The sequence below is a fragment of the Gastrolobium bilobum genome, unplaced genomic scaffold (assembly GCF_033153095.1).
Source record: "Gastrolobium bilobum isolate Gb01-03AN ecotype WA unplaced genomic scaffold, APGP_CSIRO_Gbil_v1 utg23698, whole genome shotgun sequence".
In the NCBI taxonomy this organism is placed as follows: Eukaryota; Viridiplantae; Streptophyta; class Magnoliopsida; order Fabales; family Fabaceae; genus Gastrolobium; species Gastrolobium bilobum.
In genome coordinates this window covers 162096-234184 of record NW_026897033.1, presented here as the reverse complement: position 1 = coordinate 234184, position 72089 = coordinate 162096, and the positions used below count along the sequence as shown (strand labels likewise).

At 31.7% G+C, this 72089-nt stretch overlaps 6 protein-coding genes across 7 annotated transcripts; 1 reads left to right on the top strand and 5 right to left on the bottom strand.

Moving 5' to 3' along the window:
- Positions 1-18421: 18421 nt before the first annotated feature.
- On the bottom strand, positions 18422-21523 carry LOC133303570 (protein NRT1/ PTR FAMILY 6.1). The gene is made up of 4 exons (XM_061503490.1): positions 21034-21523; positions 20600-20817; positions 19876-20456; positions 18422-19470 (listed from the first exon to the last, which is right to left on the bottom strand). Exons 1-4 carry the CDS (start codon positions 21266-21268, stop codon positions 18585-18587), a joined length of 1920 nt encoding a protein of 639 aa, XP_061359474.1. The 5' UTR covers positions 21269-21523; the 3' UTR covers positions 18422-18584.
- A 1290-nt stretch (positions 21524-22813) lies between these two features.
- Positions 22814-26805, bottom strand: LOC133303564 (uncharacterized). The gene is made up of 7 exons (XM_061503484.1): positions 26452-26805; positions 25208-25379; positions 25024-25073; positions 24289-24589; positions 23799-23987; positions 23510-23692; positions 22814-23316 (listed from the first exon to the last, which is right to left on the bottom strand). The coding sequence occupies exons 1-7, from the start codon at positions 26631-26633 to the stop codon at positions 23071-23073; spliced, it is 1323 nt and encodes a 440-aa protein (XP_061359468.1). The 5' UTR covers positions 26634-26805; the 3' UTR covers positions 22814-23070.
- Positions 26806-27885: 1080 nt separating this feature from the next.
- On the top strand, positions 27886-32890 carry LOC133303568 (peptidyl-prolyl cis-trans isomerase FKBP19, chloroplastic). 2 transcript variants are annotated; one of them, XM_061503489.1, is made up of 11 exons: positions 27886-28043; positions 28133-28166; positions 28241-28366; positions 28732-28817; positions 28895-28945; positions 29272-29352; positions 29442-29486; positions 31267-31322; positions 31737-31812; positions 31890-32034; positions 32700-32890. In XM_061503489.1, the coding sequence occupies exons 1-10, from the start codon at positions 27966-27968 to the stop codon at positions 31983-31985; spliced, it is 729 nt and encodes a 242-aa protein (XP_061359473.1). In that variant the 5' UTR covers positions 27886-27965; the 3' UTR covers positions 31986-32034; positions 32700-32890. The 2 variants fall into 2 exon arrangements, 1 of the variants encoding a protein (XP_061359473.1); XR_009750489.1 differs by lacking the exon at positions 32700-32890 and having other exon boundaries at positions 31729-31812; positions 31890-31908.
- Positions 32891-36332: 3442 nt separating this feature from the next.
- LOC133303572 (protein TWIN SISTER of FT-like) lies at positions 36333-38960 on the bottom strand. Its single transcript, XM_061503494.1, has 4 exons — positions 38753-38960; positions 38586-38647; positions 38109-38149; positions 36333-36841 (listed from the first exon to the last, which is right to left on the bottom strand). Exons 1-4 carry the CDS (start codon positions 38951-38953, stop codon positions 36609-36611), a joined length of 537 nt encoding a protein of 178 aa, XP_061359478.1. The 5' UTR covers positions 38954-38960; the 3' UTR covers positions 36333-36608.
- Positions 38961-47845: 8885 nt separating this feature from the next.
- On the bottom strand, positions 47846-50152 carry LOC133303565 (protein HEADING DATE 3A-like). Its single transcript, XM_061503486.1, has 4 exons — positions 49946-50152; positions 49783-49844; positions 48958-48998; positions 47846-48078 (listed from the first exon to the last, which is right to left on the bottom strand). Exons 1-4 carry the CDS (start codon positions 50144-50146, stop codon positions 47846-47848), a joined length of 537 nt encoding a protein of 178 aa, XP_061359470.1. The 5' UTR covers positions 50147-50152.
- Positions 50153-63478: 13326 nt separating this feature from the next.
- Positions 63479-67634, bottom strand: LOC133303567 (protein VERNALIZATION 3-like). The gene is made up of 4 exons (XM_061503488.1): positions 67431-67634; positions 67268-67329; positions 65996-66036; positions 63479-63743 (listed from the first exon to the last, which is right to left on the bottom strand). Exons 1-4 carry the CDS (start codon positions 67632-67634, stop codon positions 63520-63522), a joined length of 531 nt encoding a protein of 176 aa, XP_061359472.1. The 3' UTR covers positions 63479-63519.
- Positions 67635-72089: the final 4455 nt, after the last annotated feature.

Below are 72089 nucleotides of genomic sequence, written 5' to 3'. Positions count from 1 at the left end.
AGGAAAGTATTTTTCTAAAAAGGCATCTTTAAAGATTGTCCAAGTAATCTCTGTTCCTTGGCTTTGGAAATATCTTTTGGTATTTGTCCACCAATGTTCTGCTTCTCCAATCAACAAATATGTGGCAAAGTTTACACGATGAGTATTAGGACAGTCCATTACTAGGAATATTTTCTCAATTTCTTTTATCCATTCCATTGCTGCCTCAAGGTTATAGTCTCCACAAAAAGTGGATGGTTTATGTTTACGGAATTCTGTAAGTCCTTTGTAATCAGAATTAGGTCCTTCCAGAGCATTGACGATTCTAGGTCCACTTTCACTTTCATTATTATGGGTATAATTTCTGGTAGCACGGTCCTCCCTCAATACTTGAACAATTTGCTGATTAGTTATAGCCTGTTCTCTAAGAGCTTCTGCTACACTGGTAAATGCATCCGTTACTGGGTTAACTTCTAGTTCAGAAGTGGAAGAAGATATCTGTCTTGCATCTGCCATAGATCTACATATATTGTTTTATGATAGTGAGTTGATCAGGCTCAGTAAAATAATTCAAAATATACATAATCTGTGACAAAATACCCAACAAATATAATAGTTTAGGTACTTTATTTACCTGAACCGCGGCTCTCTGATACCATAAAATGTAACATCCCTTTATATTAACGTTTATAAGGAATATTACATGTTTTCTTATATATATGTTTTCGCTTTATGCATCGTCAGTGAGAAATAAGATGGAAAGAAGTTAATGTTATTTAATTAATACATATTGATGATAATAACAACAAAGAAAATTATATAAACATCTACCAACATTACTTTCTAGATAATGTTACGTCAGATACAAACGGAAGTTATTTTACATAGGTCCTACAGTCTACTAAATATTACATCACTTCAGACTAAATATTACATCACTTCAGTTTATATTTTACATACCGTCATCACATAATAATACAAAAGTCTTATACTAATCTAGTCTATATGTGTATGTCTCCACACTCTCAGCATAGAATATTGAAGCTGCTCTTTGATTTCCTACTACAATATAAAACTCCATGCGGTCCTAGTAAGAGTAAATATTGATACTCCATCCTTCTCCTGTTAAGCTTAGACTAGGCATTATGATTTTCTGGAAAGGTTAGCACAAAACAAACACACGTGAGAAAATTCTCAGTAACATTGAGGTTTTCTAACTATAACCATTTCCAGCCGTAATAACGGAAAATACCATTCTCTCAGATAATTTAATAAAATGAAATAGTATAATAAATAATACATTGTGTAATATTTAACTAAAGCTAAATAATTTTCCAACTTTATGGCCTTCTGCATATGAAGGATTTATTGTGGAGGAGCTCAAACCACGATAAGGCGTCCCTTACCCTCAAATCGTCTGAACCCAAATTCTGTGGTTCAGTTCATAGCAGTCTTCATCAGTTAAATTTACACATTCTCTTTGTAATTATTTGGTACCAATTAATTACTCCACTATGTAATCAGTAGGTGAAAAGAAATAAAATTTAAAAGGAAACCAATGTACAACAAAAGAATAAAATCAAAGAATAAACTTAAACAGAAGAAAATATATAAAGAAAAGAGTTTGGTAAGAAACAGAAGAATATATAAAGAAAAGAGTTCGGTAAGATGACAAATGTATTAAACTTAAACATCGTTTTCCCAAAATGATTGCAAAGAATACGAGAGAATATTTTTAACCTCTCAATATTACCTTCTGCTTCGTTACTGACTCGTCGCTTTCCTTCTTTCTTTTTCTGTTGATTTCTCTCTCTCTCTTTTTCTTTTCGCTGATCTCCCTCTTTTTTCTTTCTTCTCGTTGTTCTCTCTTTCTTCTTATGCACAGCGATGTATATATATATATAAAGAAACTTGCTTACGTTACATTTCGTTAGATTCGAACGTAACTAGTAACTAAGTAATTATTACTATTCAGATAATAACTAACCACGTGATACGTTTCTAGAAAGATTCTCGTAAACGTTTATCAGATAGCTCCACGTTTACGTACTAAGTTTTAGTTTCTGTAATATATTTATACATATTTTTATTTTTATCAATTATTATATTATTATTAGTATTATTTATTTTATTATTAATATATTATATATTATATACATTTATCTTAATACTTAATTACTTATTTCTTTTTTTATTATTATTACCATTATTATTATTATTATTATTATACATCTATATAAACATATATATATATTTACGTTTACGCGCTTCGCGTAAAATTTGATGCGAACGGCGCCACTATTAGGCGCCACTTTGGAGCAAAAGGCGCCATTTTGGCGCTACTGGCGTCGCTTTCTACTTTTTCTTTCTTTCTTTGGCACAACAATTGGCGCTATTAGCGCCAATGTTGGCACTAATTAGGAGTGTTCATCAACCGATTCAAACCGCGGTGACCGAACCGAAAAACCGATAACCGAATAAACCGAAAAATCGAAAACCGAAAAAAAACCGCAAATTTTAATTGGATTGGATCGGTTTTTAGATGGGTTGATGAAAACCGATCCAATATATTAATTCTCCTCTACCCACTTGGGTCTTTCCCCAATCATAGCCCAAAAATTTCTAAACCCAAGACCCATTGGGTATCAACTAAACCCAAGAAAAAATTTAGTCACATCTCATCAACAAAATTTTATCTTTGTAGAGCTTCATATCTCATTGCCCAAAAAAAAACTATACTATAGTTTACTAATGCTTTTGTATTTCAAAATTTTTTTTACAAAGCCAATATATACAAAAAATGTTATTTGCACAATAATCATGAAATAAATTTTAGGTTTTTCAAAAAACCGAAAACCGATCCAATCCAAACCGAAAAAAATTGGATTGGATCGGATCGGATTTGAAAAAAGATCCAATCCTAATGGACGATTATATGATCAAACCGAAAGGATTGGATCAGATGATTTTTGCTTCCAAAACCGATCCAATCCAGACCGCGAACACCCCTAGCGCTAATGGCGTCAAATTTTTTTTTTAAATATTTTTTTTTTGAATATTACAGTTTGTGTGCTGTAATGATCCTTAAGGGAGCAGATTTCCAGTGAATCAGGTTGCAAAGGATGGGGCTAGCAGTGAGCAGTAAGACTAGTGACTCATATATTTTTAACAAGTCTTAAATTTTATGTATAAGACACAGTCTCTGGTTTTATTTTAATATTCATGAATGTAATAAAATTATCCTTCCATTTGTCCCTGTACAGATGCGTCTGTAACATTTCTCCAAATTAGTTTAGATGAGCTCCTGCAATGTTTATAAGATCCTAAAAAAAAAATTATTGTGAATTTTTGCAATATCTTTATTATAAGAATGTTTTATAAATTGTTAGAAATTTCGAAATGTTACATCAATGTAATCAAAATCGAATTTCTACGTGTAAGTGGAAGGGGTGGTAGAAATGTAAATTATAGAAACGAGACAAAACGTAAAGTTTTTACTACATAATATCAAGAATCATTTAAAATTCCATCTCTTGACATTCTAACCCTTTACTCCTTTAAGAAAATCCTAATTCCTTAAGAATTTAAGCATTAATATCAAGAATCATAAAAATGGTATATGACACAATTCATATATGTTTATTCCAAGAGTCATACAAATTAATGATGATTTAGTCAAGTCAAATTCATATACCAACATCCATATTGTCATATATGAATCCTAATTCAATTTACAAGAACAACTCATAGAAGGCATTAAGTAAAGACACATTCATTCAATATAAAAGAAAAATTACATTAAAGATTAATTCAGAAACATAAAGATCCAATTGAATTCTATCTAACCCTAGCTACAAAGAAAAACTAGCCAAATATAGTGGAATAAAAAAAAAACAAGAGGGCTTCCCCAAACTCCATTGGTGTGATGGTGCGGTGAATCTTCAAGGTTTTCAGTGTAATCTTGACTCCGACTCGTGATCTCCGGCTCTCAAAAGCATGAAAGTCGCGCTCTACGATGAAAACTACGCCCCTGGTGTCAAGTTATATCAAAGACTCATGAGAATAACTTAAATATAGGTGTAGAAATCCTTATTTTAGGTGAAAACCATGTAATGTGCCTTGACTGTGTTGCAACTGGGCGCTAAAGCGCCCTTAGCGCGCTAAAATGCGCTATTTCGACAAAAAACTATGGTTTTGTATTTTAGGAATAACTTGAGATATACTTGTTCGATTGATGTGATATTGGTCTCGTTCAAAACATAAAAGAGAGATCTACAACTTTCATGAACAACACAAGATCAAAATCCATCTTCTTGCATATGAAAAATTGGCCGTAAGACAACTTTAGGGAAATTTTCACTAAATCATTGCCCCTCCTTTATCGCTTTAAGTCCTTCTAGTTTAACCATTGCTCCAATTCAACTGAATTATCCTACAAAACAAGAAAAATTCATTCACATAAGTCAATAATTCAAAGTTAATACTTTTTAGCCAAATAACCCGAAGTTCTCATGCTTTTAACTAGTTAATAATATGATTTTAATATTTTAAAACATGATAAACTATGAATTTATCAATATATTTGATTGGATAAATATATCACACTACGCATATGAAAACTACTGCTGTAAGTTTTTCATTTTTATCTTTAGTTGAGTCTTTTCTTACTTGTTATCCAGATAAATTAACCAATTGCTTCTAGAATAGTGTAAGGATGCGTAGATGCTTTGCTTCATAAATATATGCTAAAAAAATACCAAGTCAATGCCATTAATTTGTACCCGATATTAAGAACTGCATGAAGTAATTAATGGTTTGGTGAGAAGCCTACTAGTATACTTTACGAGAGCCATGTGCACTTCGGCGTTAGACATGTGTTAAACATATATATATTACTGCTACTGCATGGGTCTTCGTTATACATTTATATTCATTTTATTTTTTTGCATATCTTTATATAATATCCTATGATATGTTATGACAATTACGGAATATATAATATTAGTGATTGCAAACAATAACAAGCAAAAAGGGGGGCTAACAATAATCATAGTCAACATCACAATCTTAATTGAAATTACAAAATATAATAAAGTATATAATTAGATTTGACCCATTCTTAGGACTAGTGTTTAGGTATTTCTCAATACACAATGAAGTTATAGATAGTGATGCGCTATAATTTCATATAACTGTTGTTTTCAATATAGACGACGCGGCTAATGGTAATTATTTCAAGGTAATAATGTTAAAGTTATCATGTGTTTCCTCCTTTTTCATTTAACTATATTAATATTTCAAATTCTTTAACGTTTTATTTATTTTTTAAATAAATGAAGCAAGAATATTCGTTTGGTAATAACCCACCATCACGAAATAGAACAGTACTTAGTACATAAATATTAAGAGAAATTACGAATATCAATGTATATAATGTTGTCGCGGGAAGTTGAAGTAAGCGCTACACAACAATTTTATCACTCTTTTGGAAACTGACCTTTTTCCTTTTCTTTTCAATTGTTATACTTTTATTAATCGAAGCAATGTTTTTTTCTTTTTAATAAGACATAAGGTATAGAGAGAGATTCTCAAATCGAAACTTAATAAAGATATTATATATATATATATATATATATATATATATATATATATATATAAAATTCTCCACTTGCTGAAAAATTCTCCTCTTATGTCAATTAGAGTTCGTTTTGTGTGAAATTTATTTTTTAATTTTTGGTTTTTTATTATGTGTGGGTCTCACCATGAGTTTAAATTTATAGAAAATTTCTCTCCTCTCCAGCAACATGAAAATTTCATTGCCACACACATATATATATATATATAAGAAAATGTATAAAAAAATATAGTATATATGTTTAATATATAAGTTAAATTAAAAAAATATTTGAATTAAAATATGGCACATATACATTAAAAAAATACAGTAAATAAATCTAACACACACAAAAAAAATTGAATATATATTGCTCGAGACAGGATCATTTGATATTGATAAGTATAAGTTACATTTTAAATTTTAATCATAGATCTTATTCGTATTTAACGACTCTCGTCATTAAGAAATAAGAGTTTTTTAAATATAAATAGATTAACAGTTAAAATTAAATACAAAATTTTTGTTACTTTTACAATCACGTAAATTGATTTTCCTATGAGGTAGGATCCTTTGACACCGGTGTCAAATTTAAAGTTTGACACCTCATCTGAGAGCCGTTAGATCAAAAAAGATCAATGGTGTCACATGTTCACAAATCAGAGTCATTGATCTTTTTTATCTAACGGCTCTTATATGAGGTGTCAAACTTTAAATTTGACACAGGTGTCAAAGGATCCTTCTTCTTTTCCTATATTACATTAGCTAAATATATCTTCAGTGATGTTAATTTAAATATTTGAATTTCAAGAAATAATACAATAAAAGATATTCAATTTGTTAGGCAGGTGGCACACGTGGCTCATTGGTATTTTGAATTTGATTTATTAAAATTTCCAGAGTTCAAATCTCATTTTATAATATTTTAGGGATCGTTTGTGGATATGATAGAATCATAGAATAAGAATTGATAGGATAGGAGAGCCGGATAAAAGTAGGATATGATATGAGTTTGATAAGTTCATATTTTATCTTGTGTGTGTTTGATGTGCACTAAATAATCAATTTGATAGGATAATATTTTCTTATTCGGTGTTTGAGGTAAACCATACAATGTCATGATATAATAAAAATTAGCAAAAATACTCCTTTAATAGCATTTGATATGATTTTTTACAAATAATTCTTAAACTATTTTTTACACATTATTTTTTATTTTAAATTTTTAAAAAGTTTAAAAGTCTTAATTTTAAATAAAATATATTAAAATATATAAATAACTTTCAATTTTTTTAAAATATTTAAAATTAAATCCTCAACAAATAAATTTTTAAAAATTGTTTTAAATTGATTGTAATATTGGTGTCCGGTGGCTAGTGATAATAGTGGGTGATGTGGCGGCAGCTGGTGCGATGGATGATCATTTGAATTGGTGGTACAAAATTATGGGAGCAAGGGCCAATGGGTGGTAGTGATACCGTCGGTAATAACAAGAGACAATTGTAGTGATTGATTGATGGCGGCGATAGTTGGTGCCTAGTGGTTGGAGGTGTTGGTGGCCAATGCAACGACAAAGATTATGGTAGTTGTTGGTGCGATGGTGGCAGGTGAGGGTGGTTGACAAAGTGGTGGCGGCGGCGGCGCCGATGCTAACAGGTGGCAATTGTGGTGGCGGTGGACGATGGTAGAAGTGGTGGTGGTGATGGTTGATGCTTGATGGTTAGAGGGTGGTAGCGGCTTGAGGTTGTGGCGGCGCCGATGCTAACAGGTGGCAATTGTGGTGGCGGTGGACGATGGTAGAAGTGGTGGTGGTGATGGTTGATGCTTGATGGTTAGGGGGTGGTAGCAGCTTGAGGTGGTGGTGGTGAGTGGGGGTGATAAGTGTCAAAGACATTATGTTTCTAGGATCAAAAATAGATTAAATAATGATTAATATGATCAAGAACATAGTGATAATTAATGAATGCAAAAGATTATAGGTTTTTAATGTTTGGACATGATTTTGACTTAAAAATATATTGGTTTCAGGTTTAAATTGTTAAATATCATTGGAGTCAAGCGAAAGTCAAAAGGAATTAAAGCAATAAATGTGGAGCAATGATTTAGTGAAAATATTCTTGAAGCTGTCTTTCGGCAAATGTTTCACATCGAATATGATGGATTTTGATCTTGTGTTCTTCATAGAAGTTGTAGATCTTTATCTTATCTTTCCAATGAGACCAATATCACATCAATTGGATGAGTATAACTCACGTTATGGCCAAAATACAAAACTATGTTTTTTGTTGCCAAAATAGCGCGATTTAACGCGCTTTAGCTAGGTTGCGACCCAGTTAAGGCCCATTATGGGATTTTCTCCCAAGTTAGGGTTCCTACACATATTTAACCTAAATTTCAGAGGAAACTCATAATTTGATTAGAGACCTTGGAAGAGGCAGAGGAGCTCTTCTTTGGAGGAGAAGAAGGAGGAAACGATCAAGGCTTCACCGTGGAGACCGAGTTTTAAGTTTCTTTTATGGATTATAGTTTTCTTTCATCTACTCTTCTTGTTTTCTTGAACATGTTATAGGCTAAGTTCTTTCATGTAGTTAGGGTATGATGGAACCAATGAGTTCTTGAACATTGTTTATGATTTGTTGTAATTTATATTTATGATTTGATTTATGCAAGTAATTTGTTCACTGATGATTGGTTTTGTTTATGACTTGCGCACATAGAGTCTTGTATGTCAATAGGGATATTGATATCTTGATTCCGATTGATTAATTGCTAGGATTTGTATGATCTATGAATAAACTTATAAATTCTACGGCTTGTGAGATTTTTAATCTTAATGCTTGCTCTACAAAAAAGCTATAAGAGATTAGGGCTTTGGATAAAGTAGAGAATTAAATCACTACGGGATTGGAGGATTTAATTAGTTTAGAAAGAATAGCCAATAATTTAATCTTGAATATTGATTATATGAAAGGATAAACTTGTTAGGAAAACGTTAGGGAAATCGAATCTCTAGCTATGCTTGTTTTTAAGTAATTTCAACCGCTATTTCTTGCATTCTCGCGTTCTTGATCATCGTTCTTAGTTTTCAATCTTAAAAATCAAAAATATTATTTTTAAATTTCTGTTTTTAATTAATTCAAAATCACATTCTCAAAAACTTAAACACAATATAAAGGTGTGATCCCACTTTTATTTTTTCTCTTCCTCTTTTCAATAGACCCCACCTTTGTATTTTGTTTGCAGTAGAAAAATTCTTGTCTTGTGACAGGAGAAATCTATAACCCATAGAATAAATACATTAATTGCAAATTTGTTTTTCGTGGAAACATTAATTGCAATTTTATAGTAATTAAAAACAGCTTGCAAGGTACAGTGCACGAATGTCTTAGCCATTGGCCCAATACTCATGTTCGAAAATTGTGTCACAGTCATCGTGTTAATTTTATTTTTATTTATTTATGGAAGATTGTAGCAACTAAATAAAATTAACCCAATATTCAATGTGGCAACTGAATCTATCAGTAACTAATAAATAGATAATGGTAAATTCAAAGGAAAATTAGAATAAATTTTATGCCACAGTTAGTTATACCCTTTGTTATGCGACTTGCAATAACATTAGGACATCTTACAATGAACTGAATGCTAATAGATATTTATCTGTGATCTGTATTCTAAAAGACTACTTCTGAATTCTATACACTCTTGTTTACAATTTGCATATCACGTTATAATTAATATAGACAAATTTTTTTTCTTCATTGCTTGCAATAATTTAGTGAACATAAAAGACTATCTCAAATTAAATTATTACATTTAATTGGTTTTCTAGGATATTTTGCTAACTTGTATCCACTTCATATTCTATTGTGTAAACGCAGCTTTCAATTATTAGATTCCATCAAAAGTGAACTCTAGCTTGATTACGGCGTCTAATTAAGTCTACCACCAGCCATTTTTAAATTTAATTTCCGCCCTGTTTTATATTTTTGTAACATATCATTGTCAATGTAAAGAATTTTTGCGCTTTGCCATTAAAAGAATCTAGTTAAGCATATATTAAAAAAAGCATATGATATATAATACATACTTCCATTGCACTACACCTTTTGCTTGACTTGACTTCCATAAACCTTAATAAGAGACTGAAATCATCAGGATTTGGGTCATGATTAATTGTTGAATAATAACACTGTTCAAGTGGTGGCTGTTCGTGGCCCATGGACAACAATATAATTAAGAAACAAAACTATATATATTAAGAGATTATTAATTATATCATTGCTAAAAAGTTGTTACCTGAATTTTAATTAGAAATACTAATTTTCTCTAATAAACGAACACCTCGACATAGATATCTGGACCCGGGCAAATAAGCATATTTTGTCCTTTTGCCGCTATATCACTCTTCCAAAAGCATATCATTTTGATGTGATGTTAGTGATTTGGTAGCAAATATGTCTAAATCTTGCAACGTTTGCTTTTTTGATTACATCCATATCTTCAACATTTCAAAATAAATTAAGTCATTGTAACAGAAGAAATAATAGACAAACAAACTAAATTATATAACAGATATTGACTTGAATAATTAAGCATTAGTATACACTAATAGTATTATATAATTTTTGTCATATCATTGCCTTCTATTGGGGGGTGTCATGATTGAGATGAATAAATTGGTGCCTAAATAGTTACCACTATATGTTCACTTTTTCTGCCAAGTAAGCACTGAAGTGAAATAAGAAATCATTTGCAATCCAAAAATATGTGAGGCAAATGCATCATTGTCTATAGAAAGGTTCATGCATGGTTTAAGAAATCCATATATTGATGATGATTCTATTCTAAAGGTGATGCGCGTTAAGGCATTGTGTGGCAGACTGGCAGGGAGGCAAACTTGCCTCTGTCTCTTTCAATGATAAACTCTTTTTTTGTATGCAGATTTAGTGAAATTTGGTAAGATCGAACAAGGGCAAGAAACACGTGCCTCTCTGATTTCAAAGTCTTCTTGCTGAACTTTAACTTTGTAAAAAATGTGCCGTAGTCAAGAATTTATCGCAGCTAAGTATGACTAAATACATCACACCGATGACAAATTATTTGATATATTACGCAAAAGTGAAAGTGAAAGAGTGATTTGAATCTTTCAATACAACACTTTTTGCTTTATCACTTATCATATCAGTGATTTTTCTTATTATCAAAAAAATTCACTATTATTTTACTATATATTTAATTATTATTGAATTAAATTTTTTTTTTTCTTCAAATTTTTTTCAGCATTCTTTCTCTGATCCAATAGTGATTAGGGTCTACCAACCCACTAGTCCACTACCTATTTAATTATTATTGGATCAACATTTTTTTTCTTTTCAAAAACTTTTTAGCATTCTCTCTTGCTGATCCAATAGAGATTAGATAAGTAGTGAGTTAATAATGAATTTTTTTGGTAATAAGAATATCTCCCTCTTATAAGTTATCCTAACAAGCTTCCTTTAACTGAATGGTCTAAGAACTTGTTTGGATCCTCTTATTTTTAAGCTAGAAACTACTTATAAGTTAAAATTAAAAAAGAGAGCTTAAAAAAGAAGCTAAAAGTGTTGGAAATCAACAATCACACAAAATCGAGAAAACAGAAAAAGAGATAAGAGTAGAGAGATTGATACGATGATTTACCCTGGTTCACCCAATTAAGACTACGTCCAGCTTGTCTGTATTATATTCTCCTCACCGCCACTCGTTACAAGTCACTCGGTTTACAAGGAAAATATAAATAGGATTAGAAAACCCTAACAACAGCTATTCATGGGCCCAAGCCCAAACTGCTAAGAAAATCACAATAAAATAGAGGCCCACAATAGTATCTAGCCTCTACGGGCCAGGGGGCGCTGCCCCCCGGACCCCTGCCGGGGCGGGACTCCAGTTATTTTTCTGCTGACCCCGATAATTAGGGTCTTCATCAGCATGCGAAGTATGAGCCATACCCAACAAAATGCTGTTTGGAAATTACATAAAAATTTTAGCTTAAAAATTACTTAAAAGCACATATTTCAAAAAAATTATCTCTCTCTATCTTTATCACTCTTTATTTTTAAAAAAAACACACAATTCAAGAAAACAGATAAGAGTTTAAAAAAAATCTCCTCCTAAGAGCTTTTAGTTTTCAGCTTTTTTCTTCATTATAAAAAAAAGAGTTTTTTCTAAAACTTGTTAAGGTTAGCTTATGCTTATAAGTAGCTTATAGTTAAAAAAGAGAGAATTCAAATAGGCACTAAAAGAGATACTAGGATGTATTTAATTTCTAGAAACAGTTTTTATTTTTATTCATAATTATAAAAATTGTTTTATTTCTTATTTTTGAATATTTTTACAAGAAAAAATAAAAACGAAAATCACTAATTTTTGCGTAAATCTTTAAAAAAAGTAAAAAATAATAATGATATTTTTATAAATTTTAATGAAAATAAAAAGCAAAAAATATTTTCACAAATCAAACGCTCCATAAATATTTCACGAAAAAAAAAAACGTGCCATAAATCTCCGTATATGTTGGATCCGAGGACTTTTGGATGGATGGAAGGATGAATAATCTTCATTGTAAGTAAATATTTTATGGGATTTATTTATCATGTTGTAATATTCCGAGCGCTGACGAGGGCAGGGAGTGATCGCCGGTGCAAAGAGGCACGGACAAGGAGCGGCTTCTGACAGGCTTCCAGCGGGGGTTACATGCATGAATGAATCGAATCGACACCGAAAGAGAGGGATTCCAAAGGCTGTGCAGGTATAAGACTGCACAGTTTGAGATAACTTATAAGAATTAATTGGTACTACCTATGCTAACAAGATGCATCTGCTTTTCGGTAACCCAGATCGGAAGAACTCCACAGTTAAGCGTGCTTGACTTGGAGCAATTCTGGGATGAGTGACCTCCTGGGAAGTTTTCCCGGGAAGTGTGCGAGTGAGCAAAAAGTACACGGAAAAGTCTCGTGTTAGTATGTAGGGATAGTCATTGACTCTTGAAGCGGCCAGGCGTTACAAGTGGTATCAGAGCAGGGCCTCACATCCAGTACGGTGTTGTTCGAGGACGAACCGGGCAGAAGCTGGTGGGCATGTAACATCCCGAGCACTGACGAAAGTGGGGAGTGATCGCCGGTGTAAAGAGGCACGAACAAGGACATCCAGTACGGTGTGGTTCGAGGACGAACCAGGCAGAAGCTGGTGGGCATGTAACATCCCGAGCGCTGACGAGGGCGGGGAGTGATCGCCGGTGCAAAGAGGCACGGACAAGGAGCGACTCCTAACAGGCTTCCAGCAGGGGGTTACATGCATGAATGAATCGAATCGACACCCGAAAGAGAGGGATTCCAAAGGCTGTGCCCGAAAGATCGGAAGAACTCCACAGTTATGCGGGCTTGACTTGGAGCAATTCTGGGATGAGTGACCTCCTGAGAAGTTTTTCAAATTTTTCAATATTAATCAACATATTATGAAAAGAGAAGGTTATATTGACAAAATTTTTTTCTTATAAACTTACAAACTACACTAAATCTGACTATTCGTACACTCTTGATTAAAGTTTGACTAATCAGACTTAGTATAGTTTGTAAGAAAAAGAGATTGTCAATATAATCATTTCCTTATAAAAATTGTAAGCCTACAACAGTTCCATAATTTTAATAGGAAAAAATATATTGAGAATACTCTTTAACCACGTGCTCAATAAACTCGAGTCCCTTATATTCAGTCCAACACGTTGATAAATAACAGATAATTTGAAGGTTATGATAATATCACATTTTATAATATTTACTTAAATAATAAGGGATCTATTAATCTTATGTTGCATGAGATAATTATCTCATACAACAGAAATAAAATTGTGGGGTCCACTACCTTTTCAAAAAAAGAAAAAAAAAATAATAGACTTCACTATTTTGTCTATGTTGCATGAGATAATTATCTCATGCAACATGAGATAATTATTTTCCAAATAATAAATGGGAAAAATAAATCTTATGTTGTAGGAGAATTCTAATATCATGTTATAAATACATGAAATGTGAAACCCACCTATTTAAAAAAATAAAAAATAAAAAAATAAGTGGCACACCTTTTTATGATGTGTGTAGGAAGGATTGTTTTATCATGTAACATGAAAAAAATAAACTCCATAACAAATATGTTTTGCCTCCAAACTTTTCATTGGATTATGGTAGTTAAATTTTTGATTTATCATTATAATTTAATTTTTTTACAATTTTTTTTTTCAAAATAATTTTATCAATATTTTAAATATTTTAATAATTTTTTTACGTTATGATTTTACGATTTTTTATTTTTTTTTTAATTTTATATAAAATCTCGATTTTAACCGTCTTGATTTCCAAAAAAAAGTCCTATGAAATTTGTCCCGCTCTCCGTCTTGTCACTCTCTAAACACATAAAGTTAAACTTGTTTTTAGGCTTTGTTTCCTTATGACATGTTTTCAGTTCTTTGGATTTGAAATGTTGTTTCATGATGGAAAAGTCAAAAATTCATGTACATGTCTAGTGGTATATGTTTTGTCATTTGTGAATTTAGTTTAAGGAGGACTACCGCTGGTTTATGATTGTTGGGTAATACCTTCATCTCCCTCTACATATTCACATATATTAGTGGAAATAATGTGATGAATTCATACCAAAGAAGTACCCACATGTCATTTTTTTTAAAAATGTATGTGAGATACTAATATTTTCCGACATGTTTCGACACACGGTCACTTTTTTTTGGACACATTGACTATTTCGACTTGGAGTGAAACTGGGTCGAACCGACCTACAGGGGCCTACGGCTTGACCTACGTCAGGCTAGATCTGACATAGTATATTTTGTAAAATAGACCGGACTTGGGCCTTGAAAAAACTTGTTTAATAAATAGACCGTAGACCCACTTTCACAAGGTCTGACCTATAAGCCTACAGGCCAGCCTATATTATACTATTTATTTTTAAATAAAATAAATTAGAATAAGTATGCCTTGAAAAAAAAACAAAAGATATAAATTTAATAATTTACAATTATTTATAACTTAATTATATTCGATTATATTTTAATATAAATTAGACTTTATTTCTTATGTAGGAGGAACCAACATCTCAGTATGATAGATTGTGTATATGAATATATTAAAAGATTTTTGTGAGAGGTTATACTTACTACAAGCATCATGATGTGTTTGTTGGATTCATGTAGTTATTTTAATTTACATAGTATGGATTTATTTGTTGGATCTCATGAAATATATGTTATTTAGTTTGAGCATTTTGCTTTTGAAAGTGACTTAAATGCAGATTTTGATAAGTTTTGTTGTGATTCATGATTCTGTTTGAACATTAAAATTGTAATTTTTTGTTTAACAACATAATTTGAGTATTTTCTGAAGTTGATTCATGGTTCTGCTTGGAAATTAAAAATTAACAGGCTAACAGGCTAGGCCAGGCCATTTTTTTTTTTTAATAAACGGAACAAGTCAGGCTAACAGTTAGACTCGTACTAGGCTTGAGTCAGGCCAAATTGAAATTTTTTGGCATAGGCTTGGACATTTCGAGGCAAAGCTTGACCAAATCCAGCCCACTTTCACCCCTAATCTCGACACACGATTTTGACCATATCCGACACGGTCAAAGGGTAGAAATGTAAATTTTTTAAAATTTTTATAAAATTAAATAATTATAAAATAAAACATAAAGGTAACCACCACAAAAACTCTTCCCCGCCCCAGACGTCAGGCACTGCTAATCATCCGGTAGCTTCTCAAACTGAAATCCTGGCAGAACAAGATACGAAGGGTCACCAACGACCTCGTCGTATTTATACCCACACGAACAACAAGATCCCAGTATTCAGCACCGCGAATTTCTCTTCTAGTCGACACTTATCCAAGTTTTCAAATTATTGTGAATGTGACGCTGAGTCTGGTTACTCTGACTCTGAAGTGGGTGTGTCTTCTTTTGAGATGTCAACAAAGTTTAGGTGAATTCGCTTGTTTATGGCCATATGTTCCGGTTACTCTCTAAGCTTTAGAGCATGAGATAGAAGCTTATCTACGACTATGGATGATTTTTTGCTATCCGTGCGCTCTTGAACTGACCAATTGAACATCATTATTCAACACCCTTTTTCTTCTATTTGTATTGTGTCTGGATTCTTTTTTTTAATAGCTTGGCCACATCATCTTCTTAAGTGGCTGTTTAGAATTGTTGTCTAGTGCCATTGTGTGGATTTTAAAAATAATAAATTTATTTATGCTTTTCTTTGTTAAAGGAATTCCAAAGAAGTTTTGAGTAAAATAAATATTTTGATTGGTTATATGACTTATTATGAGCTGTTATATGTATTAAATATAAATTATATTATATATATTAAAAATATTATTTAATATCAAAATGTGTCATAACATATCGTAATATGATATTTTTTAGAATTTACATATTGAAGTATCGAGTCGTGTATCGTGTCCCGTATCCTGTATTGGTGCATCATAGATTCACATTATAAAAAAAGAAATTAGAGAGAGAAAAGCAGGAGATACAAATTTATTCTTGTTGGGAGGCAGTTAAAACCTGAAGGCCACCACAAGTGCAAGAGAAGTTTGGAGAATAATCTTAGAGTTCATCCCAAAGAATTTTCAGCTTGGTATAATAGGAATTTACATCAAAAGCCCCTTGATGCAGTGAAGAAATTTGTTGTTTGAGCTGAAAAATGCATGGACCGTTGGCCTGATGGAAGCGAATACGATGATCATCCCATAGGTCATAAGTGGTGAGAAATACATAAGACTATCGGCAATCTCCTTAAAGATAGAGTTAAGAAGCCAGGAGGTTACCATGGAATTACATCTGTTCCAAGCAACAAATAAAAGATCAGAGGACTTGGGACGAATGAGACTTCCATCAATAAAGCACGCCTTATTCTTAGTGGTGAGAGCGATTAACATGACCCTACTCCAGGAATTGAAATTAGGACCAGTAAGGGAATGGGTAACAAATATAAGACCGGGATGATCACCATTTTAGAGATAAAAAGGACTGCCAGGATCCTCCATGGGAGAGGAGAAAAAACTAGTGTTAGAGGTAGAGGATGAAGTGGGTTTGGTGTTTTTGCCCCCTCTAGCCATTGATGAAGAGGATGAGTTTAGAAAAAGTCATCTGATACCATATTAAAATATCAAATTGAAGGAATCCGTAAAAATGAATTTCATTCTCTATCTATATCAGTATGTACAGGGAGTGTTGCTTATATCATCAACAACAAAGAGAGAGAAAATAACAGAAAAATAGTAAAACACGTGAATGGAGCACATGAGCTCATAACAGAAAGTCTATACAGCTATAACAAACTAACAGACTTAAATTATAAAAATATATACTAAAACTCATCATCAAAAAACCCTGAATCCAGTGGTTATGCTAGAGGTTGGTTGAACTTGAAAGTGAAAGAAATTTGTATATGTTGCGAAGGATTCTACCCTAAGACTGAAACCGTGGTCTTATTATGTCTTGATCTAATAACAACAATTCTTCCTATTCTTTTGTGCCCTTTTTCATTGAGTACAGGAAACTTGCAACAATGTTGAAAGAAGATGGGGACATTGACCATTGTGCCACCCCTTTAATAAAAATTTACTTGATTGTCACGTTTGGAATTTTTTTTGCCAAAATGCCACGTCACAATATCGCTGGTCTGACAAGCGGGAATGAACTGGACACGTGTCAGCGTCTGAATGGTCAACCATTCTCGCTAGACTGCCCAGCTAGAATGACAGAATGCTGACACGTGGCAAAAGTACAGACATCCAGAGAATGCATGTACTTTTGCCACGTGCCAGCATTCTGTCATTCTAGTTGGGCAGCCCAGCGAGAATGGTTGACCATTCAGACGCTGACACGTGTCCAGTCCATTCCCGCTTGTCAGACCAGCGGGATCGTGACGTGGCATTTTGGCAATTTTTTTTTCAGACGTGACAATCAGGTAAATTTTTGCCCAAAAAGTGACAATATGGTCATTGTCCCAAAGAAGATGTATATTGTATTTTCCCGAAACCCAACTCTGTAACATTTATTTTTTATCGTGTTTGAAAAGTCAGAAAGGTGGGTTGGAGGTTAGTTTCATAAAATTACCCCATATTTCTAATAATATTTGTCAATCAACTAAATATAAAATCAGGAAACTTGAGCCAATATTTTCAATAATATTTTAGTCCACTAAACATCTTTTTGATAACTTTTTTGGGAAATTAATTTTCTTAGCATATTCATGTGAATTATAATTCCCGGAAACAAATAAATTCCTCCTATACCAAATGCCCCGTAGAAGGTGTGAAATTTCGACCGTGAAAATTCATTCGGAGAATTAAAAAACAAGAGACAATTGGGTCACAAACTAGGATAATTAATTATCAGTGACAATTGCCAAAAATTATTCATGCAAATATCAGTTTTTGTTTTGGACCAAGATCTTAGTTTAATCCGAGTAGACATTCAGGGTCCAGAAGAAGAATTTGCACAAAAGAAAATCTCAGGATTTTATTCCGGATTCTCTTCTCTTAGCACCAGCATAACTTGAGGGATTCATTCAAAAAATAATTAAGTTTATTTTAAATAGAATTCATGGAGATCATCCCCCCAAAATCTCATAGTAACTTTCAATAATCTGTACTTATTTTTTCTTTTTTTGTCAGCATCTTTTTCCATCTTTTCTTATGGAAAAAAACTAATAAAAGGGGTAGTACTATATGGATATTCGTATTGATTTCATTTTTCAAGATTGAGAATGACTCCAGAGGGTTTTAAATGGTTGACTCTGCCAATACACACACATATATATATATACATATACATATATTTGAGCATTAGTGTAATGAAAAATAAAATAGCCAATCAATCATTAATGAAGGTCAAGGATGGAACAAAGACTACACTTTCTGTTGGTATCAGCTCCTATTTAGCTAGCCACTGTTGTGGAGCTCCCTTTGTTTGCCATTTGATGTTTCTCCATCTCATAAACTTGCTGTGTCCTGTATTTGTATCTATGTGCTGAATATATGAAGATGCAGAAATTGATTAAACTCAAAGCTGTGAGAACCCAATAAAAGTAGTCAAACCTGCCAGTGTTTACGTTTTGTGACAACCAAGATTGTTGGTTTTTATCTGGCTTCCCCGTGACAGCTTTGATAATACTGTTTATTATAGTGGCAACAAAACAACCTAATCCACCAGCTAAAGCAGCATAAGCAGACCCTATACTCTTCATGGCATCAGGGGCTTCCTCATATAGGAATTCCAATAAACCAACAATACAAAATACTTCAGCTACACCAATGAGGCAGTACTGGATCAAAAGCCAGTATGCACTTAGGTTTGGCATTGCTGTGAGGAAAATAGCTTCATATCCATGTTGTGTTGCATAGTTTCTTCTATACCTCTCAAATATTGCAGCCCATGCCACAGATAAGATAGAAACTCCCAAGCCAATTCCTACTCTTTGAAGCTGAGATGCACCATGTGGATTACCAGTGATGCGTCTAAAGAGGGGGACAAAAATGGAGTAGTAGAGAGACAATATAAGAAATATGCTAAGGCCTGGGAACACAGGCATGCATGTTACTGGAAGTTTCAAATGACCTAAATGAGTGTTCAAAGTATATGCCTGCTGAACTGAGAGAGTGAGAAACTCAGTCAAGACCACGTTAAGCATGATTGTGCAAGCTGGTATGGGAATAAGTTTCAAAAGAATCTTGACCTCCTCTACTTGAGTCACAGTACAAAGCCTCCAAGGATTTGGATTAGCACCATCTTCTTTCAATTGCAGAGCTGCCTTGTCAAGAAACCTGATATAGGTATATATATAAAAAAATCTCACAAATGGTGCTTTAATTTGACATAATAATGTGAGAAAGGGAAACATTTTTCTTGTTGATTGAAAAGTAAAATAATTTGTCAAAATAATATGGTGAAACACTTATGGATGTGTGCATAAGTATCGAATCATCCCATGTGCGTTCAAGTCGCACACACCCTCCATGCGTGTCTTGCAGAGCGCGATACGTGACAGACGCGTGTTGACTTTTACACAAATCACGTATGAAAGTGATGCCTGACTTGAACAGGCACACCTTATTCACATCTCACCACATTGTTTGGCTTTTGAATTATCCCTTTTAGTATTAAATATGTCAAAAAGCCCAGAAATGGGAATAAATTCAACTGTGGAAACTGGAGATAATGGCTCTTACCTGAAATCATCAGTGTGAGCTATTTTTTGACTTCCCTTTATAGCAGAATGTCTGCCAGGAACCTCATACAACCCTATGAAGTCACTGCTAACAAATGGAGTGTTTCTCTTTCGAAATGCAGCAACCAAGACTTGAGCAACCCGAGTAAGAGGGCTACCTCCTGGCAACCTATGCCTGTATAAGGGAGTGCCCATGAAGAACACCATGTTAGATATTCCCATTGCAATTGCTAATGACCCAAATGCAGATCCCCATCCATATTTCATTTGGACATAGACTACTGCGGTGAATGCCACAATAGCCCCAATAGTCACAGAAAGGTAGAACAAGTTGAAAAATCTATCAAGATGGGACTTGTAATTTTTGCTTCTTTCATCAAATTGGTCAGCTCCAAAAGATGACACACAGGGCCTTATACCTGCAGCTCCAAACGCGGTAATGTAAAGAACCGTGTAGAGGTAAGTCATCTGCCACGGTTTTGCAGGCTCACAGTGACCCAAAAGCAGAGATAATTGGTCACACTCATCTTGGTTGGGAACAAAAATGCTCATTGTTGCACATAATGTTATTCCTGTTAAACCCTGTTTATAAAAATTGTCATGAAAGAAACGAATTTATGCTTGTCTTGTATTGTCATCAATATACATAACCATAGCAATATTATCCCAAAAACATATGTACTACACATGCTGTGATACATTTACATAGAGAGAGGGAACCATACCGCAAGATAGATTGTAGTGAAGATTGCTATTGTCCAGTAGCGTCCAAGATATGCATCTGCTAGAAAACCACCAAGCACGGATGAAGCTTGTGATATCCCCAAGAAATTGTTGACTGCGTTGGATGAACTTGTAAAAGGTCTATGCATCACATAAAACATAAAGGCCACCATGTTAACCGAAAGGCCAAAATAAGCCATTCTTTCTGCCATTTCATTTCCTACAACCACAGGAAGATACAAACTAGTTAATATTGTGTTCTTGTTCAACAAAATATGTGTCTTACATAAAAAGAGATAATCTAAATTAATTAATTAATCAAAATAAGATAAAATGGAAATGGAAATATATATATATATATATATATATATATATATATATATATATATATATATATATATATATGTATAGTGAAGATGGATTGTGTTGTGTATACCAAATATAAAGAAAGCAGCAATCCAACCACCAGTTTTTGAAAGATCAACAATGGATTTGCCATGGATATCAACTGGTGTGGATCCTGCTGTGTAGCCACGACCAAATGCCATCCTTCTATCCTCAGACTCAAGGAAAAAAATGCCAAGCTTCTTTCTGCTTATTGAAGTGCATGATGGTGTCCCCTCTTGTTGTGGTTGTGGGACTTCTGGTGACTTGATCTCTGAGGTATCCATTCACTCTTCTTACACACAACAAATGCTAGTTAGCCAGCACCAAATTCAACTTTCAGTTTTACAACACAAATAACATTATTGAAAGGGTCATGGATTCAGCTCTTCAGTGATGAAATATTATCAGCAATAGTAAGATTGGAAGACTAAGCATTCTGAAATGGACAATAAAACCACCAACTTCTACTTATGGATGTGATAAGGGCCTAATTAATTCTTCTCAAAGGTGAGGGTCCCTACACTCCCATATAGTGGAACTATTTTGTCAGAGTGTGACAGATAACTGAGATAAGTGGGAACTAAGTGACTTTTCGATTTATGTATGAAGGAATTGTTAGCACTAGATCTTTTCGATACAGTTAGGGAAAGGGACCATAATTAAAGGAAGGTTCAACTAACACGTGAAGATCCGTGGAAAACAGCCATGTTCAATTAATGTTAGTACAACATAAGTGGAAGCCATTGATGACAATGCATTTATGGTCCACCTGCTGAGGAGGCTGGAGCCATTGCTGTCATTGATTGTTTATGCAAGATTTTTGGGTTGGCTCAGCATGAAAATATGGATGCGCACTTAAATTTCTTTCTCGATTCGGAGGTTGGAGATTTGACATTTGTTGCTTGAATTTTATGCCTTTTTATTATTATTATTATTATTATTATTATGCTTCAACGATTGGATTGAATTTTACCACAAGTCCATAAATAATTTAACCTTTCACTTATCTCAATGGGCGATACTAACATACGTCAAGTGCAATATTCTTGGTCTGCATAAATTTTTCATTTGTACTCATGGCTGCATCTAAGTTAAAAAAATAAAGACTTCATATGGAAAACATGAATAACTCTGTAAGTTTTTCTGAACATAAATGTAGCACTAATATTACTAAAGGATCACATGATGGATTCTTTGATTTCCATTACAATAGGGACATAAAGGGCTAGGGTATCTTTACCTATGATTTTAAGAGCCAAATCTGGTATCTAAAATAACCAAGTACGGACATTTGTGCAAACCATTTTTTCTTCCTCTATTATTTTACTTTGATCTTCAATCTCTAGATGAAACAAACTTTCACGGGTGTTCTAGGGCCCCACAGGCGTTATAAGGCTTTACGGCTCTAAAGTGCCTCAAGTAGAAATACATCTGACCCTCCTATTGAGAGATTTAGATTGAAATGACACAAGTTTTCCTCTTCCGAAACTTACATATATCAGAAGAAATTCAGTAATAAGCATTTAATAAAATTATCTATAAAATAATGAACCAATCCCCGAGTTTTTCACCTACATTTTTTCAAATTGATCATAAAATGCAGCACCTGAGAAGGTATGAGAATGGTGTGAGAAACTTGCTGCCGTTATACTTGAAAGCATTTGTATGTTTTATATGCTTTAGATAGAATTGAAACATTTTTTTAAGTGAGACTAATCAATCCGTTGTGTGTTTTGAGAATCCTGCTAGTCTTGCTTGTTGCTTCTATTTGACAGATTTTGTTCGCTTGAAGTGACAGGCATGAATATACCCGTAACAATAATGACATCAAAACTGTGGAAGGTGGTTATTTCCTCTTAACATAAATGACATCATACACAACAATAATATCGAAAACCGCACACATGATACAGGGAAAGAAACAAACGCTTTACCAGAAGCGGACAATTTCTAATTTATACTGTATCACTATCGCCTAAATGATTCCGCGAAGCACATTTACAGCAGCACACAACGCACAGCCACTGCCTTTTATTAATCCATAAACGGCTTCATACATACCATCACAAACCTTAACGTTGACACTTCACAAGTTGACCAACTTAAGAGAGTTTGCCTTCTCTTGAAGGGAATCCAGTAGGCTTTCAAAGCTCTTCTTAAATGAATCCACTCCTTCAAGTTCAAGCTGGGAACCAACAAAGCTCCAGTCAATGCCCAATTTCTGGAGAGCATTGTATATCCCTTCAGCTTCCGATGCATTTGAATCTATTGTCCTGGATACAGTACCATGATCGATAAATGCTTGAAGGGCTTGGTCTGGCATGGTTGATACCTGGGAAGTAAGAAGATAATGCAATGAGATACAACAAAGATAAGTCAACTTCAAAAATCAAGGAACTTTGATTTCCAAGTTTGTCAAAAACAATCAAGGCCAAACCAAAAGCTCTTTAAAGCCAGTATTGGCATCAGATCAATTCCATGATAACTACAAGCAGATAGACGATGTGGAAAATAAGATGGTTTACAGTGTCAGGTCCAATGAGAGGAGCAACATATAAGGTGTCCGGATAGGCTGGATTCTTGACACTGGTTGAGGCCCAGAGGAGCCTTTGCTTCTTGGCCCCTTTTTTGGCGAGAGCTTCCCACCTTGGACCAGAAAATTTCTTTTGGTAGAGCTGGTAAGCCAGGGCTGCTTGGGCTACTGCTGCCTATAAAATTCAATGTGCCATGACATTAGCATATTTGATATCCAGAGGTGTAAAAAAATAAATCCGAAGACAAGAATTGGCAATTCAGCAAAGAAGAAGCAGTTACCTTCCCACGTAGATTAAGGGCCTCTGGGGTGCCAATTTTCTCAAGGATCTTGTCAATGAGAGTGTCCACTCGACTGACAAAGAAAGAGGCAACACTTGTGATTCTAGAGAGATCATTTAGCCCAGAAGCCTCAAGACCATCCAAGTATGCATCAATTACAGCTTCATATCTTGCAAGAGAGAATATAAGCTGTGGATACAAATACCAGAAACATATATTTATAATCCATCACATAGTAAAAGATATCAAAACAGATGGACACTCATCAAGACAGATTACTAAGAGATTTTCAACTTCCTTCTAGAAACTTCCTCACTTCTAACCAGTATGAGGTTAAAATAACAGTAAAATTCATTATTTTTGTGTTGACAATATCTAGGATTACTTATCCAGTACCCAACAACCCAACATAGAATACTGTACCATAACACTATATGATACTAATTTATTTAATTTGCAGACTATACGAAAAGATGTAGCACAAACTTACAGTCACATTCACACTTATCCCATTAGCAATGACTTCCTTAATTGAAGGGACACATGCAGCTGTAGCTGGAATCTTAATATACACGTTAGGGCGAGCAACCACTTTATGAAGCCATTTTGCAGCTTCTATGGTCCCCTCGGTATCATCAGCGAGCCTGGGAGATACTTCAACTGAAACATAGCCATCAGCGCCATCTGTTTGATCATAGATTGGTTCAAACAGTTTGCAAGCATCCTGAATGTCCTTCACTACGAGTTCCCAATATGCACTTTCAATGTCTTTCCCTGCTTGCACAAGTTCCCTGCATGATTGAGTAATATTGCTTCAGCTATAAGAGCAGGAAAGGAAACAGCTAGAGCTATATTGCAATAAACTACAAAGAATAGCACATCCATAAGACCAAAAAACACATTTTCCTTCGTTTACATCTTTTTCCGTGTAATAACAGTATCCATTTAGCACTGCAGCAAACACAACAGTACACTTAAGGCAGTGGAGAGCTGCCCCTCCCATGAAAAATAGGAACTGGGGAGCATTACATTAGTATAGTTTACTAAACTAAACATACTTTATGAAGAGACTGACACAACTACAAGTAATACATTGAATATACACACTATAGATAGACAAGCATGATCAGTGTTCATGACTCCATGGTTAAGTTCACCGTCCACCACACTGCAGTTCAAGTTTACAAGAAAAAATTTCAGTATTAGTAAAAGATATCGACGGTACCTGAACTGATCATTGTAAGCATTTGAAGACGAGATAGCTTTTTGAAAGATCTACAATCATGTATATAGACAGCGGATTAGAGTAGCAAAATCCAATAATAAAGAAAGCAAGAAATTACAACTCACAAGAAATGTTTGGAACATGTAATCTGTATTGATTTCTGTATCATTAAAATTATTATTACCGCAGGGTTGCTAGTGACGCCTCTGACACCACTAGCTATAAGAGGAAGCAGATCCGTAACAGGTCGGCAAAGATTATCATACCAAGGACTCTGCCCTTCTTTCTCATAAAGATCATGAAGTACTGTCCTCTTCGCAGGACTTCCATTACCACCAGCTTGGGAGCATCTAATCCTGCATGAACACAATCAACAATCAAAGAATTTTATCCTATAAGAGCTGTTTGGGAAACAAAAACAAAAGCCTCGTATCATTCATCAGTCAAATAACCGGAGCTATTTTACTATATATTTTTAAATTTGTGGTTCACCATGTTGGTTGTCAAAATATATATATACTGAATTTTAAAATAACTATACAGTTAGGGGAAAGTTATATGGGGAAGGATATTGTAACATCAACCAAGTTATGTTACTACCAATCAATCTCACCGTTAGATCGATTATGTTGATTCAACGGTTATATTTATTTACATCTTTGTATGGTCATGATTTCTCAAATTTAATACTTTATATCTATTTCCACCTTATGGTTATGATTTCTCATATTTAATGCTTTCGCTTTAATTATGAGGAATCATAACCATATAAAGATGGAAATAAATATAACCGTTGGATCAACATAATCAATTTAACGGTGAAATTGATTGGTAGTAACATGGTAGTAACACTGGTTGTTACAATATCCTTCACCAAGTTATATTCACAAACTTTTTGATTACAAACTCTTACAAACTATACTAAATATGACAGGTCATACTTTAATCAAGAATGTATGACCGGTAATAGTATAATTTGTAAAAAAAATGTGTAGTCAGATCCATCCCCCGTATATTTATAATTTCAATTTATATCCATAGTCTCATGATATGTTGGCACGAACAAGATTTATAAAAAGCAAAAGTTATACTTAACTTGTTCTAATGTGCAGAATTTCTAACTTGTATTATATTTTCGACCTACTAACTTTCCGCTACTCAAGTCGCAACCAACCAAACACGGCCTTACAAGACTCTTCGATAGTTACGATGATCATCGCAGTTCTTTTCATCTTCGGGAAAATAAATAAATAAATAAAAATAACTAACAGATTACATATATATAATAAGTCTTGCATATGATGTGAGAGATGATGTAAAATTGATTGAGATCACAAACGAAATATGCATGAATCATGATCTGGAAGAAGGTAAAAGAAAGAAAGAAAGTAAAAAACAAGTTATAAGTGCGATCAGATAAAAACTTACAGCGAAGAGGTTTTAAGAGGACGGGAGTGATGGATTCGCAGGGATGCAGAAAGGTTGGTTTTGAGATTGGTGGCACAAGGTTGGAAAGCGAGGAAGCACTTCTGAGAAGAAGATCTGGGGCGAAGCGCTTCTGATAAGGACACAGCTGGATTCGGCGTTGAGAGTTTCGAAACGGAAGCCATTGAAAATTGCAAGTCACAAAGGTGTTGGTGTGAGTGAAACTGTGTTGTGTTGTGGGGGATGTGATGATGCCATTTATTAGTAATATATTATATTATTTTAGTTTATAAGAGAGAGTTGGTAGAGAGAAAGTTGGTGCAGTGAACAGACACAGTGCACCTTTTCCATTGACCCAAAAGCCAGAGTCAGGGGTAACACTATACGGGATGCCATAGGGGTAATACAGGAAAATCACCGTTCTATTCGCAGCCTAGCCGCCATGTACTGTGCGTAATTGCTTACACAATGATTTTCGTTTCATGATTTAAAATAGGATTCGCCTTATCCGGTCCAGATAAATTATTGAGTTGATGTTTTTTTTTTTTTCGTACATTGTCAGGAGGTATCTCTGTTCAACCTTTTTCGGGCACCATGTCATTGGGGTACGGTCTGTTTGGGCTAGTTCCTCGTTGTAACAGTGGGTGCACTAAGCTTCGCAACCAGAAAAAGGACGAGACTAATCCCCTAACCGCTTATCCTCTGGTCCCAAAATTTTTCCAAGAAACTGCTTGAGGCAGGATTTGATAAGCAATCCCTTGGGAGCTCAGCTGCCAACTGAGCTACCCTTGGGAGTTTGGGTTGATGTTTTTTTAAGTTGCATGAAAATATGAAAGAACAAAAGTAGAAACAAATTAAGCGTGGATTATATATTTTATGGGATTTAAGTTTCTCCTTTAACATAAGAATAATCATTCCTACACTAACATCGAATCTTGTGCCAAATCTTTATACTTTTATATTTTTTTTCAAAACTGGTGGGACCCATCAATTATGTTTCACTCACATGAGATATCAATTCTCCTTTTAAAGAAGAAATGTTTAACCCATATTTTATATTATAAAAAGAAAAAAATTAATTGACACGAAAAATAAATTTGTGTAAGAAATTTTTTTGCTTTCTTATTGCATGAAAGTATAATTTCCCTAAATTATTACCGTTCTAAAAAAATTTGGGTGAATAAAATAAGAGTTTAAATTTGGTGATTTAACAGTTACGGTGATTTAACTCACAAATTAAGAGTTTAAATTTGGGTACTTGGGATCCATTTGGGTGATTTAACTCTAAATTATATTAACTCATTATTTCTAATTCATTTAAACTGAATAAATTACAAGTAGCCAAATTTAGTTAACTACAAGAACTCAATATATTGTGATTTAATTTTGAGGCATTTTAAGTAGCAAAATACTTGTATTGTATCACAAACATAACTGAAGTGAGTTGAAAGTTGTAACCATAGTTTTTGAGCATTATCTAAACATTGGTGCAGGCTCCACTCACCACAGTTACGGTTATGGCTTCAATTTTGTCCCTATCTATTGCTTCTCTTTCCTTCCACAAAGCTCAATCTCAATCTCAATCTCAATCTCTGGTGCGCGCTATTTCTACTTTCATTTTCCTTATTCTATTGCTACACTCATCTAATCCAAACACCAATGCTTTGTGAGTGATTCCTTTCAGGATTCCGAGAAAATTCCCGATTCTTCTTTCTCCGGTGCGTCAATGCTTTTTAATTCTCGAATGATTCAATTTTCTTTCTTATTTCTTATATGTCAACACCACTTTCAGGCAAAAGCAGCGGTGGTTCTTGTTTTGAGCGAAGAAAGATGGTTCTCTCTTCCGTCGGCATCATTGCCGGAACATTGTGCAACAATTCAAATCGTGGAATTGCTTTGGCAAATGAGTATGCTGACAGTAATTCTCTATGAAACTTTTCAACTTTTTTGTTTTGTTAACTTTACCCAATTTGTTGTGACAACTGAATTTGCATTTATAGATATTGTTGCATTAACTTAGGAGAATATAAAACATTGTCTATAGAAGAAGGCCATGTATTTGTGTATTTGTGTTTAGAAGGAAGATATCGGTTGTGTTATGTATGCGGTTATAAAGTGATGCAGTTGTGTTTGTGTCTTTAGTGAAGATGACATCTAGGCTGCTTCCTTATATTTTGTGATCATAAATCTGACACTGTTGAGCCTAATAGTATTAAAGAAAGTATTAAATAAGAAAAAGCATAACTACAAAGACTTGCAATGTGCACAATTTGTTGCATGCAGTGCCAGCCCTTAGAGGGAAGGATTATGGCAAGACAAAAATGCGATACCCAGACTACACAGAAACCGAATCAGGACTCCAATATAAGGTGATGCAGTACGCTGCAAATACTTTGTGGTTAGTCATGCTTTTTTTCTTAATTACTTATATACATCAAGAATGCAGGATTTGCGACCCGGAAGTGGCCCCAAACCCAAGAAGGGAGAGACTGTAGTGGTAAGGCACTGAATCGTTTGTTTTTTTGGTCTATTCTTAGAAGTCTAACATAGCCAATTATATTTGGAAATAGAGGTTCTGAATCAAAATGAAAACATTCTCTGGCTCAAATTTTCTTTTGTGATCTAGAATAATGGAATCTAGATAGCAAATTTTTTTGGTTCTCTGGAATGATTTTGGATGGGATAGCTTTTGGACAGATTTGACAACTTAAATGAAGGAAATTAGAGTAGCCTGTATTTCTCCAACTGGACTATTTCTGGACACTATTGTTCTCCTTTCAAATCAGATAACTGAAGCAACTTTTGGCTTCAAATTCCATTCAGGTAGATTGGGATGGCTACACCATAGGTTATTATGGCCGTATATTTGAAGCCCGGAATAAAACGAAAGGTGGTTCCTTTGAGGTATTAAATGCTTTGCATCTCCTAAATGGACACTGTGGAAGTGATTGATTATTACAACACACCTGTTGTGCTGTTTTTCTAACATGCAGGGTGATGACAAGGATTTTTTCAAATTCAAAATAGGATCTCAAGAGGTGAGAGACCTCATCATTTAATGATTAATGTAGTTTCTTGCAACTTGAATAGGATCTTTGTTATAGGTTGTGAACACTACTTCATGAACAATGTTTACATTGTTTGCTGCTGTGTGTGGAAACAAGTGATGCAGGATGCACTAAGGTAAAAAAAGCATAAGTTCAAAAATCAAAACTGAAGGTCCTACTAGGTCATAATTATTTCGGGTTACTAGGATTAAAATGCTATTTCTTTTGTTAATTAATTATATATTTTATGTCCTTGGGGTATTTTAGTAATTTTGTATTTCCAGAAATGGAAAAGGGATTTTAGGGTTTTCTCCCCTGGTAACTGATACCCTGTACAAGATGAAGGATCTACAGGGAAACCCCTTTGTACAAATAAGTGTCGGTCCTTTGTGTTGCTGTTTTATTCTTTAATGCATGTGCTACTCTTGGTCGACATATTGTGTGATAGCATTGTTTGGTTCCACTCCTATAACAAAATTATAAGTGATACAGCATGCTTTTTTTGGGTTAAACCACGAGGTGTCCCCACACCCTTTGGGTCTGGGACTAAACTCTACTTGAACATCGGCTTTGCCCTGGCCACAAGGTGCTTCCTTTGGTGTGATACACATTTTTTTGTGATACTTGTCTTTAACTGAATTCATCACAACTGCTAGTTCACTAATATTAGTCCACTTGAGGAAAAAGGAAAGGTACTAGAATTACATTCGAGAGAAACTAGGAGTTTCTTCAAGAATCTTGCCAAAAAGGAACTTGCAAAAATGTTTAGTTCAGTAAACTTGTACTATTTGTGATACTTCCTTTTGACTTAATTCTTCACAACTCTTAAGATAAGGATATTTAGAGTGGACAAAATTAAAGAAACAATCACAAAGCCTTATTCCCACTATGTGGGGTTGACTAATGGATTCTAGCAAGCCATTGAACTAGTTCTTGTATCATATATTTATGAAGCCCCATGTACCCAAATCCTTCTTATTAGTTTCCCTTTCCCACCATGCCTTTTTTTGGTGTCACTCTGCCTCTTTTAAGGGGCATCATGTGTTATTTCACTTCTTGTCAAGTGAATTTGTAGTGCATCTTCTTACTTGTCCAAATCATCTGAAACAGTTTTTCATTAGGAGCCAATCCAACCTTCTTCCCAGTGATCTCATTCCTAATCTTATCCATCTTGGTATGCCCACCCACTCATTGCAATATCTTTTTTTTTTCCTTTTTTTTGTGATATTCATCTTTTGCTTATTATTGTTGTTCACCGTCAAGCATTTATATGCACTCTACAATCACACAAAATATTCTCCACTTCATCCATCCTGCTTGGATATGATGTGTGCAATCTATCCTTCTGTCATTTTGTAGGAGAAACAGTAAGAAAAAGTAGAAAAAAGGGAAAAAATTGCTTTCAGAATTAGAGAGAGAGAGAGAAAGAGAGAGCCAAAAATGAAATTTAAATAAGAAGCTCATATAACGTAGTTACATTACCAAAGAAACTCAAATACGAATATTATCATTTTAAGTTTTTTTAAGGTTGAAAAGTTGGAACAATATGTCCTTGATTGCCTTGAAATACTTCTTAGTTATATCCCCTACATCACGCTTCTAGTTGTAATGCTTCACTGTTAAATTGCCAATGGACATTACTGTTGGATACTATAACTTATTAAGCACTCAATTGTGGCTTAATTTCTGGGTCTATGATACTTGCTTTTTAGTTAAATCTACGCAAGTGGAGGCTCTGAAGACTGATCTGTTACGTACTTTGAGTGTTCAGGTAATACCAGCTTTTGAAGAGGCTGTTTCTGGCATGGCTCTTGGGGGAATTAGAAGGTGCTGCGTCTATATTTCAAGAAACATTCATCTCATACTCTTACTGAATTGTTATGGGCTAGTTTTTTTGTGCCTTCACAAACGCCTGAACTTTGTGTGTTTTGAGAAGAGTAGTATTTTGAATAACATGTTGTTGGAATATCTCGCCAACAATTGGCGTGCTTTATTTTATTGAACCGCAACTTCTATCAATTCAAACTCTGGATTTGGAAGAATTCTCAACACCCTGACTTTCCTGGGTTCAAATTGTAAATCACTAGGCATATTTAGTTCAGGATCTTCTGTTTAAATCTTGTAATCCCTAAAAAATTTGAATATGGTTTTAAACTTAGAAAAATGTATTTTGGGTTCATATACTCCAGAAAAAATACGGGGAGAGAAATGCAAATTTCACTATGTTTGTCAGTGATGCAGGATAGTTGTGCCCCCAGAACTTGGATATCCTGAGAATGATTTCAATAAGAGTGGCCCAAGGCCAACAACATTCTCGGTAAGAGTCAAGTGTATTTTTATCAGTCACTTTCCGAATGGATTCTGAGGAAGATGCAATGCAATTATGTTTTTCAGGGCCAACGAGCCTTGGATTTTGTGCTAAGGAACCAAGGGTTGATAGACAAGACTCTCTTGTTTGATATTGAGCTGTTGAAGATTGTTCCTAACTGATTTGTCAAATTCTGTATTGACTCCGGAATATCACCGTCAGAATATTAAGGTGAGTTTCTCTGTCATCACTCATCAGTATTTTCCGTAGTATATGTTGGGCATTATAAAAATGAATTTAAAAGCAGGAAAACCAGTGAACTAATGAAAACTGTATTATTTTGTCCAGAGTTGCATTTTCAAGGCTTGTTGGAATACAAAACACAAGAAAAGGATATTTAAATGACTGAATGTAACATTAAGCCCCCAGCCTTATGAAAGGCCTACCCGAAAACCCAGAACTTCTCTTCACAATTTTTCCCTAACCCGTTTTACTCCTTCACTGCCTTTTAAAAGCTTTCCCCTCCCATTCTGCCTTTTGGTCTTCTCTTCCTCTTTCCTCCAACTCAGTAGTCTCATAATTGCAAGATTGGTCTGCAATTGATTCTTTGTTAGTCCCCATGTCATTAATGGATCTTTCATTCCCCTTGTTATCCCTCCTAGTGCCATGCTTCAAATTTTCTAGAATAAGTAATAGGCCTAACAATATAACTTGCGGGTATTTTCTAATTTAAATTTGTTCTCGGTGCTGAAAGATGATCATCTGTCTTACAATCAGTTTGTTGAACAGCAATCTTAAAGATATGAAGTATAATATTGCGAGCAGCTAGAGCTACAGTTGACTTTAAATTTTTAATGCCTTCTCATTGTATTCACTAACATGTTTTTTGGTTGTAGGCCTTCCTACTTGCAGAGGATAGGAGGATCCATGTCCAGTCCTATGGTCATTTTGTTAACATTGATATTTGATGCTTGCTGACTGAAATATTTGTGGCCCGAAAAATATATACTACGAGTTGTATGTATATTGTAGTCTTGTTCGTTGTTGGTTTCTACAGTAATAACATTTAGTGCAACATTAAAAGAAATTCTCCCTCACCTCCAAAAGAAAAAAGAAATTCTCCCTCAACTATTGCAAACTTGGATTTACTGTGTACATGGGAAGGAACATCATATAATCAATTAGAAATTAGTTATACTAATGGTTAGCAGAAAAGGATACTGTTACTGCAACGTAACAGCTGTTGTGGTTTATACCATGGGTGGTTTTGCTGCAGATAGAGCGTTTCCATCACATCACTTTTATTCTTCCTTAGATCATTTTCCATGTCAACTTCAATACTTTCAAAAGCCGCAATCCTTACCATAATATGAGAACTGAACAACTAGCTAGAATTCACTGAAACTGGGATAATTTCCAATTACAAACGGAGCTTCAAGTTAAAACAACAGTGCTATCAGCAACTTTCTGGTTCCCCATTTTTCTTCTCTGAATTAGACATTTCATAAAAAAAATAAAGTCCTGAGAAACACAAACATTTTTCCTCTTAATTAACAGAAAATCCTTGCGCTTATATCTAATCATTACTTTTCCTTTCACGCTAACCGTGGCATTCCCTTCAACCTCGGGAAAAGGTGATACCAACTCCACCTTATAAGAGTTCAAATAGATACACAGGAGTTTTTTTTAACAGAAAGCTAACAGGATTTAAATGGATGGATAAAATATTTTCATCCATTATTTTACAAATAATACAAAAAATTTACAGCCACCCTTCATTTTTTCTTTTTTCTTTTTTCATGAAACGTATGTACACATGTAGTGAGTGACCCTATCATTTCTGTAAATGCAAGGCAGCCTGTAAGTAAAAACAGGTGAAGTAATTCTGTGATTTGCAGGTGAAGAAAATGAAGTGCTTCATAAGCCAATAAAAGAGGAACTTAATAATCTTAAGTTGTTGGAGATATTTTGTGTCATGTCATAGACATAAATATGTGAGTTTTTTTAATTTTTTTTTAATTTTTTGATAAAAAGTGGATGTCACATATTTATTTCTATGATATAAGATAAAATATTTTCAATAAAATAAGAAAAATTTTCCCATCAAAATATGGGAAAGGAATAAAGGAAAATTGGACCGCAAGATTCAAACTTATTTGACCAAATTGTACCTGTTGCTTGTATTTAAGTGGGAGACGTCAACGCTTTTTGTTAGATCAATTTATGTCAACGTCCATCTTAGGACTTTATATTTCAAGGAGGGAAAATATTTTCGGTGCTATAAATGTAGCTATCACTTCATATATTTTTTATCAAATATAAAAAAAAGTAATATATTTATATTGTAAAGGATATATTTACTGCTAAAAAAGTTTATCACTTTTACAACCAACTTAATCACCATTGATTTTCGTCAATCTAACGATTATAATTTATTGGAAATTATTAGGTCACATTTATTAATTAAGTATTAGTTTCCAATAAATTATAACTGTTAGATTAACGAAAATCAACGGTAATTAAGTTGGTCGTAGATGATAAATTTTTTTTGTGATAAATATATTCTGTCCTTATTTATATTAATTTTATTTTATAATTATTTTTTTTATATATTTTTTTTCTTTTAATAAGGAAGTATTTGTATTCCGTTGCACTGAAAACGTACTTTCGTGAAGAGTGCGAATTTCCATCACAATGACAAAGATGATCCGCAAAGAGGGACGCAGGTTGCAGTGGCGAGCCTCTTCGATAAATTGGAAGTGGCAAGACGAGATTGCCTTGATATTTTCAATTCAGCCACAACTTTATCACGCTTCGTGCTAGGATTAGACAAAGTCTAGACTCTAGAGTCCAACTTATGACAGAAAGGTAACCATCTAACATCATCCCGTGTCACCCACACGGAATTTTATTCTATGGTCCATGTCCGTTTTTTTTCTTCTTCTTCCTCTCTTTTCTCTATCTCTCTCTACTTTTTTTTATCTTGAAAGATCAACGAGCCTGGAGCGCTACATTTTCACTTCACCCACATATCACTTCCAACTTTTCCCACCCATCCATGGGAATGGTTCTTTGGCCGATTTGATAAAGAAAAAAGAAAAAAATTATCTGAGAATCACACTTTTTTAAAAAATGGCAGAAAAATAAATTATTTAAAAATATTATCAAAAAATTATTTGATAGGTTATATATTTACGAGAATATTAAATTAATTTTCTTGATATTATATTTGATTAATTATAAAATATTAATGAGAATGTAAATTGAGGTTAATTATGTCTCAAAAAAATTATCAAATAATCTCATCACAAATAAATGGGAATCAACGATCAGGGTTACTAGCTCGACGTCAAGCAACTTGAGAAATAAGTTCATATATATATATATATATATATATATATATATAAACATAATCATTTGATACCGATGTCAAACTTTGAAATTTAACACTAAATCCTAACTGTTAATTTATGTCAATGAAATATATATATATATATATATATATATATATATATATAATTAGGGAAAAACTATTTTTATATTACATAAGATATATTTTCTCGCCTACACACCCTTTGATAAATGTGCCACCTTTTTTTTCTTTTCTTTTCTTTTTTCAAGTGATGGAGCCCACAAATTTATCTCTATGACATGAGATAACTATCTCCTTTAACATGAGATCAATAAAACCCATATAATTAATAGCTGTTTGGTGATTATATAAAGTTATTGATAGGGTTTTGAAGAAGGAAAAATGAAATAATTTAGTATTAGAATGAATTGTTAGGGTAAAATTTTTATTAGGATGATAAAATTGATAAATACAAATTTACAATAAAGGTGAAATTAAAAAATATGTAATATATTTCTAAAAAGTTAGTATATATCTTTAAAAAGCTTCTCTTACAAGCTTTCAACTCTTGCTTTTTTTATTCATTATGACAAAATAACAGCTTTTGTAAAAACATATTTAACTAATTTTTTGTTTATAAGAAAAATATAAACTAAAAATAAAAATAAACTTTTCAAACACCAATAAAGAGGCTTGAAAGAGCTTGTGTAGGCAGTGTTATTAAACCCGACTCAGGTATTGACCCGATCGGAGTACTGAATTACTGGTTGGACCGGTGAGTTACTGATCGGATCGATTGACCCGGATATTTATAGAAATATAAAAATATATAAAAATATGAATATATAAATTTAATTATATTTTTCATATCTAAAATAAATTAAACAAGGTTCATTAAATAAGCTCAAAAACAATAAACATAAATAAATAAAAAATGCATGCTATTATTATGTCAATTTAAATTGCAACTCAGAATTCCCATAAACATATCTCTCAATGACATTGAACTCATATTTTTAAATTCAACTACATTAAAAACTACATATGTCACCTTCTCTTAATTTATTATTCCGAAATTGCTTCAGTATTGAAAGCTGAAATTTGAGATTATTGTAGAAGAGTATACTAGTAAATAAAGTTACAAAATATTTTTAAAATGAGTTCTGCATATTTTTTTTGACAAGATGAAACAATTTTGGTTTTTTGATTTTTTTATTTTAAGTCACTAATTTTGATCGAGTTTGACCGGATTTTGATCGAGTTTGACCAGATTGATGTATGACCGATTCAATACTTGATCTGAATCGATCTGATGACTAATTCACCGAATTTTAGATCGATCTGACCGGATCAAGCCGAATTTTACAACTACGTGGGTAGGTATGAGAAAGCACACCATCACAATTATTAACATATATTATCGTACTTATATGCTCAGTTAGCAGCAACTATACTAATGTCTCGTCCTTCTACTTCCACCCAAATCATTTTCTCGTTGACAGTTGAAATACATAGCAGCAACTGGCAATCCAAGATTATAAATCGCAGCAAAATCTCTTGTGTTGAAATTTTGGCGCCATCCTGGAGCATGTACAGTTTGTCTGCCCAACTGTCGAAACAACACAAAAACAATACGATGAATCCCTGCTGCTGGTCGTGGACTTTCATAGCTCACAATCTCTTCTCCTGTAAAATACGTTAGCATTACAGATAAAATAAAATATTTAATTTATAAGACTGTAAGACATGTATTATATAGCATCCACACGTATTATATAGCATCATACAACATGATACAATCACTTTTTCTACACACATAATATTTTGTGAAGTCCGTATTTTTTGAAGCAAAAAAAAAAAAAAAAAACTAAGGCACAAAAAATGAATCTCTATAACATGACACAATCACTTTTCCTATATCATAACTTTTATAAAACCCATTTTATAATTTGCTTAATCTAAATATTTACCTTTGTCAATATAATTTTTTAAAATTAACTAATTATTATGTAATTATTAAAATAAATAATTGCATAATAAAATGAAATAAGGTGTTTTATTTAACAACAACAACAACAATGGATGACTGCTTACTCACTCACATGAATAATCTCTAGTTAAACAACTATCTCATAGTTAACAATTAGATTACATTTTTTATCATTTGAATCATGCACACAAAATATAAATTAATTATTCTATTAATTTTTTTGTACTATTTATTAAGCTCAAATTAATTATTAATAAAAAATTATTTGCATTCCATTAAATGTTTTAAAATTAATTTAAACTATGACTTTAAGAAAATAAAAATTAAATTTCATCCATTCAATGATATATTTAGTATTATTTATAATTTTTATTAAAATTTTAAATAATAACTATATACTATTAAAAATGTTAACCTAATTAAATTATTTTTAATAAAATTTTATAACTCAGCTATGATAAAATTTAATAAGTTTATAATTCATCTATTTTTACTAAATTGTATATCTTATCATATAATTAATTCATAAATGGAAAGACAAATTATAATTTTGGCATTTCTTTGTTCTTGTTTTGAAATTCTTAAATAAGCAAAAATTAAAAGTGATGTCAATGTAAAGAAGTTAGATCTGACATTCAGATATATAAGATATTTTGACAAGTAGGCTTTATATGTAATTGATCAGTTACAATCAAATATAAAAGGTCCAAGGCAGGAGAATATTTTTAGCGCTACGAATGCATCGAGTTTTTGGTGTATTTTCCACTTACAATGTGACAAGTGTTTTACTTTTGTTAAATAATTAATAAATAATTTATTTTAAATTAGGCGAGAGTAATTTGATAAAAAAATAAGATATATTTCACATTGTGAGTGAAAGATATACTGAAAACTCGATGCATCCGTGATACTAAAGAAATTTTGCCAAGGCAGATATATAGAAAATAAAAGCCCTGTACATACCGTAGGTTGGCCCTGTAGTTGCTGGAATATTGCTTACCAACCTAGGTATTCAATTAAGAAAAGCAAAATTATGTTATTAAATTATTTTTCGGCAAAAAGATATTTCATAACATATTTATAATATATTTTTTCAGTTATAAGGTAAAGCTGCAGTCAAATTTATTATTTCTTAAATGTCTCGTGTTAGTAGTTTTAATTTAGAAAAACTAAAATATATAGCGGATATTTTCCCAGAATATCACACATTAAACCGGAGTGCAGTGAGAGAGCGCCCCCTTAATCTGGAACAAACTTTTATATTAGACCTCGTTCAGATTTAAAAGAAATATAACATAGCATAAGTTCGTTATCTTCAAACTCAGCCTTTTAATTTTTTGTCATATATATATAAAGAGTGTTTTTAAGAGAGAATGGATCCCCTAATATGTTACGTGATCTCATCTCATAATTATAAACAAGCGAGGGAGGGGATCTTACCAGTGCAAATATTCCCTCTGATTTGGATCACCTGGGCTAGGTGCATCAGGATCCACCATGATCTGCATGCAATATGATATCAACGACCCTAAAACCAAAATGAAGAATAATATATATAACCAATTAATAATACATGTGTGTGGAGTTGAACTTAATTAATTAATTACCAGAGTGTAAAAGGTCCTGAAGTCATGTCCACCAACTTCAACTCTTGGTTGGTTGACTATTTGGGAGGGCTTGAGTTCACCACAGTTGATAACTTCCGTGTTGTTGTTATAGACAATCCTAAGAGACACAGAACTTGTAAAAGGATCTAAAATATCTCCTATTACACGTCCAAGAACAAGTGGATCCATTGATCTAGCCATAATTGATCGATTTGTTCCTTGGTTTTAATTAGAAAGGTGGAAATGGCTATGCCTATTTATACATGCCCTTGTGGGTGCGTGTAAATTACTGATGCGCCATCACTAGATTCTGACTATCTCCTTAGATTTATTTCTATATATCTGCTAAAGGTTATGAAAGAAAAGAAAGGGCTCAGAGAGGATTCGACTTTCAAAATGATGTCTGCTACGTTCCTATTGGTCAGATGTAATTACTACATCAATATATTAGATATTCTGCACATATAGAGGGATAGCAATCAAACTATGCTCTCGCACTCCCAAGTATTGTAGTGCGCATCTGATGCCAAACTTGTTCTGCCATTGGGTTTCAAGATGTTGTGGGGGTCTTTATTCTATGTATTGTGGTTGTCTACAGTTGTTCTCTTTATTAATACAACCCCCAAAAAAAAAAAATTAAAAGGAAAATGTCCTAGCATATACTGCAATTTAAAGGTTTCGTTACCTTTGTATGTTAAAGGTAGGGGGCATTAACAATACTATCCCTAGCTAGCTAGTTATCGAAAAGCCAAATAGAAATCCAAGTATCTACCGGTCTTTGTCAACGCTATATATATATATATATAAAATAGCATGTTCGCATACAAGCTCAATAGGTGAAAACATAGTTATTTGGATCTATATGGACGGGAATCTGATAACATGCATTATCTTTAGGATTTTCTAAGCATAAGATAATACTGTTAAACATTCCAAACTTAATACCTTTTGGTGTAATACTTCAAGCAATTGAAAACTCTTCTCTCTCGAACTAATTACCCCTAACAAAATACACCGTCTAGTATGCCCTGCATTATGTCACTAAATTAAGAATGGATGTGATAGAGTAGTTTAAGGCTTTGTTTGGGAGTTTTGAGGGGAGTGAAAGGGAGGGGATCCAAGGGGGAAGGAGGGAAAGGAAATTGGAGGGTATTCCCTTCCCTTGTTTGGGAGTTAAAAAAATGGTAAGGAGGAAATTGAAGAGTCAATAAGAAATTATTACAATTTTACCCTTTTTCTAAAATTAATATAATTATTATATTTCACAAATAAAATAAAATTTAAAATTGTTAAACAAAATTATTTATGTATTATTCAGACTACTAAAAAAGATCATATATTCAAAAAAAAAATCCTACGTTGAAAGCGGCAAAATTTTTATCAAAAAAATATTTTTTCGTCGGAATACTTTTCATCGAAGACGATGGAATTTTTATCAGATGAAATATTTTACAAAAATAAAATTTCAGTCAAAACTTTCCACGGAATTTAGTTTTCGTCAAAAGTTTTGACGAAAATGATTTGTTAAATATTTTTGACAAAAAAAATTCCATCAAAAGTTTTGATGGAAAAAAGAATTCCTTCAGAAATTTTGATGAAAAATTTTCCGTCCAAAATCTTCGATGAAAATGTGTCTTAATGAAAATTTTAACGAAAATATTTTTTCAAAAATTTTGAGGGAAATGTTTCTGTGAAACTTTAGACAGAATTTAAATTCTGTAAAGAATTTTGACGAAATATTTTTTTTTTCGAAATTTTTTACAGAAATATTTTTCATCAAATTTTTTTACAGAAATAATTTTCGTTGAAATTTTTTGACGAAAATGTGTTCCATTGAAAATTTCGATAGAAATGTTTATTATCGAAAATATTTTTTTTCAAAAATTTTCGATAGAAATGTGTTTCGTCAAAAATTTTGACAAAATATTTTTTCGTCAAAAAGTATGACGAAAACATTTTTGACAGAAATGTGTTCCGTTGAAAATTTTGATGGAAAATTTTTTTTATCGAAAAACTTGACGGAAATATTTTTCGTCGAAAATTTTCGATGCAAATGTGTTTCGTTAAAAATTTTGACAGAAATTTTTTTGTCAAAAAGTTTAACGAAAATATTTCCGTAAAAAACTTTCGACGAAATTTAAATTCTGTAAAGACTTTTGATGAAATTTTCAAAAAAATTCGATGGAAATGTGTTTCAATAAAAATTTTGATGGAAATATTTTTCGTGAAAAAATTCGATGAATATGTGTTTTTGTGATAAATGTTGAGGGAAATGTTTTGACAAAATTTAGATTCCGTAAAGAATTCTGACAAGCAAATTTTTTACAGAAATATTTTTAGTCAGAAATTTTGATGGAAATGTTTATCGTAAAATATTTTGACGTAATTGTTTTACCTCGAAGCTTTTCTATTGAAATGTGTTTCTTCAAAATTTTGGGCGAAAATATTTTCGTGGAAAGATTTGACGGAATTTAGATTCTATCTATAACTTTGGTTGATTTTTTTTTCCGTAAAATTTTTATTTCAGTAATTATGGCAAAATTTGTTCTGTCTCTAATTTCGTCTTTAGTTTTGAGGGAAGTTTTTTGACGTATAAGATTTTCATCAAATATTTCATCACTCTTTTTGACGAAATATTTTTCCTCGTTAAATTTTGTCGGTATTTGAGATTTTTCTAATAATGTCACATTTAAAAATGATTCACATTATGTAGTTTTTACATTTTAATGCTAAGGGTAGATAAGTAATTTTTAATATTTTTCCCCTCAAACCCTCCAAATTGGGGAACTTAAATTTTAAGAAGAAGGAGGATTTTGGAGGGTTTAGTAAAAACTCCCAATTCCTTCCCCTCATTTTTTTTAACTCACAAACAAGGGAAGAACTTCCTAAAACTCTCCCTTCCCTTCCCCTCCAAAAACCATCTCCCAAACAGAGCCTAAGAGAAAACAGGGAAAAAAAAATTTCTGAGAAAGAAACTTCAAGTTTTTATTTCATATCCCTCAATTGCATGTTCATCAGAGCTTTTATTAATTCCATTGTGTTACACATATGATTCTACCCATCTAACAACCAATACCACCTGTCATCCTACAACTACCCCATTGTATTACAATTCACTAACAAGCTTATCAGTTTGACTATTTCATTCCTTACTTCAATTACATGTATAATCCTTCATCCAAGCTGAACTTCCTTTCTTCCTAATGGGCCTTCCAGAACTATTGGTGTCTGGAGCTGGGCCACTTGTGGTTGGGCACGTAACAGGATGTGTTGAAATGGTCGGAATGCGGGGAACCCAATTGGTTATTATAATTATGGGAGTGTTATGTAACTGCCTGATATGCTTGTTAGATGTTCAGAATTGAAGTTAGAATAATAAACATTTATAAAGGAGTGGGGGGTTATTTACCGAGTAATCGAGGGAAGGAATTGGAGTAAGGAGAGTTAAGAGATCTCAAAAGTACTGTGTGTTTGTAGTTCTGTGTTTATTCCATTGGTAGAGAATTGTATATTGTAGACATTCTATGTTACCTAATATTCACTGCTTAGGTCAGTTACATGATATATCTATGGACGTTGTTTGACTTTATTGGGGTTTTTGATTTGGCAATTTTCATCTTTAGTACGCATGCACGGGGAACTATTTTTTAGTGGGAGGTGTTGAGTTCCTCAACTCATCCACCAAAGAACTACTCTTTTTTTTTTTTGTTAAAAGAAAGTGTCGTATGTACCTCCATCCACGACATTTTCTAATTTTTTTATTTTATTTTATTTATGAAATGAGCGTCGCGGAGACCATCCCGCATCCCTCGTTCAATTTGAATTTTTAACATTGATGCAAAATGATTCAAAGTTTGAGTATATATTTTGGGAAATCATACTCTCACGTTGCTGAAAAAAAAATATCTTATGTTATTTATTATAACTACGTATTTTTTAGAGTATATAATTATAATATTAAAGTTTTTTTTTCAGAATATGTTGATTGACGTGGAGAGAATATTTTTTTTTAATATTATAACTCTATACTTTTCAAAATACATAATTATAATAAATAACATTCGATAAAAAAAATTCTAACATCATACATTATAAAGGAACTTATAAAGTATATGGATAAAATATGGAGGAAAAGTCCTGGGCTCCAGCACAATCCTAGAAGCACTAAATCAAGGTTAGAGAAGTTTTGATGAAAGTACACACAGAAATGAGGATATTATTAGGAATATTGAATAGCCCCATTCAATTAGTAGATGGATATATAACTCCCCCCATTCAATAAAAATGATTGGGAGCAGGTAAGTTATTATTGTCAGGAACAAGATATGCACATAAAGCCAAACATTGGCAAAATATTTTCAACACTTGTCGGGAATCACTAATAAATAGATATTTGTGGTTGAAACTCATGAAACATTTTTAGTGGTTCTGCCTCATGTACTTTTTTTTTTTTTTTTTTTGAGAGATTGATATTTGTATAATTTTTTTTTTACTCTCTTCTCTTCTTATTAATTGTCACATTTTTTTTGGTTTGAAACACTTAAAATTTGATGCCCCTGTACCACCAAAACTCTTCTCAAAGTCATGTTCGATGGATTAAAAATTTGAAAATATAAAACTAGAACAGGTAGAGAGGGTAAAGATGGTCCTACTTCCCTAGAAGAGAATTATTCCCAATTAAAATCATCATGTTCCCTTTTACGCTTTATTTTCTTTGTCATCACCATAAGGCAGTGTTTGGTTCGGGACATATCAAAATAATCCCATTTAAGTGTAAGTGGGTTTCCTAAAACATCACGTTTGGTTGAGGACATCGTTTCCCTTATCCATCATTCCTCCTTGCCTAGCCATCGAGATCAAAGTGAAAAATGGATGAAAATCACGGATTCACTTGCCCTCTCCCACCATGGTATTGCTGAGAAATTCGTTTTGATGGAAAGTGAAGATGAAAAATAAGACAAGTTTACCCCTGTTAATCCCAGCTGTACCCCAAATTCGAACACCAGTCTGACTTCGATTCACTTGAGTCTGCCTGTGGGTGGTGGTTCTGCTGTTAATTGGGCTGCATCTATTAGAACACCAAATTGTGTGCTTAAGGAATGGGCAGAGGACCGCAAGCTATCACTCTTTTCAGGCTATGAATATCTTTCTGCCATGGACATGGTGTGTAAAAGGATTGGTGTAACAGATAAATGTGTGGAGGAAGGGCTCCAAAATCAAGTTCTCCGAAAAGGTTGTAAGAATCTTGGTCTTCAAGTTGATTATGTGCCTAGAAATTCATCAGAACATCATTACTGTGGGTCTTGCAACTATGGTTGTAGAAGAGGAGATGAAAAAGGGACTGAAGTTACATGGCTTGTCGATGCTGTGGATCATGGTGAAGTAATTCTAACAGGATGCATAGCTGACATGTTTTTTTATAAGGATAGTTTTGTAATTTTATTAAGTTTTCCCATCAATATTTTATCTTCAACCAAACGCACATTCAGAAATTTAATTCAATTTTCCTGGTAAAATTTTGTCCAACCAAACAACTTTTTTAAAAATTTCCTATCTAATTCACTTTCTCTACAGATCTCTAGTATTTACATTTCCCTAGTATTAAAAAATTTCATCTCAATCAAACACTACCTAACTGTTTCCATTTCCCATCAATGCATTATCAAGTGGATACACATATTTTATTATATAATTAAATGGGTTTATATATGTTACCAAAAAAAAAGGGTTTATATATAGGGTGCATATTTTCTCATGTTGTAGGAGAGTAGGAGAGAAAAAAAAAGTAGAGATAAGTTAAATGTGGGTCCCACATTTTAAATTAAAAAAGAAAAAAAATTAATTGGCACGGAAAACGAATTTGTGTAGGAAAAAGTTCTTCTCTCATGTAGAAGGAGAGTATGATTTCCGTTATATATATTGAATAAAATCATTTTACACCGTGTAATTTATTATATATGTGAATTATATTAATGCAAATAAATCAATTGCTAATATGGGTGTAAGACTTTTTTTTCTTAACCTAAGCTTATGTGTGTGTGTGTATATATACATATAGGGAAGAATCCGTTTACAAATTTTTTTTATAAATTTTTGTAAATTACACTATGTATTCCCGGGAGAACGTAGTGTAACCTAATGTTCTCCCGGGAGTACATAGTATAGTTTGTAAACAAAAAGTTTGTAAATATAACCCTCCTCTATATATATATATATGAGAAGAATCTGTTTACAAACTTTTTTTTTTATAAATTACACTAAGTATGATTGATCATACTTATTATAATTTGTAAGAGTTTGTAAACAAAAAGTTTGTAAGTATAACCTTCCACACACACATATATATATATATATATATATATATATTAGAAATTTTATAAAAATATTGGAATAATTTATGAAAAAATATCAATACAAATTTTTTTGTCCCAATTGTACTTTAATTTAATTTTTTTTTTTAACTTGATAGGCTAAATAGGATTAAATTCACATGCTTAAATAGGTTAATGGGTCACGTTAGATGGAATTCAAAATATTCTATATAAACTTAGCCTATTTAATCCAAATTCGGCTTCATCGGATCTAATTACACCCCAAGAATAATAGTTATCCATTTAGTGACCAATAAAGGATGTGTAATAACCATTAACAACATATGTCACATTATTGAACATAATAACTCGAATGAATGTTGTCCCCGGGAGAAGTTATATTTATAATTTCTTTCCCATTACATCCACTTTTATAATTATTGGATCAAAATTAAATCAACATGCAGTTGAAAAATGACTTCAAGTGAGAGCAATTAATTTGATTTTAATCTAATAAAAATAAAAATAATCGTAAGAGATTATAAATATAATCCAAAAACTTGTTATGACTTCGGCAAATGCACTGGTCGTAAAAGGAACAAAAGTGTACTGAGTACGAGATCGTTCCCATGAGGATTGGTTTTCTAACACTAATTCGCTAACAACAATTTAGTTGGACAATCGAATTTGAGACGAAAAGAATTGAAATTAAAAACAATCAATAACATTCAATTTCAGAATTAAAAGCAAGAAAGTAAAAGGATGAAAGTTTTGAAAATCAAGAAGAGCGTAGTTAAGGTTTCGATTTCTTGCAATATCCTTCTTATGTTATGGATTAAACAATCAAATAAATGTTATCAAAAAAAAAAAAAAATCAAATAAATGCCTTTAATATAATGCCAATCAATTCCTCTAAAGTAGTTAAGGTTCAATTTCTTGTTACCTTAATTCTATGTAATCTTGAAAGAATCCTAGTTCCCGAGTTGTTCCCCCAAGAAAACATGTATTAACAACAAGAATCTAAAGATTGCATAATTACCATATGTCTATCCCTAGATCACAAGGATTATGATGAATTTATCAAATCAAGGTTCATGTACTAAAATCCTTATTGTCATACGATTCCCCTAAATCAATCTACAAGGAGCAAACTCATAGAAAGCATTAAACATAGATAAATTTACTCAATTATAAAAAGGAAAATTACAGAAAAATTTAATCCATAAACATAATAATTCAATTAGGTTTCATCTACCATTAACTACATAAAAATTTAGCCTAACATAGCGAAATCAAAGACAAGAGAAAATAAAAAAAATCCCTCAAACTCCATTGGTGTGATGGCGTGAAAAATCCTCAAAACTCTCAGCTTGTTCTTGAAGTCAACCCGCTCCCAATGCTCTAAAGCATGAAAGACGCGATTCTCTCTCCAAAATAGGATTTGCTCTTCTCAATTGTTCAAAAGCTCCATTGTTTCTGACTGAGTTACTTATTATTGAGATGAAACCATATCTTTTAATTTCCCATAAGATCTTCTATGGAATCTTTACTATAATCTCCAATCATATGTTTAATTAAATCTTTAAAATCTTCTCTTTTATATTTAATGGAAACAATTTCCTAAAAAATATTCAAGAAAATTTTCAATAAGATCTTCAATCAATTATATGATTCAGAAATTCAAAACAAATTTACTTAAGCTCTCCAATTTATCTTTTTATTGAGCTGAAAATTGCTGCAAAATATAAGAATTTTTATGAGAATATTACTGAGAATAAAATAACACTTTAATTATAATAATTTTAATTTTTAATTACTTTTAATCAATTTCATGTCCAAATTAACCTTAATACATAATAAATTGGAGACTCATCACCTACCTCATTGTATTTCTTTTTTTAGTAAACTCATGAATTCCTCACGTCACAGGATGAGACTAATCTCTTCATGGTTTGGAGTGAGAAGATTTTCATTACTGACCCCAAAATGCTTCTCATAGGAATCGAACTTATAATTTCATCAGCAAGTGCTTTTCTCTAATCAATTTAAATTATAATAATCCTTTTTAATGATTTTTTTGTCTATTTAAATTACCTAACATTAATTTTGCCTTATTCCTTTCTGATCACAAATAAAAGTAAAAATTCAATTCCAACATTCTCATAGTTAAAAACTAGAAGTCTTATACAGCAGCAAATGAAGCCAATCAGGAGGCTTGGAAATAACTTGTGTAGGCATGAGATAGCATGCGGTCACGATTATTAACATATCGTAATTACTAATTACTACCTATTTTTCTTATTATTTTTTACTATTAAATTTTAATTGTTGATTTTCACCAGTTTAACGATTGTAATTTATGGATCATGTTTTTTAATTAATTACTAATTTCAATAAATTATAACTGTTATATTGGCAAAAATCAACAGTTAAGATTTAGTAGTAAGAGGTAGTAAGTATAATCTCTTCTATATATATATATATATATATATATATATATATATATATATATATATATATATATATAGGAACAGGATCCGTTTACAAACTTTTTTCGCAATTACACTAATGTAGGACCGGTCGTACACTGTGTGATTAATGTAGGACCGGTCCTACATAGTATAGTTTGTAAGAGTTTGTAAACAAAAAAGTTTGTAAATATAACCTGCCCCATATATATATATATATATATATATATATATATATATATATATATATATATATATATATATATATATATATATATATATATATGTCTCGTCCTTATATTTTCTTCACTGTATTATTGTCTCGTCCTTCTACTTCCACCCGAATCATTTTCTCGTTGACAGTTGAAATACTTAGCGGCAACTGGTAATCCAAGATTATAAATCGCAGCAAAATCTCTTGTGTTGAAATTTTGGCGCCATCCTGGAGCATGTACAGTTTGTCTGCCCAACTGACGAAACAACACAAAAACAATTCGATGAATCCCTGCTGTTGGTCGTGGACTTTCATAGCACACAATCTCTTCTCCTGTAAAATACGCGGGCATTACAGATAAAATAAAATATTCAATTTATAAGACTGCAAGATAGTGTAATATAGCATACACACGCATATGTTATAATTTGCTTAGTCAAAATATTTACTATTTCTCAATTAAATATTTTTAAAATTAACTAATTATCATGTAGTTATTAGAATGAATAATTGCCTAACAAAAAGAAATAAGGTGTTTTATTTAACAACAACAACAATGGATGACTGCTTACACACATGAATAATCTCTAGTTAAACAACTATCTCATAGTTAACTATTAGATTAATTTTTTTTATCATTTGACTCATGCTCACAAAATATAAATTAATTATTCTATCAATTATTTTTGTATATTTATTAAGATCAAATTAATTATTAATAAAAAATTATTTGCATTCTATTAAATGTTTTAAAATTAATTTAAACTATGGTTTTAAGAAAAAAATTTATTTGTCAACCATTCAACGATTTATTTAGTATTATATATAATTTTTAAAATTCAAATTAAAATTTTAAATAATAAATTTTTAAAATTAAAATGTTACAATAATTAAATTTATTTTAATAAAATTTTATAATTCAGCTATGATAAATAATAATAAGTTTATAATTCATCTATTTTTAGTAAATTGTTATATCTTAAATGTAATTCATAAATGGAAAGACCAATTGTAATTTTGACATCTCTTTATTCTTGTTTTGAAAGTCTTAAATAAACAAGAATTAGAAGTGATGCAACGCAAAGAATTTAGATCTTACATTCAGACATATAAGTTAGTTTGACAACAAGTAGGCTATATAATTGATCAGTTCCAAGGAAATGTAAAAGGTCCACGGCAGATATATAGAAAATAAAAGCTGCGTACACATACCAAAGCTTGGCCCTGTAGTTCCTGGAATATTGCTTACCAACCTAGGTAATCAATGAAAAAAAAAAAGCAAGGTTATTAAATAATTTTTAGGCAAAAAGATATTTCATATAATATTTATAATTTTTTTTCAGTTGTAAGGTAATTGCTGTGTTAATTTAGAAAAACTAAAAGTAGCGAAGCGATATTTTCCCAATGTGTCACACATTAGACCGAAGTGCTGGTGGAACCATGGAGGGGTTAGGGCGCCCCACTTAATCTCATATAACTATACAAGCATTAAGAATAGTGAAAAGAAGTTGCTCAAAAGTTAAGAATATCCGGAAGAAACTTGACATGAACATCACTACTAGAAAAAATCTGTATAGTGACAAAATTATTATGAAAATTCAATCGCTAATTTCATCCTCGCTATTACTTTCTGTCACAAATTCTCTCACAAAATCATTTGCGAGGGAATTTGCGATGGAAAATAGTAGCGAGAATGAAATTAGTGACGAAATTTCCATAACAATTCTGTCACTATACAGGTTTTGTTTAGTAGTGCGCATGAACGACATTCTACGCGGAAGTATAAATTTGGAGAGAAATAATGATGGAAAAGAAAAAGGCATTTTATAGAAATGTGATTGATAATCTTCAAATTATTTTACAACGACTGCATGACCAAATTTTCTGTTTCTAACAAGGCTAAGATATATCTACATCCATGATAATTAATCTCAACAACTTTCATACAGCAAATTAAAGAGTGTCTTTAAGAGAGAATGGATCCTCTAATATGTTACGTGATCTCATCTCATAAACAAGCGAGGGAGGGGCACTTACCAGTGCAAATATTCCCTCTGATTTGGATCACCTGGGCTAGGTGCATCAGGATCGACCATGATCTGCATGCAATATGAAATCAACGACCATAAAACGACCAAAATGAAGAATAACATAACCAATTAATTAATACATGTGTGTGGAGTTGAACTTAATTAATTACCAGAGTATAGAAGGTCCTGAAGTCATGTCCACCAACTTCAACTCTTGGCTGGTTGACTATTTGGGAGGGCCTGAGTTCACCACAGGTGATAGCTTCCGTGTTGTTGTTATAGACAATCCTCAGAGTCACAGAACTTGTAAAAGGATCCAAAATATCTCCTATTACACGTCCAAGAACAAGTGGATCCATTGATCTAGGCATAATTGATCAATTTGTTTCTTGGTTTTAATTAGAAAGGTGGAAATGGCTACGCCTATTTATACATGCACTTGTGTGTGAGTGTAATTACTGATGCGCCATCAATAGATTCTGACTTTCTTCTTAAGATTTATTTCTATGTATGTGCTAAAATTTAAGAAAGAAAGGAAAGGGAAGGATTCGACTTTCAAAATCCATCACGTATAGGAAAGCATTTTTAGTATTACCGTCGTACTAAATAGTATATACAACTCTCAGATAAAATGAAATTACAGATTATTTATTTCAGGGAGTATATAGATATAGGGACAGGATCCGTTTATAAATTTTTTTTTGCAATTACATTAATGTAGGACCGGTCGTACACTGTGTGATTAATGTAGGACCGGTCCTACATAGTGTAGTTTGTAAACAAAAAAGTTTGTAAATATAATCTGCTCCATAAATATAATGTTAATTTTTTTTTTTTTTTTTCGTAAAATATGTCAGCACTTGTGTTATATTCTTATTGGTCGGATATAAATATTACTCTAGTATATTAGATATTTTCCACGGGATAGCAATCAAACTACGCACTCAAACTCCCCCTCGTACGTAGTGCATCAGATGCCAAACTTGTGCTGCCATTTTGTTTCAAGATGTTGTGGGGGATCTTTATCCCATGGATTGTGGTTGTCTACAGTTGTTCCCTTATTAATACAGCCCCGCCAAAAAAATTAAAAAATAAAAATTATAGGAAAATGTCCTAGAATATACTGCAATTTAAAGGTTTCGTTACCTTTGTATGTTAAAATTAGGGGGCATTAAAAGTTTATACCATCCCTACCTAGTTAATGAAAAGCCAACTAGGAATCCAAGTATCTACCAATATTTGTCAACTATGTTATTCAAGAAGAAGTGCCATGGTGTATGTTTTTTGCAAACGATATTGTGCTTATTGATGAGAGCAAGGAGGGTGTTAATAGAAAACTTGAATTGTGGAGAAGCACATTGGAATCCAGAGGATTCACATTAAGTCGAAGCAAGACTGAGTATCTGAAGTGTGAGTTTTCTCTGGTACGAGATGAGGACCAAGAACCTGTGCATCTAAATGGTCAAGAGGTACCCAAAAAAGATGCTTTTAAATACTTGGGCTCCATTTTACAAAACGGTGGAGAGATTGATGAGGATGTAAATCACAGAATCAGAGCAGGGTGGATGAAATGGCGCAGTGCATTTGCATTTTTGTGTGACCGCAAAATCCCCCTGAAGTTAAAAGAAAATTCTATAAAACGGCAGTAAGACCGGCAATGCTATATGGAGCGGAATGCTGGCCAGCACATAGGCAACATGAGCATAAGATGGGAGTAGTAGAGATGAGGATGTTAAGGTGGATGTGTGGTTACACAAGGATGGATAAGATAAGAAATGAAGATATTCGACGAAAGGTCGGAGTAGTACCGGTAGCCGAGAAGATGAGAGAACATAGATTGAGGTGGTTTGGGCACGTGATGAGAAGACTCATGGATGCTCGTGTAAGAACAGAAGTTTGTTACCAAGAGCTCAACACAAAAAGAGGCAGAGGTAGGCCGAAGCTTACTTGGGGGAAAGTAGTAAAACAAGATTTAATGGAGTGGGATATAGATTGGCGGACAGTATGTCTTAGAACGGAATGGAGAAAAGCTATAAGTATGATGGAGGGTTAGACCCGCTGTTATTCCTATGTTCCAGATGGTCCCTTTTTAGTCCTTTTCCCCTTCATTTCCCACCACTTCTTCTTGTCCCTTTCTTTTTTACTTTTATTTATTTATATATACATATATTGTTATTTTATTTTATCTTATTTTATATTTTTATTTTATTTGTTTATTTTTATTTATTTATTTATTTTTTTGCTTTTTTACTTTTTTACTTTTTTTTTATTTTTTTTAACTTTTTTTTCAACCGTTTTGTATATTTCATGTGGGTTCATCTACCACCGACCCCAATTAATTTGGGATAAAGGTGTTGTTGATGTTATTTTCCTTCTGACTTTCACAGTATCTTCCAGACACACACGCACACAAAAAAGCAAAAAAAACAAAACGTGTAATCAGCATAGAATAAAGTGTGTACAGTTTGTTGCTCCATAAAGGGCTAGGATTCCTTCATGAGTGTCACCATGCTAGCAAAATCTACATCTTGATCAAATTAAATAACCTTTTAAGGCAGCCTTTTCTTTTTTCTTTTAGATAATATATTCCTCTTTCTTGGTTTCATGGAAGTCAAGTTTTGCCCATGGTCACCAACTGTATGTTGAATTGAAGTCTTGCATATGCATGTTTGGGAAAAAAACTGCTATGAAGCGCGCGCACAAGTTCGGAATTGATCTCTTATGTTACAATTTGACATGATTTTCATGTGAAAATTTTATTTTTATTTCTTATATTAAAATTTGAAATAATATCTTCGTGAGATAATTTTATTTTTTATTTCTCTTTAAATATAAATGTATATTCACAAATTTTGATAGGATATCACCTAAGTCAATATTTATTATTGGTGGTAATTTGGTAAAAGTTGAATAGATTGGAATTGATTAGGCTCAATGCTACTGCTGATCGAAAAACTATGAACGGTGACCTGTCTTTAGACCTGGAAGTTTAGTAAATCGTAAAAGGGATCGAAAGCTAGCTAGGCCGATCGATGGAGGGAAATGCATTGACAAAATGGATAGTAATTCATTTATTATTAATATGAAACCTTTCTATAATAATACTTTAATTTCTACTGATACTGATCTAATGTTATAACAAACGATTACAATATATATATATATAGGGATAGGATCCGTTTACAAATTTTTTTTTTGCAAATTACACTAAGTACGACCGGTCGTACACTATATGATTAAAGTATGACCGGTCGTAGTTAGTGTAGTTTGTAAGTAAAAATGTTTGTAAATATAACCTGCCACACATATATATATATATTGACAAACTTTTTTTGTATAATTACATTATCTTCTATCGGTAAGACTTTACTCAAGAGTATATTATCGGTAAGACATAGTGTAACTAGTTTGTAAACAAAAATTGTAAATATAGCATTTTTCATATATATACATATATTATATATATGTAGCTAGTTTGTAAACAAAAAACTTATAAATATAATAATTTCCATATATATATATATATATATATATATGGGCTTTATTAATCTCATGCAATAGGAGAGAACTCTCTCATGCTATAGAGACAATCATGTGTGGGACACCCACCCACTTATAGAAAAAGAAAAAAAGATAAAAAAAAGTAACACGGAAATCGATGTATGTGTAGGAGATAAAAACACTCTCCTACAACATAAGAGTATATTTTCCTTATATATATATATATATATATATATATATATATATATATATATATATATATATATATATATATATATATATATATATATATATATATATATATATATATATATATATATATATATATATATATACTGATCGAGAGCAATGCCGCTATGTGCTAAAGAAATATAGTGGTAATTAATAATTAATTATTTAATAAGAGAGACTTTATAGTTATAATTTTTTTTTATAATTTCTTATAATAATTTTTCTTATATATCAAAATTAAATAAATAATCAAAAAATAATATCCAATGATAGCCATTAATTTAATTTTAATTTTACAATAACAAAATAATTATAAGAAAAAAAATATTATAAATATAACCTACTCCATCTAATAACAAAAGCAAAGTTTTTTCTGTACAATGTAAATTACCTTATTATTATGTTGTGGTGTTTCAAGTGGTAAGAGCACCTATTTGGAAATCAATCCAGTAATTTACACAGCACATCTTACATATTATTTTTATAATTTTTAATTAATCAAGATTCAAACGAGATTCACCAAAAATTTATTTGTCTTAGCCATTCTATATTAATTATTCTTGCTTTTTCAATAAACTGCTTTTTAAAATATGAGCTAAAATTAAATTAGTAATCTATTAATCAATTTATACATATCAAGTTAATAAAGATTTTAATATTGTTAACCAGATTTTCTCGTGTATAAATGGTGTAGATAAATGATATGCACGAAACACATTTTCGTATGCAAATATATTTAGGATGGGATATTTTACGATTTAGTTGGAATACGATTGTATTGCGTGTGCACTTTTCGGTCATAAATACCTAAAATTATGGAAACATAAATGGATTAATTGATGCACCAGATATTGGAAATTTATTATTTATTACTGTTGTATACGTTGATGGTAGTGCAAAATAGAAACGTTATGGATATGTACCGAAAAAAAAAAAAACGTTATGGGAATTGCTTATAATATATATAAGGTTATTGTTTGTTGTGTAATTGGATAGTGAAGTCATAATTAAACTACGTTATTTTATTTATTTATTTTTTTATATTATTTTATTCATCTTTGTATGGTTACGATTTTCCTTTTCTCTCTCTTCCTTTATTACCATTTATCCACTTTTGTACGTTTATGATTTAGTTACTGGACAAAAGCTTATATACAATTGACATTCATAAAACCATATATATATATATATATATATATATATATATATATATATATATATATATATATATAGCTTTAATGTTTCTAGAGGAAATGTAAATAAGTTATCTACAATAACTCTAAAAAAATATCATTTTGAGTTAAAAAATTAAAAAATTATAACGGAAAATACTATTATAACCTTGAAATAAACTATAATTACAAAATAGCTTGATTTCTGCCTCAAAATGACGTCGTTTCAGACTCAATGTAGATAATTTATTTACATTGACTGAAGACAAAATTAACACTATATATATTATGGAAACGTAAGAGTCATGTAACAGGAAGGAAAATTAATTTCCTATATACACAACTTTTGGTGGGACCCACAAATTAAAAAAAAAAAAGAGAAAGAGGGGTTGTTATTGGTGAGACTTGTGAGTGCAGGATATTTTTTTTACTTCCTATTATATAACTTTTACATTTTCCATATATATATATATATATATATATATATATGGCAAAATGATTTATCATGTCACTTGACACAGGGTTTTGCCTGGTTAAAAAAGTATAACTATGTATTAAGGGTTGTACTTAGTTATAACATTAAAGTTATTTTTTTCTCTATTTAAAAATTTAACTATGTACTACGAGTAATCCACAGTCATAATACTAAAGCTATTTTTTTCTCTCTTCTACGTCAGCCGAGAAGTCTCTGAAAAGTTATTGAGGAGAGAGAAAAAAAGCTTTTGTGTTATAACTATGTATTACCCGTAATACAGAGTTAAATTTATGAAGAGATGAAAAAAAAATAACTTTTTTTATACATAAAAAAAGATAAAAAAAACATAAAACAAAAAGAAAAGAATCAACCGACACCCTTAATTCAAGCAGTGGTTAAGGAGTCCGCAAGCAAAAATAAGAATAATTCATGAGGAGGTTATGAGAAAATAGAATCACCGTCAATATCTAGGCAGTCTAACGAGAGGTTCGCCAGGTAATCAGCACAACAATTGGCCTCCTTCATTGTATGAATAAAGTGGACTTGCCAGTTTCGATTGATCAATGTTCGAATCCGAGTCACCAAAAATGACTTACGAGCTTTCTCACCATACCTAGTGAGCAACATGACAATAAAGCTTAAGTCATTTTCGATAATTAGTTTCTTGACACCCTTACTCCAAGCTAGCTCTCTTCAGAACACCCCACAGTTTTGAATTCCATACTAAACAAGTACTAATTCTGTAAGAAAATACACCTCTCCAATTGCCACATGAGTCTTGCAGCATCCCACTTCAAGCAGCGACCTCCGGATTGTCCCTAGAAGCACCATTTGTATTTAATTTAATATATATTTAATTTAAAAAAAAAGTTCTAATATTATAACTATGTATTACCCTTATTGCATAGTCTTATTTTTTCTTTTCCTTCACTAGAAAGTGGGCGGTACGGATCCAACTCGCTCAAATATAATATAAAACGACTATTTTACCTAAAAGTTTAGGGGAATGTTATATTTACAAATTTTTTGTTTACAAATTACACTAAGTATGACTGGTCATATTTCAATCAAAAGAGTATGACCGGTCATACTTAGTGTAATTTGTAAAAAAAGTTTGTAAACGGATCCTTCCCCAAAAGTTTAAGCTATTAAGTAAATGGACATCATTGATATATTATATCTCTACAAGAAGTGTATGCATCTCTTCTCAAACTAAATAATAATATATTATTACACCATTTTCTTAAATGATTCATATATTTTAAAAAATAAAAAATAAACAGATAATTTTTTAACTTTCTCATCTTAAAATAGAAAAAGGTATACAAAATATAAATCTTTTGATATATAACTATAGAAAAAAGTGTGTCATTTTAAAGGATGTAAAGTTGTATCTTTTTAATTTTTAAGTGAGAGAAAGAGATAAATAAAAGAGTAAGAGTGGACAAAAAAATATAAAAGTGTAGGTCTCACTTCTTTATGAAAATAAAATGATACAAAATTATATCATTTAAAGAACAAATCCTTTTTCCTATAATTGTTATTGCCCTCTCCGAAAAACTTGAGCTCTAATCCTTAATTGATGGCCCATCCTACTTTTGTTATCGCCACAACTCACTGTCTTATCGAGCCGATATGAATATTCTCGTGATATTGACTTCATTTCCCCACTTCAACTCAAATCACATGTTCCCTTATCTCAGAAGGATTCTACAAACAGATGCTCCCCTCGCGTTTTGGGTGGCCACGGATTGAGTTAACTTTTTTTTTTCTCGACCATATAACTCCCATTGACAAATTAACGTACGTTTTATGGCCCAAGAAAAAAAATTTAACTTAAGTTTGATTGGATTAAATTTATCGATAAAAAATATATATAAAATTATTTACTAAAAGGAATACAGATATCAAATAATACAAGGGATTAATTTTTCTCAAGACAGTAAGAGATAATTTTATCTACTGCATACAAAGTGAAAAAATGAAATTTTTTGTTGTTGTTCTGTACATCCACTTTCATGTATATACAGAAAATAAAATTATCTCTCATATATAAGAGAAACATTAAACCCATAAAATAAATATATATAAGTCACGTAGAAATGAAGGGATTATCGTTTCTCTTGCAATGAAGAGATAAAATTATCTTATACAATCTTAAAATGACATTATTTTGGGGTTTAAGAAAAAAATACAAGGTATTTTAATAAAATTCATTATACAAGAAGTAAGTAAAATTTCTCAAATACCATGCATTTTTTTTCCTAAATCCCAAAATCATGTTATTTTTTTTATTGCGACTCACGGTATCATATCTATGACGTATATATCTAGACTTCTTTCACCTTTTTTATTTCTCTTCTTTTTCAACCCATTTCTTATTCATAACCCGTAAGATTTAGACACAAGAATCCAACAGCCTTTTCACTAGATTCTTGGATTTAATCTCAAGATTTTGAAACCTTTCATGCATTTGCAACAAACTCGATCAAAATTGAAGCAAATATTGCCAAAGACAAGGAACTAGCACTTCCACATGCTCTGGAATGTGGCTCATTTACAATGGCATTTGTGAAAAAATTTGGGGGACGCGAATAACGTGAAGAGAGATACTGGAGAAATAAAAAATGACATGCATAGTTAAATTTCCTTTTAGAAGAACTGATACGGTATTTAACGGAATACTTCGAAGGAATTTTGTCTCTCTGATTATAATGATTTATATAAGAAAAAAAAAAGGTGGAGCAATGTTTTGTTGGTGCAAATTGGAGGAATTTGAAAACGTTGGTCGTTGGACCACTGTGTATCGATCTGATACATACGTGTTTTATTCGTTTTGCCCCTCTCTCGCCGCCGGGTTATTTGAAATTGAGGAATCAGAATGTGGTGTTTCATCCTCACATTTTGTGGTCTTGCAAAGATACTTTGTGGGGATGAATCAGAAACGTAAGAATATCTACGCCTTTTCGTTATCCTGGATACCAAATTTGTTTCGGTTTTCCTTAGTGCTTTTCTATCTTTATTTTTCTTTTCATCTTATTTAAAAGTATTAGTAAATAATAATAATATATGAATTAAAAACAATTTTAGGTATTAGGTTAATGAGTTATTGGTTAACCGATTAAATTGAATTTATATTTAATTATTTAATAAATATAATAAGGGGAAGGTTATAGTTTTTTTTGGTAAGCTAGGGGAAGGTTATAGTTACTACATCTTTTTGTTACTACTTGTTACTACTAAATCATAATCGTTGATTTCCGTCAATCTAACGGTTATAATTTGTTGGAAATTAATAATTAAATAATAAGTATGACCCAATAAATTATAACCGTTAGATTGACAGAAATCAACGGTTACAATTTAATAGTAACAAAAAAGATAGTATCTATAACCTCTCCCATATAATAATAGATTAATTTTAACAAAAAAAAGTAACTCTAGTGGTAAGTACTTCATTATTCAGGATTGTTTTAGCAACATTCAATTGTTGTCCCAACCAAATAAGAGAGAAAAAGAAGAGGAGCTCAACATACATCACTCACTTTGGCTTAATTCAATATAAGAAATAAACAAACAAAACACAAACTGACAACAATTGTAAATTGGAGGGATCCAAGGGGAGGGAGGGAAGCAAATTGGAGGATATTCCCTTTCTTTTTTTGGGAGTTAAAAAAGGCAAGGGAGAAAAATAGAGTAATAATGAGATATTGTTACCATCTTAACCTTTTTTAAAAAGTTAATATCATTATTATATTTTACAAATTAAATTAAATTTAAAATTTCTAACAAAATTAATTAGGTATTTTTCACACTACTAAAAAATATCATATTTTCGACGAAATTTATACGTTGCAAATGGAAAAAATTCTATCGAAAAAGTATTTTCCTGTCGAAATACTTTCCGTTGAAAGGAGACAAAAATTTTTATCTCTCGAAATTTTTTACAAAAATAAATTTTCTGTCAAAATTTATAAAGGAATTTAGTTTCCGTCAAAAGTTTTGACGAAAATAATTTCTTAGATATTTTCGAAGAAAAAAGATTCCATAAAAAAATATGATGAAATATTTTTCGTCCAAAATTTTCGATGAAAATGTGTGCCGACGAAAATATCGACAAAATTTTTTTTGTCAAAAATTTTGAGAGAAATATTTCTGTCGAAACTTTCAACGAAATTTAGATTCCGTAAAGAATTTTGACGAAAAATTTTTCCGTCAAAATTTTTTACATAAAATGTTTTTCGCCAAAAACTTTGACGAAAATATTTTTCATTAAAACTTTTGACAAAAGTATTTTTCGTTGAAAAGTTTGACGAAATGTTTCTATCGAAAGTTTCGACAGAATTTTGATTCTATCAAAAATTTTGACTGATTTTTTTTTCCTCAAAAATTTATGTAAGTGATTATGACAAAATCTTGTTTCGTCTCTAGTTTTAACGGAAATTTTTTTCGTCTCTATTTTTGTCAAATTTTTCGTCATTATTTTCGACAAATTTTTTTTGGTCGGTATTTGAGATTTTTCTAATTGTTTCACATTTAAAAATGATTCACATTTATGTAGTTTTCACATTTTAATACTAAGGGTAAATAAGTAAATTTTAATATTTCCCCCTCTTAAACCCCCGAATTTAATTTTAAGGGTGAGAGAGGTTTTGGAGGATTTTGCAAAAATCTCCAATTCTCTTCCCCTATTTTTTAAAGTCACAAATAAGGGAAGAGACTAATAAAATTCTCCATTTCCTTTCATTTCCCTCCTAAAACTAACTCTCATATATATGTACTAACATCTTTTTGTTTTTAACTCCACAGCCGCCTTATTATTTCTTTGCACTCATATTAAAATAAAAATAAAAATTTAACATGAATTAAAGAAATATAATATAAAATTAGTAAGACAATTTTTACTTATTAATTTAAACTTTAAATATTGAATAGAAAATTGATATTTTATATAATATCAGAACTTCTGTAATCTAAGTGGTTATGAGTTTAATTTTGATCACTTCATTCTATTGATAAAGGGTTTATTGTATGTCATTCAAAAGGATGGTCCTTTTAGATAAATATAATGTGTTTTTTTGAATTTTAAATTACAAATTTTTCCTTCCACTCTATCTTCTCCAAGTTTGTTCCTTTATCTCTTTTAAAAGAATATAATTGTGTAACCTTTAAAATGATACACACTTTTCCCTTAATAAATAATTAAATTGTATAGAGTTTTATAGCATAGCTAGTTGACATGTACATTATTCCTCCTTCGAATCAAATAAACTCTAGTGTGAGATAATGTGTTTAAAAAATATAAGACTATTAAGATGGTATTTACCTAACAATTTAGGCTTAAATTGAGGCTTTACAATTACATTGCATTTGCCTCCCTGCACCACTAATAACGAGGGAGACAGAGAGCTTGTAAAAAAAAATATATATATATATATAAAAAACGGAGAGAAAAGGGATATTTTTAGGGTTGGAAAGGAAATAAAGACTGTAACACCCCAAAAAAAAAAACACCAAAAAAAAAAAAGAGAGTTAAGGAGAGAGTCTAGCACTAGGTTCAAAGGGAAGGAAAAAAATTGTGAATTGTGAATTGTGCTGGAGTAGAGGTAGATCCTTCAACTCATCCCCTTTTCATTTGCTACAGCCTACAGTACAAGTTACCGATGATATGCCGGAGGCACATGACTCATGAGTCACTTAAATGTTTTTGCTTGTTCTATTTGTGTTCTAACTCAAATGAACCAACCATTATCCACTTACGCACAGAGGGCACACTCATTCATTAGCACCTCAATATCATGGAACTTAAAAGTACCAAGTTTGCTTTTCATTCACCAATAAACACCTTTGTCTACCCCATTTCACTGCACAAAGCCAAAAAATAAAAATTCACTTGTACAACACAACATTTCATACACGCCTGAGACTAAAAACAGTGTGTTGAGATATATAGTCCCACATTGATTGTGTGGGCAACTAATGTGGTCTTCTTGGGCACTCCCACCCTTTGAACTAACTTTTGGAGTGGTGTATATCAAGGTTCTTTACATGGTATCAGAGCTTGAGCCCTCACCGCATCCCACTTTAAAGTGGAATTAAAATAAAAAAAAAGCACAAAAGGTAAACCAAAACAAAAAATTGGGTCTGTGCAATTCCACGCTTCTCGCTCAAAGGGTTATTGCGTGAGGGGGCGTGTTGAGATATATAGTCTCACATTGATTGTGTGGGCAACTAATGTGGCCTTTATAAGGTCTTGGGCACTCCCACTCTTTGAGCTAGCTTTTGAGGTGGTGTATCCCAAGGTTCTTTACATGGTATCAGAGCCTCATACGCCCCCTCACACGAGAGCCCATTGGGCTTGAAGCGTGGATTATGCAAAGACCCAATTTTTAGTTTACTTTTTTGTGCTTTTTATTTTTAATTCCACTTTAAAGTGGAGGGCCGTGAGGATCGAACTCGTGAACTTATGGTCACTCAAGCTCTGATACCATGTAAAGAACCTTAGGATACACCACCCCAAAAGCTAGCTCTAGGGGTAGGAGTGCCCAAAGCCTTATAAACTCCACATTAGTTACTCATACAAAATTAGCGGTCCTAGATGTACCATTTTTTATTTTTTATTTCTTATTTTTGAGATATTCCAATTGCTTCGCGACTAATTCGATTTGGGACGGATCTCGGGACTAAGACTTTAAATATATCTCAAAGATGATCGAATACATGCTTTCACCCTACCTACTTAGTTGGCTTGGAAAATGCCCTTGGCTCCACCAGTTTTGAAACGAAAAACCTCACATCCTAATCCTGTAGCAAGTTTAGTGCCTTTGGTCTGGTGTCTCCCTTATTTTGGAATGTCCTTTGTGCTTGCTCTGCCCACGACCTAATTTGACATTTTTAAATTTTGATGATGAGCTAATTTTACATCCAACACAAAATCTATGTCGGTCCATCATATCGGTTCTAGTAGTTAACTCAAAATTTTGGTGTTGAGAAAGATGATACTTTTCAAGATTATTATATTCACAATATACATATATTAATAGGAGAGAGTTATATACCGGTTATTATGTAGATGGGCCGGTGAAGGATGTAGATGGGCCTTGAATAATCGATGCCTCTATGGAATAACATTAGCTGCCTGTAGTTCACTTTATTGTTCATGGGCCAAAATGCATTTGTGGTTTTTATATGATGACTTACAACTAATTTTTATATTTTATAATTTAATTTAATTTAATTAAAATTAAGAGTTTAATATAAAATTAAGAGTCTAATATTAATATCAGTGAGAGGGAACTATATTTTTTTCTACAACATTACACATTATCTTTCAAAATTGTTTTTTTTTTCTAGTTCATTGTATTTTATGATACATCATTACACACCCCATGATAGCATTTGACATGCACACAAAAATGAAATAGAATGAAAATATATAGTTCTATTTTCCTTGGTTTGAATCTTTTTAATGAAATTAAAATATATCATTTTCTCAATTATGTATATAGGGCGGGATTAAAGGAATTAAAGATTGATTTTTTTTCTGTAAACAAATTTGAATATTGATTCCCTATATTGATTTTTAATCATATGGTATTTTGTATTCGCAATCTCCTTTTTAATAACTTATTCCTTATTTTTATATTATCAAAAATTCAGTGTATCACTTATGAAATTTTTTAAAAAATGAATCTACTTAATTATATTTATTCTACTCATTCTTTTATAATTAATATATCATTTAAATTTCACTTATTTTTCATTTTAACAAAGAATTGTGTATTATAGGAATATTGAAGATTCACTTCTTTTTTATTGAATAATGTCAAATATTATCATAGTAATTCTAACTAAATCTAAATTCAAATTGGGAAAATAACATTGATATTTGCACATAACTATGTACAAACATGATTGATTACTAGTCCGTTCCGTTAGCTAAATAATACACTGTCAATAAAAAAAAATTGTAAATCTTTAACCAATTTATAAATGATGTAAAAATTCCAATGTGAATATATGTATTGATAATGTCCGTTAACTAAAAAATTTGTGTAAGTCTTTAACCAATGTATAAATGGTGTAAAAATTCCAATGTGAAAATATCAGAATTCTGATAAATATATTATTTGCCCTTACATATAAGTGCGAGCATCATTTCCTAGTGAAAATTATATATTACATACATACCATTTCCTTACATAGCACAGCTTTTATGTAGCAGCAAATTAATGAAGCCAACTTGGAAGTTTAAAGAGGCTTCAAATTAATGAAGCCAGGACAGCAACGCAGTATCATTGCCATCAACACATATTAATGTGATTATTTGCATAGTTATAATGCTATCAAAGAAGGGGTCTTCAGATTACATCCTTCTTCCACCCCAACCACTTTCACGTTGACAATTGAAATACACAGCAGCAACTGGTAATCCAAGATTATTAGCCTCTGCAAATTCTCTGGTTTTGAAATTTGTGCGACTTCTTGGAGCATCTACAATTTGTCTACTCAATTGTTGAAACAACACAAAAGTAATACGATGAATCCCCGATATTGGTCGTGGACTTTCATAGTTCACAATCTCTTGTCCTATAGGTGTAACAAAATGCATTATCACATCCGCAGATACATACCCACAAGAATAAACCATTTTCTATACTCTATTAAATTTTCTAAAATTCAACATATATTATAATTTTAAGAATTTAAACGATATCAAAATATCAACAACTAAATGACATACATTTTTTCTTATTTTAATTTAATATTTAAAATAAAATTTAAGTAACTATAAATTAAATTGTTGAATTACTTAAATTTATTTCCAGTAAAAAAAATTATTATTCATCTTAAGCTATAAAAGTTAATAAGTTGTCGTGGACTTTCATAGAACACACTCTCTTCTACTGTAAATGCGTTGGCATTACAGGTAAAATAAAATATTCAATTGATTTCCACCAAAAAAAATAAAAAATTCAATTGATAAAACTGCAAGACAGTGTATTATAGCATACACGTATTTTATAATTTGCTTAATCAAAATATTTACTATTTCTCAATATAAATTTTTTAAAATTAATTAATTATCATGTAGTTATTAAAGTAAATAATTGCATAACAAAATGAAATAAGGTGTTTTATTTAACAACAACAAAAATGATGGATGACTTCTTACACACACACATGAACAATCTCTAATTAAATAACTATCTCACAGTTAACAATTAGATTGAATTTTTTTTGATCTTTTGAATCATACTCATAAAATATAAATTACTTATTCTATTAAATTGTTTGCATATATATTAAGATCAAATCACTTATTAATCTAAAATTAATCGCATTCTATTAAATGTTTTAAAATTATTTTATACTATGATTTTAAGAAAATAAAAATAAAAACTCAACAATTCAATGATATATTTAGTATACTTTTACAAATATAAATTATTTTTTAAATAATAATTATTTATAATTAAAATGTTAAACTAATTATTTTTATTAGTAAAAGTTTATAATTCAGCTATGACAAAAATTAATAATCTTACAATTCATTTATTTTTATTAAATTGTTATATCTTAAAATACTATTCATAAATGGAATTAAAGACAAATTATAATATTGGCATTTCTTAATTCTCAAGTGATGTCAATATAAGGAGCTTAGATCTTATATATATATTCAGGGTGAGTATAATTTTACATCGGTGTAAGTTATACCTAACGATTTTGATTTATTAGAGATTGAGCCTTTAGATTCAAGCAAATCAACTATTAAGATTTTGTGTGAGACTTCTTATTCTTAAATTGGTATAAGAATATCCTGCCTCTATATATTAGTTTGTATAAAGAATCAATTCAATATTATGGAGTTTCTTGTAGGTGGATATGTGTATTGTTCACCTTTTAAACTCAAATGGACTCTTGTATAAGGTGAATGCCACATTTGGTTTAACCCAAATGTTTAAACTGTTAAGTGAATGTCACAATAATTGTTTTCTATTATATTTCTCTAACACGTCCCTTATATAAGAGCCAATTGTGAACAATGCAAAAGTTTATCTAACTGTCTAAGAAACTCTTGGGATGACAATTTTAAACACGACCCGCTGACACGACATGAGAAATTCATGTTCAGTCGACCCATTTTCAAAATCGTATCATGAACATGTTGGTAAAAATTGACATAAATTTTTTTGTGTCATGTTATGTGCCAAACATGAAACTGACCTGCATTAATCTTTTTACAGGTTATTTGTGTTGTTTCATATCAACACGACATCTGTAAAAGCAACATTCAATATACAGATTATTAATGTCTTATTATATCGTGTCAACCTGCATAATAAGCGATACACTTTGAAGTTAACAAGTTATATGTGTCGTGTTATGTCACGCCAACCGGCATAATAAGCTACACACTTTGAGGTTGGCGGGTTATTCGTGTCAACTCGCAAAATATGAAAGTCATATTTGTGTCAAAGATTTTGACCTGTTTTGAAATTTGTGTCCTGTTCGTGTTGTATATTCGTATTAAATTTGTTTCGTGTTGTGCAACCCGAATTACCATAACTAAGAAACTCCATAATATTTATTTATTTATTAATAAAATGTGGGTGATAAAGATTGAACTCATGATCATTTTATTAAAGGATTTGATACCATATAAAAATCAATTCAATCTAAAAGTTTAAATTATATATTAAGTAGATGTTAAATTAATTATTTTATATTATGATTTTCTAATAATTTCGCAACAAGTAGGCTATATAATTGATCAGTTACAAACAAATATAAATGTTCCAAGATAGATATATAGAAAATAAAAGCTGCGTACATACCGAAGCTTGGCCCTGTAGTTGCTGGAATATTGCTTACCAACCTAGGCATTCGATGAAGAAAAACAAAATTATATGTTATTAAATTATATTTAGGCAGCCTACTAAAAAAAAATATGTAGGCAAAAAGATATTTCATATAGTATTTATAAAAAAAATTCAGCTATAAGGTAATAGCTGCACTCGAATTATATTTTTAAATAAAAGTCACCTGATAGTAGTTTTTAATTTAGAAAAGAGGAATATGTTTCTTACGTTGCATAAAATATATAACACGTAAAAAAAAAAAAAAATGAGACTCACTAAAAAAAAGAGAAAAAAAAATTAGTACCATCTATTTTTATGTATGCATGAGATAAAATTATCTTATGCAACATGATAAACATATTTATCTCATGCATCATAATAAACATGTTTCCTATTTCCTTTTACAAAAATTAAAAGTAGCGGAGCGTCTGTGAGTGAGATATTTTCCCAGTGTCCCACATAACACATTAAACCGGAAAAAGAACTTGTGAAATTCTTATAATGAGAGAATCTTTTCACATGTGAAGAGTGTTTCCGAAGAGACAGTAAAAATGAATTCGAAGTTTTTAAGAATAAAAATTAATTAATTGATTTGTTTTTATTTTAATGATATTTAGTTATATATACTCAAAATGCCCCAATCCCCAGTCACACGCATATGATGCGTCAAGTGGTAAGAGAGGTATAGTTCTCCCCTAGTTTCAGTTAATACTTTTATATATCTGATTGCTGAGTCTACTTTATATGCAGTATGAAAGTGAATAAAAAGAAAATGAGATGAACCTAATGTTTTCACATGATATGAATGATTTGGAGTTTAGTAGAAATTAAAGTAAAAATACATGATTGGGAAGTTTAAAAAGCATATTAATCTATGATAGAGTGTATATAATATTTGTTAGAACCCAAAATAATAGTCAAAAGAAGTAGCTAAAAAGTTTAGAATATTTGGATGAAATCTCACATGAACATGAAGACCATTCTACGAGGAAGTATAAATTTGGAGAGAAATAATGATGGAAAAGAAAAGGCATTTATAGAAATCTGGTTGATAATCTTAAATTTATCTCACCACGACTGCATGACCAACTTTCCTGTTTCTATGAAGGCTAATATATATCTACATCCATGAATAATCTCATCCACTTACCAGTGCAAATATTCCCTCTGATTTTAATAGAGAATGGATCTTCAAATATGTTATGTGATCTCAAATATCTCATAAACAAGCGAGGGAGGGGCACTTACCAGTGCAAATATTCCCTCTGATTTGGATCACATGGGCTAGGTGCATCAGGATCGACCATGATCTGCATGCAATACGATAACAACGACCCTAAAATCAAAATGAAGAATAATATATATAACCAATTAATAATACATGTGTGTGGAGTTGAACTTAATTAATTACCAGAGTGTAAAAGGTCCTGAAGTCATGTCCACCAACTTCAACTCTTGGTTGGTTGACTATTTGGGAGGGCTTGAGCTCACCACAATTGATGGCTTCCGTGTTGTTGTTGTTATAGACAATCCTCAGAGACACAGAACTTGTAAAAGGATCTAAAATATCTCCTATTACACGTCCAAGAACAAGTGGATCCATTGATCTAGGCATAATTGATCGATTTGTTCCTTGATTTTAATTAGAAAGGTGGAAATGGCTATGCCTATTTATACATGCACTTCTGTGTGAGTAATTACTGATGCGCCGTCATTAGATTCTGGCTTTTAGATTTATTTCTATATATGTTAAAAGTTAACAACGAAAATAAAGGGCTCTGTTATAAGGAAGGATTCGACTTTCCAAATCCATAGCAATCAAACCACGGTCACACGCTCTCCATTGCCGTGCATCTGATGCCAAACTTGTGCTGCCTTTTTGTTTCAAGATGTTGTGGGGGTCTTTATCCCATGTATTGTGGTTGTCTACAGTTGTTCCCTCTTTTAATGTAACCCAAAAAATAAAAAATAAAAAATAAAATAAAGGAAAATGTCCCAGCATATAAAGGTATAAAGGCGGCTTGTCAAGGTCTACAGGTTGATTTGACTCTTTTTAAAAATTGTATAGAATTGAGCTCCTTTAAAAATTTATTTAAAAATTAAGCTACAAGTCACTTTTAGTTGGCTTGCTTCTAAGCTCTAGGCCCTACTCGTATTTTTTAATAAATAATTTTATTTATTTTTAATATAATATTATTTTATTTTTTAATAATTTAATACATTATTATTTTTTAATAAAATAATGTCTTATTATTTTTTAATAAAATAATATCTTACGATTTTTGTAATATTTCGCAATCTTCCTTCTTATTTGGAAAACATATATTTTCTTAACCCAAAATTTCTTCGCTTTCACCGCTCTTTTCCCTTCCCTCCTTCACCAAATTTTACTACTCTTCTACCAGTTTTTCAACTTCTCATCCCCTCCAATCTATTTATCGCTCACCATCGACTCTCAAGACTTTCCTATGAAGGACGAGTCAATATCACTTGCTATCAATTTGCTAATAAGAAAGTGCCTTAATCAATCAAGACATGCAAATTGCAATTCTTATCCTTTGGTGATGAGTATGAAGCAAAAAGTCAACAAAATATGAATCTCTTCAAGTTTTGATGATGTTGTTGAACAATTTATTGTCTTCAACTTTTGTCTTCTTTCATCAACACGATTATCATTTTTGTTGAGTGAAATTTTTTAATTCATGAGCGAGAGAATGTATTTCTTTTTTTTAAATGTAATTAAGCATTTTACTTCCTTGCTATTTTTTGTTTTTGATTTCTAGTAACATAGTTAGATTGTTAATTTTTTCGGTTGTTATGTGCATAGAAAAGAAATATATTCCATCAAATTAAACATACCAAAGAAATAAAATAATCTTAACCTATATTTTACATAATGCAATATGCCATTTTTGAAGGCTTTGTAGGCTTGACAACGTAGACCAAGCTTTGTATTTGAAAAATAAGTCAGGCCAAGCTTATAATTTGGCTTGTATAAGGATAACAAGCCAAACCAGAATTGAAATAATTTATACAAGCCTAGCTCGTTTAGGCTAAAGCTTGGCTTGATCTAGCCCATTTATATCCCTACCAGCATAAATACAGTTTAAAGATTTCGTTACTGATAGAAGATTAATATAAGAGATCTGGTTTGATTATTGATTAGGAATTTTCATACTCAAATTCAGGTGATATGATGGTATTATGCCTGATTACGTACAATTGTCACTAAATTCTGCATTGCAAGATCATTCATAAAATTATGTGTGAAATGGACCAAAAAGATTTAAAGTGAACAAATTCACATTGTTGGTCATTGTTGCAGATTATTAATAGGATGACGCTAGACCAAGAGAGAATTGGCAAAGAGGCCAAAAAACGCAATGCAAAAATAAGAAAATTGAACTAGAAAAGGGAAATTTGAAAATATTATTTCCAACTAACTGTAGTCACATCAGCAATTAAAGGGAGTGGATCTTTTCATGTGTTATTTAACATGGCCACAACATGTGGGAGAATCCTACCCATATAAGGTGAATCAACTGTGATATTTTTTAACTGCCTATTCCAATATTTTTCTCTATATTCCCTTAGTACCATTGATTCACCTTTATAACCACCATGTCATCTGGAAAAATCATAACCATACAATGGTGAATCAACGGTGATAATTTTGTAACAATCTATTCTAATTTTTTTTTCTCTCTCTCTCTTCTTTCACAATTAGAAAATAGAGGAATAGAGACAGAAAATAAGTCATCCCAATTTGCGACGAAAATTGTGAATGAAAATAATTTGCGACGGAATATCGGCCAATTCCCCTTGACAAATTCCATCACAAAGTTTGTCATACTTATTTCACAAGACCATCATAATTTGCGACATATAAAACTTTCGTCACAAAAATAACATACTTGCAACGAGATATTGCGATAAAAATGTTTACGACGGAAAAAGCCATCACAAACATAGGGAGCAAACATTGTGATAGATGTGATATTTTATTTGTCGCAATGTGCGATGGATTTTTAATGGTACTCCCCGATATAATTTGTGAGGATTGTTGTGACGGAACTCTATTTGTTTTTTTGTAACGATACTAAATTTTGTCACAAGTGTTGAAACATGAAATAATCTAACTATTTACAATTTTTATATGTTGACTCTAATTTAAAAGCACTTACCTTTTATTTTTAATTATTTTCACTTCCTACTAAAGTTGTTCTGCCATAATCTTTGTAACTACTTCCTAATCTCCTCGTCTTGTGCTCTAATAACATTTGAACTAGAGAAAGTGATTGTGACGCAAAAAGAACATATTTGAACTAGTAAGTTTGTTTGTTTTCGGTTTTCAGAAATTTCCTAATCATGAATATGAAATACAATTTATTAGAAAAGATCTATTCCCGATTTAAAGCAAGCAATCAAGTAGATCACACAATGTCTTAGTCCAGGGGGAAAAGACGAGAAGAATGTTCATCCATTTACACATTAGGATATCTAGCAACAAACCAGATGTGCCGTAAATCAATTAAAAGTCTCGATGATGCATCGAACTGTGATTAAGGTGGAAGAACAATTCAACATTCAATTTTTTCATTACATTTCTAATGTCATTGAATGCTTATAAAAATGAAATTAGTTTGAATATAAAGGAAGTACTTAAAGTTGAGATTAGTCAAGTTCGACGTGAGATGAGTACATTGCATTATGAAATGAGAGCCCAAAATGTGTGAAAATATGAAGTGAGTGAAAATATGAAGATCAGAAATGAAATAGCTACATTTGTGGTTGAATCGACACCTGGGAAGAGGTAATTCCTTCATTAATGGAGCGCTAGTAAGACTTTACACCCTCTTTGTAAGTCTTCTTCATCAAGCATTTTATAGTAAGATTTCACGAAAATAACATTCTCGTTAATTATTGTACGAATCGAATCCTCTGTACCTCGAGTCACACTTAACGGGAGTTCCATAAATGTTAGATATTGCGAAATTTGCATTTGAAAGCCAAAAATTGCGAGGGAATAATATTTCGGCCAATTTGAAATTCTGAAATGGAGCGCATACTTAAAAGTAAATTTAGATGATTTTTTTCCAGAATTTGAAATTAAAAAATGGTGCCAATTTTTGAATCGGCTTTAATTTCCATGGTGCACATACTATAGTATTGACTCAGCCAAACAAATGGTGGAAGCATTTATAGCTATTAATGACACATTTGCGACAGCTTTTATTTCCATCACAAGTTGATACGGTCGCTACGACAAATATAGTCTCAAGCGAATAGCCATTGGAGGCATTTTTGACTATTTATGTCACATTTGTGATGGCACTTTGTGTATGTCGCAAATTGCAATGGATTTTGTGATAGAATTGTTGTCAAAATATGAAATGACAACCAACACGTTTGATGCAGCTTTTCGCGATCAAAATTGTGGAATATTTTGTAGCTAAAATCCAGTTAGATTAAAAAAATTAATATATTTCCCTTTCACCTTTTTCACTTTCACTTTCAACACTCATCATTTCTTCCCTTATTCACAACCATTGATTGGCCAATATTTTGATCTCGGTACTCATGCTGAACCATTTAACATGGCAGAGTAGCCTAATCCAAAAGCTAAAAGGTTCTATAAAATGCTTCAAGATATACAGCATCCATTATGAGATTTTTGCAAACACATTGAAAATATTGAACACACGGCACTATCAGCTACCTTAGCAACACTATGATTAAAGAGTAATCATCGTATGAGTGTGTTTGCTTACAACAGATGGATGCAGTTGATGGTTCAAGTTGTTACTATTGAAAATAATTTTCTGAAGAATTTTTACCAATTAAAAAAAGGGTGAAAGAGCTTGGGCTTGGATGTGAAAAGATTCATTGCTGCCATATTGGATGTATGCTCTTACTATGAAGATGTTGATCTCACTAATTGTAGGTTTTGTAGACAAGACAGGTACAAATATGTGAGGAATGGAAGGAAGACATTTCGTTAAGTGTTAAGCAAGATGTGGACTTTTCTCTTGTGCCTAAACTCCAGAGATTGTATTCTTCAAAACAAACA

Bases quoted from the DNA above. Each gene is read 5' to 3' on its own strand.
- LOC133303564 (XM_061503484.1), bottom strand. From the start codon at position 26,633: ATGGCTTCCGTTTCGAAACTCTCAACGCCGAATCCAGCTGTGTCCTTA. The intron at 25,074-25,207 runs GTAATAATAATT...ACATGATTGTAG, and splicing joins GCGTCACTAGCAACCCTGCG to ATCTTTCAAAAAGCTATCTC. The intron at 23,693-23,798 runs GTAACTGCTTCT...TGAATTTTATAG, and splicing joins CCCTTAATCTACGTGGGAAG to GCAGCAGTAGCCCAAGCAGC.
- LOC133303568 (XM_061503489.1), top strand. From the start codon at position 27,966: ATGGCTTCAATTTTGTCCCTATCTATTGCTTCTCTTTCCTTCCACAAA. The intron at 29,487-31,266 runs GTGAGAGACCTC...TTGAGTGTTCAG, and splicing joins TCAAAATAGGATCTCAAGAG to GTAATACCAGCTTTTGAAGA. The intron at 31,323-31,736 runs GTGCTGCGTCTA...TCAGTGATGCAG, and splicing joins GCTCTTGGGGGAATTAGAAG to GATAGTTGTGCCCCCAGAAC.
- LOC133303570 (XM_061503490.1), bottom strand. From the start codon at position 21,268: ATGGATACCTCAGAGATCAAGTCACCAGAAGTCCCACAACCACAACAA. The intron at 20,818-21,033 runs GTATACACAACA...CTGTGGTTGTAG, and splicing joins TGCTGCTTTCTTTATATTTG to GAAATGAAATGGCAGAAAGA. The intron at 19,471-19,875 runs GTAAGAGCCATT...TACCTATATCAG, and splicing joins GCTCACACTGATGATTTCAG to GTTTCTTGACAAGGCAGCTC.
- LOC133303567 (XM_061503488.1), bottom strand. From the start codon at position 67,634: ATGCCTAGATCAATGGATCCACTTGTTCTTGGACGTGTAATAGGAGAT. The intron at 67,330-67,430 runs GTAATTAATTAA...TATTGCATGCAG, and splicing joins TCAGGACCTTTTACACTCTG to ATCATGGTCGATCCTGATGC. The intron at 66,037-67,267 runs GTAAGTGCCCCT...TCGAATGCCTAG, and splicing joins CAGAGGGAATATTTGCACTG to GTTGGTAAGCAATATTCCAG.
- LOC133303572 (XM_061503494.1), bottom strand. From the start codon at position 38,953: ATGGCTAGATCAATGGATCCACTTGTTCTTGGACGTGTAATAGGAGAT. The intron at 38,648-38,752 runs GTAATTAATTAA...TATTGCATGCAG, and splicing joins TCAGGACCTTTTACACTCTG to ATCATGGTGGATCCTGATGC. The intron at 36,842-38,108 runs GTATGTACAGGG...CGTATTTTACAG, and splicing joins AACTACAGGGCCAACCTACG to GAGAAGAGATTGTGAGCTAT.
- LOC133303565 (XM_061503486.1), bottom strand. From the start codon at position 50,146: ATGCCTAGATCAATGGATCCACTTGTTCTTGGACGTGTAATAGGAGAT. The intron at 49,845-49,945 runs GTAATTAATTAA...TATTGCATGCAG, and splicing joins TCAGGACCTTCTATACTCTG to ATCATGGTCGATCCTGATGC. The intron at 48,079-48,957 runs GTATGTGTACGC...CGTATTTTACAG, and splicing joins AACTACAGGGCCAAGCTTTG to GAGAAGAGATTGTGTGCTAT.